Raw genomic sequence first — 72,089 nt, 5'->3', positions numbered from 1 at the left:
GAAAAGTAAATAGGAAACTACGTTCAAGAATGAATAAATGTTTAAAAGGGGGGAAATTAAAATTAACTTTTAGTTAAGCATTTTCTTATTCCCTCAACATTCGTGTAATCTATTTAATTATTTATCGGCCCACAATATTAATTAATTATGCATTTGTTTATGCTGGAATTTCTGAATTTTTAATTTTGTTATTATTTGCGTATTTATTTATTTAATGTTTTATTTATGCATGGGAATTATGGATTTATTTACTCATTTATTTATTTATTTGCGTATTTATTTATTATTTTTTCATGTTTTTTGTGTGTGTGTGTGTGTGTGTGTATATGTGTATATATATATATATATATATATATATATATATATATATATATATATATATATATATATATATATATATATATATACAATATATATATATATATATATATATATATATATATATATATATATATATATATATATATATATATATATATATATACCAAAAACCAAAACAAGCAATCAAACAATAAAAAAAATTCAGGTTAAATAAATCAATGAATACATTTCTGAAATATTGTAATGAAAAGAAAGTCCATAATATGTTTGTTATTTTTCTCGATGTACATTTCCTCTATTTACTATTCTATTTATTATGTATTTATCTTAAGTTTATGTTGTCTTAATAAACTCTGTGTGTTTGTTTTATTATTGTATTTATTATTATTTTATTTTGTTTTTTGTTTTGTTTTGTGCTTAAACTCGAAATGAATAAGACTTGATTATTTACATGCAATTCAATTCACGCCACGAAGTGCTTATAATGACCACTAGATGACGCCATTTCACAAATATTAAATATTGCCATTATTGCGCTTCTCTGATCTTCGACTGAAACTTATGTGTGACATTTGATTGAATGTCTTTTTACTATTAAGTAGCCTGAACTTATGTTAAAACAGCTGTTAAATGCAACTGAAGAATCGTTCTGCCAGAACAAATAAGTAAAAAAATTATTGCAAGCTGCCACACAGGGAATTGACGTTGTTCTTAGTGTTTAATTTTTATCTCACACAAATCAGGTCAAATGAACTGACTATTTACTCACGTCCATAACCATACTTGCCTATTGCCTATAGTCAACAACAACAAAAAGATGTTGCTGCTTGTTCAACCTACTTATTTTAAATAAACTGAAGAAAAAAAACACAATTCTTGAGATGTTTGGATGGAAAACTTAATTGTTTTATGTTCAGTTCACTTACATTTGTTAGGTTAACTTAATCGATTTGGCTTGGGAAAACATGAATACATTGTGTGAAACCATGTAAAACCATTTTTACAGTGTATAATTCACCCGTTTGTGTTTATTATTTAAGTCACGTTTTTAAAAAAAAATAATCCACTTTTCTTTATGTGAAAAGTCAATTGCATTATTGAATGTAGATTTAAAATAGTCGAATAAAAATAGTCCGATCAGGCATTATATACTCAATGCATGCTGTCTGTCACATAAACCTGAAAAAAAAATGTGCTCAATAGCCTAACATCACTAATGTAATATTGACATTTAAGGTACTGTGTATGAAATTAAATCCAGGCCAGTAGGCCTATATTTTTCTTTTGTTTTGTTCCCAGATGAAATACCGCAGATGTTTTCTAGAAATGTTGGATACAAGAGTAACGTCTGAAAGTATGGTATAAAGTAATATCCTATATGGGATTATGTGGTGTAACTACCTTTTAGCACAATTACGTCTGTCTCAAATCTGGGGTGAAAATGAGATCTTTACATGCATTCTTACATAGACACGTGAGTCCACTGTTTTATTTTCCAAGTCACTTATAAACTTTATTCGACTCGTGAGCAAATTAAACCCAAAAAGACAGGTTTAAATTACCATAAAAATGAATGCCATACAAATATATCACACTAGAGCTGTCATCTGAGGTAAAGATCCATCCAAAATTTTTGTCATGGATATCGGAAATGTGCATATACACGTTTGCGCGTTTGGAGAGCTCAGTGTGCACATTTACGCAGGAGCACAAAAAGAGTTGAAGTGGTGTGATTCAAAGTTCAGAACGCAAAGTTTGATCGTTTAAGTGGCTTTTTTGGATTTCGATGCCACAAGATACCTGCATATATCAAAATCGATTAAAAACTAAGTTTACATTTTAAACATTCCCAAAGTGCCCGAAAGATTTGCGCACAGATGCGTCCTTTGTTACCTCATTTTTGAAGCATTTCCTCATTTAATTTACTTATTTCGTTTAAATAAACGAGCAAAAACAACTTAAAGTCCTTTAAGGTGATAAATACATATACTATTCGTCTCTTCATCCCGTTGGCAAGGTGACGATGGCGTTCAAAGCGGTCGTCGGGTTTATATGCGGAGCGTCCAGTCCTGCAGATATTACTATGCTGTAAGGGGTGGTTAATATGTAATTTGTACCATATGGCATTTTAAAATCCAACCTTATTTCCACAATCTTCGATCTGTGTGGATTTACCTAATGATGCCCAATTAGTCATTGAGCAGGACCAGGATGAGGCTTGTGTGGATACTCTCTCGCTAATATTTGCTCTCCAAATATTTCCTTTGAAACGTTTACAACACATTTTATCTGCTGGCCAGACAAGGGACATCTGGGAGGGTTTTCTGCTCGCTATTTTTTTATAAATAAAACCACAATTGGTTCACATTTGCCCCTCGGACTCTATTTGTTCATGCTTGAAAGAAAATGTAATAAAAGGGGCACCATGATGGATTTATGATTTATCAAAAGCACTTTACCATATGGCAGTCGTCTTTGGAGCAGGTTTTCAAATGTTTGCTTTAAAAGAACTAAATCTGATTAACATGTAGCGAGGAAGGATGAAAGATGCGCCAGTCACGTGACCGCCGGACAGCCTCAGCCTCCAATCTCCAGTTCTCCAGAATCACGGTGCTCGTGGCCTCATAAACGAGTTTAATGTTTTCAACTGTTTCTTTGGAAGCTGACTGATTTCATATGTGAGCCTGAATCCCGCTCATTTACAACCTTTAAGGACCTGTTCAGAGCTCTGTGGTGCTGAAATGAAGCTCAAACTTGCTGCACTATTCGTTTTGGAAAGTGTGATCGTTCAAAACTCATTTATTAGGCACGGTTTGTTAATTGAACTCAAATTCTCTACAGCTTAAATTTAAAAATCTCCATCACCGTCACAGAATGTTATCTCCATGTGCCCAGTGAGCCTATTGAAACCGTTTATATTATCCTCGCAGTGTGCACATAGTGTGCGAATTAATCAGGAAAATTGTAGTCCGACTTTCAAAGTTAATTGATCTTTTATGAAGGACTAAATAAGATGCACAATTTTTGAATGCAAAGGCATTTGTAAGAATTATCTATCTACGTTTTTTAGAGCCACTGCCACGGTGCGTCAATCCAAAAGTTATTTTCAAATAAATAACTATTATTAGGGAGTGGAAAGCGCACAGACATCATTCAGCAGAGCATCGCATATAGTAATGATGGTAAGTCTATATTTACATCTTTACCTATGTGGACAATCGCTTCTACGTCATCTTGATAAGGACTCTGGCTTATATATAAGAAGTGCGCGTGAGTGACTGTGCATGCGGGCGACGCGCAGCGACGCATCTCCTTCAAGAATCTCCGACGTAAGATAATGACCTCACTCTCACTTATTCGTTTTGGTTTTTATTTTTTGTCTTTAAATACAAGAGTTTATATTTAAATAAAATGTTTGCTAAACTATCATTCTGATGATTTTTTCAAGGCTACCTGGTGCCCTTTAAGATGTGCGGAGCAAACTCTGATCAGGGAAATGAAGGTAGACATTTGTTAGTTTCATTTTAGTTCCTAATTACTGTAAACTTATAGACAAAGTTCACAATAAAACGAAATTTTAATCACTATTTACTGTCTATCGTGTGGACCCAATCATGTTTGAGCTTATTTGTATGTTTACCACAAAAGAAGATCGTTAGAAGAATGTTGGGATGTTGACATCCTTTAGGTAAAAAAGAAATATTGCAGAAGTCAATTGCTACTGGTTTCCAACCTTCTTCAAAATTCCTTACTCTATAATCAACAGAAGAAAAACTTGTGGATGGTATGATGAAAGGATTTTCAATTTTGATCATTTTAATTAGCCTAAATCAAAGAAGTGCAACATATGCAATTTGTTATTTATTTCACCTTACTTATTACTTCTCTGAATTACAGGTTTTTTTAATTGGAACTTTTTAAATTCATAAAATCAAGTTAAATGAAAGTGATGCTAGTCATAAACTTGTTTATTTTACAGTACCTACCACTTTAACTTGTACCTACAGTATGAAGACATTGAGTTGAAACTCTTTTTAAAATAATGAATAAAATCAAAGTTATGCCAAATATATAACCTGTTGTTTAGTTCACCTTATCTTAAAAAAGGTTCTTTACTGGTGTAAGTGGGTTCATAGCATCAATTGAACCTTTCCATTTGACAAAAAGTTCCTTAAACGTAATGCCTTAATGAAAAATACTCTTTAGATAATTAAAATGTTCCTCATAATTACAAATAAATGGTTATTTAATTACATTTAATGAAAGGTTCCTCGGGGAAACAAAAAAGAGCTTCTTCTGTGGCATTTTTTTTAACGTTTTTTATTATTAAGAATGTACCCCTTTTACTATAATATTTTATTAAACTGTAAAAGAGATTGAGTAGAATCTTAAATAATTTATATAAAAATGTATTAAATAAATAATAAATACAAAAATGTAACTAAATCATAACATCGATTATTTTTAAAATGTTCAGCCAATTCTGGATGCAATAAATGTGCAAACCTCCCAGTATTGAGGTTTCTGTATGTATATTTATCAGGAGAAGGGAGTGTAAATCAGCTGGGTGGTTCGTTTCTGAATGGTCGTCCTCTGCCCATCCACAAGCGCAGACTGATGATTGAGCTGGCGACTGAGGGCATGAGACCATGTGAGATCTCCAGAATACTGAAGGTAAACTTCTCACCTTTACCCAGTGTTTCTGGGAAAATCTATCCTCGAGTAACCATGTGCTCTGACAGGTCTCCAATGGTTGCGTCAGTAAGATCCTGGGCAGATTTCAGCGCACAGGAGCCATTGGTCCTAAAGCAGTAGGAGGAAGCAGACCCAGACTCCTGACCCCTGAAGTCATCTCCATCATAGTTCAGCACAAGAGACAAAACCCTACACTCTTCGCCTGGGAGATCCGGCAAAAGCTGGCAACAGAGAGAGTCTGCAGAGGAGATAAAGTGCCAAGTGTAGGCTTCAAATCCTGTTATTTGTGTATAGACACATTTAAAATTCATGGATGGTCAGTGATGGAGAGAGTACTGAAAAATCACACTTAGGTAAAAGTACTATTAATTGCCCAAAAATGTAGTGCAAGTAAAGTCTCTGGGTCAATGTGTGTAAAGATTTTGGCCATCTATTAATGCTTCCAAACAGTTTGCTGCAATTATAAATCGCTGATGTCTTGATGTAGTTCATTACGTGTGATTTGATTGGACAGGACTCACAGAACTGAAGAAAAAATAAAGTAGTGACAGCAGGTTGAAGGAAAAAAGTGGAGTAAAAGTATCAATACTGCACTAACAAATGTACTCAAGGGGATAGTAAGAGGAAATTAGAAAATTACAATTATTTTCTGAGAAAAACTACTCAATTTAACTAGTTTGAATATTTGTAATTTGTTACTTTACACCACTGGGGATGATTTAATCCTGAAAACATACCTGTTATCATCATTTTCCCACTATTTATGCTTGTATGATTTCTTTCTTCTGTGGAAAGGACATTTCTCAGTATAGACATTAAAAGTCAATGATAAACAAAGTTAAAAAATATAAATGATTTTCAATGGTAAATAAAAAACTTTCATTCTTACTTGAAAATATATCTTTACTGTAGTTTTTAGCAAAATATTAAAGTGAATACTGCCTGTTCCTACCCTTAATTGCTTTGGAACATTTTATAAATGACTTTTTAATCAGCAGGTGTCGTCCATAAACCGGATACTCAAGAAGATCCATCAAGATGTGGACAATGCATATCCAAATGAAAAACACTATTACACAGGTAATCTCTCTTTTTCAAAATTCTAATGCTTTATACAGGCCCCTAGCCAGCCTGGTGAAAGTGGTGGTTCTTTTTTTTTCTCAAAAAGTGGACCTTTTTGCAGTTATACACCTTATTTCCTATTTATTTATGGGATTTAATACTGCATTTTATTGACATTTTAAGCACTATTTTTAGCTGAATTACATGTAGCTTGTCGGATGGTCATCATAGCCACACTTTTTGATAAACCAAAAATATTTTCTAAAGATTTAGATTTAAAAATGTGGAAAAAAATACTTATTTTTAAAATACAAATTTATTACATCATATATCATTAGAAAAAAATAGGAATCTGTTAAAGTTTTAAATTAAAAACTGTGGCCTATTGTCGTTTTTTAGGCAAATAACAAATTAGCCAGCACATTTAACTTTCCTCAGTCAGAACTTGGCCATTTAATAAAAAATAATTAAAACATAATAATAATAATAATAATAATAACAGTTATTATTATTATTATTATTATTATTATTATTATTATTATTATTATTATTATTATTATTATTATTATTATTATTAGCTTCACAATTTTCTAGCCTCTCTTGTAAAAAAAATAATAAATAAATAAATAAATAAGTACATTTAAAAATTCAATATAATGCATAGCAGCAGATAACAGCAGTAGCCAAAATAGTATTTAAATTTTAATATGGTCCGCTTTTGGAATATGATCCGCTTTTGGTGCTTCACACCTTTTGTAATAAGGTCCAAGATTTAGAAAAAAACGTACTTGTGAAATTACAACTTACGTCACTTATGTCAAATTGTACGTTTTCTTGCACAGCTGGATGTTTGATTAATGAAAAATATTAGTTAGCATTGGCCAAAACTGATTAGCTGATTAACTGATTAGCGACAACCAACAGATGATTCTGCTTGGTCTTAAAGTCTTTTTGATGGGGTACTTTTACTATATATGATGGCATAGCAGTCAAAATAGGACAAATGAGCTCATGTATGGGACAAATTCTGGACCTTTGTCATCAGTGAGGGGTGGGTCTTCCGAACCACCCGAACGCCCCCGGCTACGGGCCTGTTTATATGGTAACTACTGGAGAGGTGGTTTGTGTTCTGATCATTTGCTATGGGTGTTATTTTAAAATGTTATCTGATAGTATTTACAGGTTAAATTGATTGATAAACATAGATAATAATTCTTACATTGTTATCTGGAATATTTGATTTTGATTGGTCAGTCATGACATTCCAAGGTGTGCTATTTCCAGATAACAACCACTGAAAGTAATGCTGTCTCCACACATACACAGGTAATTTTAGAAACTGAGTTTTCCCCACTTTCATTTTTTTTTAAATCTGTGGACGGTGATTTTAAGGGCACACTGAACCAACAGGTGGAGATAATCATAAATATAAACACTAGATATTTCATGCGGACCATGAGAATGCGTAAATAGCACCGCCACATTTGTACAGTGCTCCCAGGACAAATGTCATTCAATAGCACTTGTCAAGACTAATGCCAATGTGAAGATGCTGGACTTTTGCTTTGTGTACAAGTGTAGTGACAAGCAAACAATGAAAACAAAGCATGAAGGCAGAACATTTCATAGGTAAGATTTAGTTTTTTAACTTTTGTGCTAAACTAATAACGTTATTTATGATAATACAGTCACATACTGCACTGCCCATGAGGCAAAGTAGCAGCAAATTGTACTAAATTTTAGGCTTATGCTAGTTTGTTGAATAAAATCAGCAAACAATGTAAATGAAATATGACAACAAGATGATTCGGTGCCAGATGATTCGGTGCCAGAATATTGTATTATTGTTGGCTAAGTGAAGTAACGGCTAGTTTTTGAAGTAACTTATAAGGGCGCCTGATAACACAACAGTGCCTGCGCACCAATGTGCAAACTGTCCACCCTAAATTATTGAATATTACAAATGTTATATATCATTTAGATCAGACGCAGGAATATCGATGGTTCACACGAGTTGTTCATAACGGTGATTCATTCACAAACAAATCGCTCCCTCTGTTAAAATGAGAAGTGAAAGAATGAGAGGGAGTGTGTTTCAGGACATTGATTAGATCAAATTTAACAGGGAGGGTGGATAATATATTTCCATGCACACAAACACACGTACATTGTCTGCAATGCCCGTGCGGTCTCTTATCCATCAATGTTGAAAATTGATGTAAAAAGCTCCAGATTGCAGAGATATGTATAAATGTTTGCCTATCTACGGCTCTGGATGGTCAGTCCTCCACTGCACCGTGGTCCCACATTCATTTCAAAGGAGAGCTACCTTGTACTAAAATGGCGGCTCTATTGACGCATTCCCAGGGTAGGCGACATCTAATGTAAATATCTATGGCAGATAATGACACTTTTATTTTCACATCAAGCAAAGAATTAAGTATTTTGCATGAGCAAATTGCATACAAGTCAATGCAAACGTGAGAACAGAAGTGGATTACCGTCCCACAGCTGAGCGATGCAAAAAGTATGCGATATGTTTGTCGCGAACATACGGATTTGTCTCATTCGCGTCTTTCAGAAAGTTTACAGTCACCTGATACTGCTTTTTTATGTGGACAAACAGCGAAATCGCATAGTGTAAAGTCCAGTTTTGAAAATACCCATGTTCGTGTGGACAGGACCTAATAAATAAAGACATCTGGTACTTCAAATCGTCTTGATTGTCAGTAAATACGTTCACATCTATATTTATATATTTGACTGTTTGCTGCCATCTTGTGATGGAATAATATGTTGGTTAGTGTATGCTCCATTCTGCCATTTCATTTCTGTCAGCTTTGCATTTAAGATTTAATAAACTATTATGGATCAGGACAATGTTTTGTGTCAGATATTTATGTTTTGTGACAAGTAGCCGTGTGATAAGTAGGATAAAGTACATTCAGGCGGTTGATAACATTTCTCAGTCTTGTACTTACCTCTCTTCTCTTCCTGGCTCTCAAGAACGACTGGATGTGCAGAGCAGTTTTCAGCAACAAGTGAACACAAAATTGCAGAGAACCGCTCATCGAAGCAGAACCGCATTCACAGCAGATCAGAGCGAGAGGTTAGAGAAAGGTGATTCAGCCACTTCAGTCTCTCATAGTCACTTCTGTGTTGACAAAAAGACATTATAACATCTCTTCTGATTTCTGATCAATCAGAGTTTACCTGTGGGCTTTATCCAGATCAGCTTACCAGAGAAAAGCTTGCAGAGGAGACAAACCTTTCACAGGACACTATCAAGGCAATTCAGATTTAAGTTTGTATGATTGAACATTAGTCAACTAAAAACAAATAAATATTTGACTTGATTTTGATGTTTCATCTGAAGGTTTGGTTCTCTAATCGCAGAGCGAGGATGAGGAGGGAGCGAAAGTTTGAATACCATGACTGTGGTAAGTGCTAATCTCTTGTTTTCATCACGGAATCACATTGTCGTTATTATTAATGATGCATTTCTTTTTAGGTGTGACTAGGCCAGGGTTTCTGGGAAACTGTAGGAACGCTTTGATTTCTCTGTCATCGACCGCTGGCTGCTCATTGGATGATTACAGAGCTCATCACGCACCATCCACTTTTCCATTGGCCACTCAAAGAGACAGAAACACTTTTCCATTGGCTCATTTGAACTCAAATGCTGTGTCGTCATGTTCATTAGATCAAACAGAGAGTTTTATGCCAACATGTCACCATGGCAATGAGGAATTGGCTTACCGATTGGTTCCACCAAATGGTGGCACACAGTGGATGAATCATAAAACCTTGACTGGACAAAATATTCCAATGTTTTGAATTCCAATGCAGAACATTGATGTTATGGACAGTAGAGGGCGGCAAAGGAAAGAAATTGCAGCACTTGCTGTGGAAGGTGATTTACTTTTAGACAATATTATCTCTGTGTTGCTTCATGAACAATGCTAATAAACATATGTATGCTTCATATTTTGATTGTATGTTTATGTGAATTTTTTATTTTTTATTTATTTAAATAGACTAGAAACGTAAAAGCTGTCTGGCTTATACATCTAGATCAGGGGTGCCCATACTCGGTCCTGGAGGGCCGGTGTCCTGCAAAGTTTAGTTCCAACTATAATCAGACACAGCTGAACCAGCTAATTAAGCTCTAACTAGACTTTCTAGAAACATCCATGCAGGTGTGTTGAAGCAAGTTAAAGCTAAAATCTGCAGGACACCGGCCCTCCAGGACCGAATTTGGGCACCCCTGATCTAGATGAAAATGATTTGACAAATCAGTGGGAATGTATAGAAAATAAGAGATAGGAAACATGAAAGAAACCTAAGCTGCAAGCAATCAATCAATCAATCAATCAATCAATCAATCAATCAATCAATCAATCAATCAATCAATCAATCAATCAATCAATCAATCAATCCTTAAATCCTTAAATCAATCAATCAAATCAATCTGTTGTTCATTTTGTCAAATAAAGTGAAATATTAATCAATGATAAAATTTTATTAATTAAATAATAATTAATTTTAAATAATTAAAAATGAGAATGTGCACAAAATATATCAACACAACTTTTTAATATAAGATTGGATTAGTTAACTGTATTGTGTAACAGACTAAATGTAAAATGCTTCTAGAACATTTATTAATTTTAGTATTGTTATAATACAGATAATATTTATTATTTAAAGGCCTACATTTAAACAACTCACAATAAAGTTGTATGTTTTATTAAATAATTCAAAGATAATTACATAACGCATAATAAGTTAATGTCAGTGAATGCCTTAATTTAAAAACAATGAATTAAAATATAAAATAAACCTTGTTAGGTGTTTCCATCTATCATGTTTTGTTTATTTAGTCTCAGAAAACAAATGCATACACATTTTCATTAAGAACACATAAGGCTCATTAAAAAAGAAGCTGCAATGGAGCAACGAAAGTTATTGATTAAACAAATCAACACACTGACCTTATTCTTTTACGTCGGAGCTAGTGTAGATATTGGAACTGATTTACTGATTCGAGACTTCCGCTCTCATTCACTTCCATTGTGTTTTGACCATTAAAAGCAGTTCATTATTCTGCTTGATGTGGAAATTTGGTAAACTGCTTCTTATTATGTTGTTTTAATTTTTGCGTATAGTCATATACAGAAGTTAGTAGCAAGTAGTTTGATTATTTCTTGCTGTTTGTTACGCCAATGTAGTAATTTACTCCATATAAAAATCGGAAGTCCTAAAACAATTGCAAAAAGAACTTACTTTTACATTACAGAATAAGCTCAGAAAAATACATAACAAAAATGAAAACCTTAGTGGTTAGCTGGCAATGCATAATCCAAGTGCTATTCAGCTATTCAGGTTTTTCTTTGAGGGTCTGGTATAAGTCGCATGAACCAGTCCTGATTTAGTCCTAACACTGAATTACACTATTGGCCACTTTATTATTTCATTTACATTGACAGACATGGCCAATAAGATTTTCTGTAGAATATGAATAGAGGGGGAAGGGGGGGAAATGCCATTTAAGTGACTATATGGACATGCCATGGCTCATAGGCTGGTGGTACAGAGAATAGTATGAAAAAAAGAAAATAAGAAAGTTGGTAGCACAGACAGAGGTCATCACCAAAGTCAACAGAGAGAAAGACAAACTCCAAAAACTACTTATTACAACTGCGGTCTGCAGAATAGTACATCAAACCTTGAAACAGATGAGCTACAGCAGCAGCAGAAGAAAACACCAGTGATGCTTCTGTCAACTGAAAATACTGTAGCAAACTAAAGAAATAGCAGACAATAGTAGATTGGAAAAGGTTTCCTGTTTTGATGTGAGTCTTGATTTCTGTTGCAACATTTCAGGTGGAGGGTTAGGATATGAACATAAAAACCTGGATCTTAATTAGTTCTTCTTGCAAGTTACTAGCACAGCGTATCTAGTAAAGTGGCTGGTGAGTGTAATGTCTAACATATTAAATACAGCACTATAATATACTGCTCTCTCTCTCTCTCTCTCTCTCTCTCTCTCTCTCTCTCAGACCACCTCTGTCAGCTCAGGTTGTTCTGGTAAGAAATCTCTCCTGTGAGCTTTGGCTTGGACTCACATACTTCTACACGGTAAGTGAACAAGATCAACACTTGGACACAAACCAGAATGCTTCAAGCACTAGCAGGGAGTCTGGACAACACTGACAAACATGCAGAGGTCAAACTAACTGGCTTATTTCTAATATAAATGCAATTAATCTAAAGATCTTACTGTTTATTTCCAACTTTATAGATATACTTGGAATTTTAACCCGATGTAATAATGTACGCATGCAATTTGACTTAAGTATAATTATATAATTTTTACACTGTTGAATTCACAGCCTCTCATCGTGTACTCTGTTTGATAGCTTGCTCGAAAGATTGACGTTTTTGAAGTGCGTACAGCAGTTATGAGTGATAAAAAGTCTTTGAATTTATTCGAACAAAATTTGTGGTAATCATTTAATCATTAAACGCTCGTCAACGCTGATGTGTATTGTTTTTAACGTCTTTAGTAGTTTGTTGTTTGTGTTTCTTTCCAATGGTAAAACAACAGCCTTGTTCAATGTTGCCACCTTCTGGAAATAGTATTTGTACTGTACATACGAGTTGTTTATAGAAATTCATTCATTCATTCATTTTCCTTCGGCTTAGTCCCTTTTTTATCAAGGGCTGCCACAGCGGAATGAACCGCCAATAATTCCAGCATATGTTTTACATAGCGGATGCCCGTTCATTTGCAACCCAGTACTTGGAAAGTTCATAGAAATTATTAGTTTAAAAAAAATCACATGTACAGTATAAACATTGTAGTTTATTGGCAAAATTATGCACACTGTATGTGGGCCCTTATATGTATAAAATAGATATATGATAAAAAGATATGTATATGTAAAAAAGATAAAATGCGAGGCACGCAGGGCACAGAAGCAGCTCACAAAATGCTTGCACCCGTTAGTAAACCATTCAAAAAAAAGCACCTCTCAATGCAAAAAGCACGTTCGGTGTGATCGGCCCCTAGGGCTGCATGTGAAATTGCATACTTCCGTACTATATAGTAAGTTAAAATAGTATGAGCTCAGTAGTATGTCCGATTTCAGAGTATTCGAAAAACAGTATGCGAGATGGCCTACTATTACCGGCGAGATTCTGAGGTGGGCAAAATCTAGATAGGAGACAGCTGCAGATACGCACATCCATATAGCATCATTTTTGCAACACTGTATAACAATAATCAATATTTATACAGTACTGTGATGGTTGGGGTGGGGGTTGGCGTTAAAAAATACAATTTATTAAATAACATTAATAATACTCGGTACAACTACTGTTTTTACATTACTGTGACAGTTGGGTTTAGGGTTGAGGTAGGGGTAGACGTCAATAAAATACAATAAATGGCAAATTTAATGAATAATATATATAATTCTTGTTAACTTCTGGCCGCAACCGTCTCTGATCTAGCAACAACCTCTGAAGTGCGCATCCAATGGATGCCACGCGAGAGAATTCATGAATGGGAGTGAAGAGACATAACTGACGCTGGTAAGTCACGTGATAACAACAAATGCAGCACATCAGAGTTCCATTCATACTACTTTTCTAACAGTTGTGTAGTAAATTCAAATGTAGAACATACTCGATTAGTAGGCGATTTCGGACGCAGCCTAACTTCTCATTTCATTAAACAAATGCCTCAGTGTGGTCCCCTTGTGGACAAATTAATTTGGGAAAATATTCAAAGCACATGTGGGCACACATAAAAACCAAAGCATACTTAGGGGTTATGAAGATCAAGCACATCTATAAAGAAAATATGTAACACTAAAAAGCACAAAAATAAATAAAAGATTTAAACCAGCCATTACACAAGTAGTTAACAAATCACTCAAGCAGAAAAATGACTGAATGATTTGTGTCCTGTGGAAATGTGGTTTTACTGTACATTGGAGTCTTCCAGAAGAGCAGACATTTGGTGTCTGTTCCAGTGGTTTTCAACTCTTGTCCTCTGGGACTCCATGACCGCGTAATTTGTTCCAGCTTGTACTAACACATCTGATTCAACAATAATCAGCCGCCGCTGGATTAATTGAATCAGGTGTATTAGTTTAACCTCACATGGTGGTGAAAATCCATCACGGAGCTGAAACTCAAACTCGCGTATTCATGAGAGAATCTCAGCCATGATTGCTTCAACATATACTGTCCGTCTGCTCCCGTTTGACTGAAGTTACTGCTTTGTAAACTCAGTTCACTTTTCAACAGTTTGATCTCTGACTTTTGACCCTTGCTGATTTAAGGGCCCTGAAGGAAACAGGAAACTATTGGTTTGGGTCTGTGTGACCTTTTCTTTTTCTCACACGTTCTTTTCTATCGCCCGTAAGAGGGGTTTGTAATCATCAGCTATGGGTCGTTTGAACACAACCTGCTGAAAGCAAACTGACACGCATTCAGTGGATTGAAACATCAGAACAGAGCAAATGGAAACCATCAGGCTGTGGGTCACAGTGTCGCAGAGAAAGTCAAAATGCTAATATTAAAGATTAGCCACTTCTATTCAGCTCGTTTTGATTACAGTTCTGTTTAGTGTAAATAGTTAATAGTTATAATAGTTAATTTAGCTGCAACATTTCAAATTATTTAGCAAATGTTTTAAACATTTGTGTTTTATTTAAGTTTGAACCAATACTATGTACTCATTTTAAGGATCTAGGCACAAAGTCTAAAGCGCATGGGCGCAAAAGCATTAAGGGTATGTCTGAATTCACTTTTGGAGTGCCGTGGCGCATGGTCTAACAGGGTTGTGCTTTTTTCCCTAATGAGTTATGGGTGTGTTTTGAGCATAACTCAGCATTAAACCAATCAGAGTCTCATCTCCCAATCCCTTTAAGAGTCAGTTGTGTCGCGCCATGGTGCATTGGCTATTTACATGGCGGACGTTGTAAGTGGAAAGACTGAATGCTTCACTAGCAAGAAAACAGTTAAGCCATCTGAAGTGCGAGGATAAATAATGAGCCTCCTCTTTTTGGCCTCTTTACTTTCTCTTTAGTTTGCATTTAGTCTTTACTCCTGTACTTTTGTAGAGTAAGGAAACTGAAGACACTGAAGACATCCATTAGCCTACATATTTAATTTTGTTTGTTAAGCGCAAAAATTTGTTTCAAAACTATTTCAGTTCTAATTTCCAGCAAACAAATAAATAAACAATAGTTATATCCAAACACGTCCTATTCTTATGCCCCATATGGTGATGCATATGTCTCCAAAACCCGACAGGTGGACAAATCTAAACTTGTTTTTATTAAATCAAATATAAATAGGCATCATATGTCTCTAAAACCCGACAGGTGGACAAATCTAAACTTGTTTTTATTAAATCAAATATAAATAGGCATCTAATAAATAATCAACATATTATTCAAATGCAAATTGTCATGAAAAAACTGAAGTGGCACAAATTAGTATTAAAACAACGTCGTGCAAAACATGAAAATTAGAGTTGCCCTGGTCTGAAAACAGCAACAAATCGTGTCAAACACATCTTGCGCCTTATTGCACCAGGTGTATGATACGGCCCTATGTCCTAAAAACACATGACACAACAAGATTCCAGCAACAAGAAATTTAGCTGACCGCACCGGACATGACATTTAAATCCAAAACAAAATCTAAATACCAGAACCATTCAGAAGCACAGGATAATGAATTAGTACGATTTATAATCTAATTAATACATATTAAAAGGCACCTATTGTGCAATAATCATTTTTATAAGGTGTTTAAACACAGTTGTGTGGCAACAGTCTGTGAATATAACCAGTTTCTAATAGTAAAAATTTCTTAAATGTCTGTAAAAACACTTTGATTGACATTCTCCCCTTGTATGTGTCATTAGAGAAGGAAAGCCCCGCCCATTAGTGACAATCTCTCTATTAGCATAGGACGAAAGTCTTGTTTTTAAGTCTGCCACTACGCTTACACATTAGCATTACACATAGTAGCTCCGCCCTCCTTTGAAAACACCACAATCTCATTTGAATTTAACGCACAATTCCACATTTTGGATAAACCTAAAGGGAGCAGTTTCAAAGAATTGTAAAACATTATTTGTGTGGTATTTTGAGCTGAAACTTCACATACACACTCTAGGGACATTAAAGACTCATTTTACATCTTCTAAAAAGAGGTTCCCTTTAAACATCCTCAACAATTTTGAGCTGAGTGACTGATATTTGTTGGTTTGGCTATTTTATTTTTAAGATCTGAGGTGAACTATTTGCTGCCACTTTCAGTATGGTAATAAACATCATGTAAAATGGTATTCAAATTAACATTCATAGCATTTAACACTGAATAAAGTACATAATCAGCACCTGAGGTAATCATTGTCATAGTAGTTTATGCTGTTGTTCAGCCATGACATTACAGAAATAGAAAATAGAACGTTTTGTTTTTAAAATAGAACGTATCGCTGTAACGAATAGTTACATTATATATAAATATAAATATATTATATAAATATATACATTTTATCACAAGTCAGAGTGTCAGGTGTATTAAGAACATGATATAAACGAACACAATTCTGACATTTGTTAGTTTTTTGTTAGCATTAATAAACAAAGTTACAAATTCATTTTCAAAAGTGTCTTGTTTCTCAACCACGTTCCTGGAGGATCACCAGCTCTGCACATTTTTCCATGTCTCCTCAACCAAACACACCTGATTCAGATCATCAGCTCATTAGCAGAAAGACCTGTAATGGGTGTGACAGACAAAAGGAGACATCCAAAACATGCAGTGCTGGTGGTCCTCCAGGAACGTGGTTGAGAAACACTGGTTTAAGAGGAACTGCAATACTACAAACGGCCAAAAATGTATTTTTTAACGATTTAATTCTTTACAAATAAATCAACAAAATGTCACAGGTATATTTACGTACATTTCGAAAAGTTGAAAATACAAAACAGTCCTAAAAATAATGATAACAGCAGCCTAGATATTCAATAAAACGACCAATGAGGGCAGCAGCGCAAAGAGGAATTACATTAACTGCGAAAATGTATAAAACACCACAAAAACAGGCACTTTTCCATATACACATATAGCGAACACAACATTTACAATCAAATACATTCTTGTACTTGTAAAAACCTTGTAAAAACCTTTATACCCTGCCTGTGCGTTACTCTATTTAGTACTGCAGTTTGATGAAGTATCTTTGCACTCATGGCCAAACTTGTTCTTAAAAGACCCTCCACATGTGTGGCTAACAAACCTTCAGGGAGTCGTCTTTGAGTCGAAGCGCTCTGTTATGACCCAATATTTTCCTTTAAAGACATATCATCCGTTTTGTTTTGTTTACAAATGTTATGATTCAAATCTGCACGCCAGATTAAACACAATAAACACTACTGGAGGATGAAATGCCACGGCTCGGGTCCATCTAAAAAAGGTATAAATAAATACTGCGTATAAAATTTCGACAGATATATATATATAAATTACACCATGTGAAAGGAAAGACCTTCAGATGTTTGTAATTTCAGATCTATAAGACCTACAGAGTGACATTTTAGCACACTCTTTAGAGTGCAGTACATAAAAAAAAAGAAAACAGCCCCAAAGGAGCCACAAAAACTCTCCAAACTGGAGTAAGGCAAGGTGCGAAACATTAGACAATCACTGAAACCTTCTGGAAGTGTCTGATAATGCACCAGACAGGTGTTTATATACTAACCGCAGCGCATATTGCGGTTTCCTATCTGATTTCTAAAGTAACCGATGTTAAAAAAGGTGTTTTGGAAACAGTGATACTGAATCTCGTCCTCAAAAGCACTGTAAAATTCAGCGAGCTGCAAAAAACAAAAGCCAAAAATGTCGTCTTCAAGTAATTCCAGGGAATGACATTAAGAACAACATCTGCTCTCACATGGATGAACGCCACAGTTCGTTCATCATCTGTCCTTGATTTCTCACCAGCCACAACAATCTCCTAAAAAGAGTTCAGATGTTGTCATTTCCTCCATTTGTTCACAAAAACATTGAATATTCTTGTCTTGCACCTTTTCCGTACCAGTGGATGTAATGCAACATCTAAACACCAAAGCAAACTTTAGCCTCCAAGTTGTTTGAATGCTAATCTTCCTTCATGATGTAGATGCTATATTATTTAGTCCTATTTACCATATACGAAGATCTAGTAACTTATTTCGATGTCTGAATAGTACTTGAAGACCTTGCGGATCCATTCAGAGTAGAAGGCCACGTTGACGAAGACGGCAGGACGTCTGGCTACGGCACAACCGCGGCCGTTGATGCTGACGCCAACTATCACTTTGCTCTCTCGTTCCTGGCACACCAATGGGCCACCGTAGTCTTTCTGCGAGAGGTAAAACAATAAAATAAAAATAAAAAATCAGGTGATAAAAATTGCTATGCAATCATTTACTCAAAAAAGGCTGAAAATATACTTGAGTAATAGTAAAAAACTACAGCTTAAATAATTCAGAATTAAAAATAAGATTTTTGTTTGATCATAATGAATTATACTCTAACACAATGTTTATTTGTCAAAGAAATTTGCAGATATTATAATATTTTATTGCCAAATATTAATTGTTATCTGTAAATTATTTCATTACTGGATTTTATTTGCGCTCAAACATTCTGCCAATATACTAAACATAGATATTATAAACAGAAATTGGACATACGACTATGGAAAACATTAACAGACCACTTGAAAATAGTCTGTTTCTCTAAATTTACTAGATATTTTTAGCTATGGGTTTACGTAAAATGTTAATACTTGTTTTATTTTATTTTGGTTTTATAATACCCCCCCCCCCACCCCCAAATTCCAAGTAAAAATATTGTCACTGAGTTTTTCTTCCCACAGAAATTGTCAGTTGGTCCTAATAGCACTTGAATGAAGATCAAGGTTATTCCACCAAATACTGATATCTGAGCTATTCTGAATAGAGAAATGAAGATAAACATGGCAGCTTTTTGTTATTTTTTGCAAAATAAAGTTCTAAGAAATGCCAAAAGTAGTTTGTAGTGTAAAAAACATGACTATAAATGGTAAATCCAGAGAAACAGATATTGTTTTAATAAATAATAAAGTAGTCTCTTGGTGTAAAAATGACACATGATTGGTACTTGCATGTTAAGCACACAAATCTGATTGTGCATTTACCATATTTAATGGAAGGAAATAAATGTAAAATTGTATCTGGTACTATTTTAAGTAGTAAAAAAACAGTTTATTCTTCAAAAATATACTATAATTGTATATTATATATATATTATACTGTAATTGTATATTAAATACACTTATAATTATGTATATACAGTACTACAATTATCAATTTGAACTATAATTGTTATGAAGTACAGTTCCACAAAACGAATACTTAAAAAGTAGTAAACTTTACTCATCATTTATTCTTCCTAAAATGAATCCAAACATTTATGCGTTTCTTTAATTTTGTAAAAACACAAAAGCAGATATTTTAAAGAACTCTGGAAACCTGGTAGCCATTGACTTTCATAATTGGAAAACAAACACTATGGAAGTTAATAAATACAGGCTTATTTTTAAAAATATCTTCCTTTGTGTTGAACAGAAGAAACTCAACCAAGTTCAAACAAATAGAGATTGAGCAAATGACGACATAATTTTTTTTTCTTAGGTGAATTAACTCTAAATTCAGAAATCAAGTAACCCAAAATACTCGAGTATTTTACACCCTTGATAAAACCCACAATCACAGAACTAAACTGAAACTCCTGAGAGACATGGATGTGTCTCGTACCTCACAAACGCCCTGATCTCTCTTCCCTCCAGCACAGATTTTGGTCTCGGTGATGGGCAGGATGCCATTGTGGCTTTGGGAACACCTCTTGTTGCTGACAATTGGAAGTCCCACCATCTTCAAACTGCCCTCATGGCCTGTACCTAACAGAGAGGACAGAGAGTAAGCCTTAGCGGGAATGTAATGGTCTGGAAAACTCCAGTTCAGTTATCTTCATTTATTTGGTCTAAACAGGTTTGGAAAAATGGGTTAAATATGAGTTGAGTGTTTTGTTTGCACTAGTGTGTATTGTAATGATGTTGAGTTATAAATTTATTTGTGTTAATTTTGTTCCACAAGAAACTAAAATGATGCCATATGCCATTTTAATAATTGTCAAGATCATCTAAATGCTTTTTAGAGCTGTGTTTTGAGGCAAAAACCACATATAATAAAACATGGGTTATCAGATTACAATACGTTTTCCATCAACTTTATTTTCATTGATTTTCCAAAATAACAAACATTTTAGAGTAGTATTGTACATTTTTTTTACATAAATAAAAATGGATCCAAAATGACTGTATTGACCCCCAAAATAAAAAATAAAAAAATTATACAATTAAACTTGTGCCAAGCAGAACAATTGTTTAAACATAAAACTAAAAGTCTGGTCACATCAGCCATCATACAGTAGAGAAAATGTAAAATCAGATTACAGTACATTTAACACTATAATATTTGACGAATTTTCTAGATTTTATATAATTGTAAATAATGAATTAGATGAATTCATTTAAACAATTCTACTATACAAATACATTGATAAATATGTTCACTATGTATAATTTATGCCTTCACGTCCTGTGCCTAACAGAGAGAACAGTGAGTCGGCTTTTAAAGGAATGTAATGGTCTGGAAAACTCCAGTTCAGGTATCTTCATCATTGTGGTTTCAAGAGTTCCCACTTAGATATGCTTGGCGTTTAAAGCAGGTTTGGCATGCTGTCCCGGGAGAGAACCCTGAGCTCGGAGATATTTGAGCCCAGGGCTCCCGCCCGGTCGACAAGCATATCAGGAGATCCGAGATCAGGTAGGTCTCGAGAGCTCCCCCTTTAGAAAAGGGAGGAAAAGGAGGAGATGGGGTGGAAGGGGGGATTCTTCCAAACGAAGATAGAGCAGTAGGGAGAAAATGATCCATTTATAGTAAACTAGGAACACTCAGATTGGATTATTACTGATTACAGATGAGCGGCCAGACGTGCTCAATCATATCACGTGCTCCTCTCGAAATTAGTTTATGAAACTTCACTGAAACATGTTTGGAAAAGCGGGTTAAATATGAGTTAAGAGGGTTTTGTTTGTACTAGTGTGTATTTTAATGATGTTGAGTCACAGATTTGTGTATCTTTCATTTGTGTACCTTGTTCTTCTTCCACAATATATGAAATTTATATATTTTATATAATGAATTAGATCAGTGGTTCTCAAAGTGGGGGTCGGGACCCCCCGAGGGGTCGCGGGACAATGAAGGGGGGTCGCCTGGTGATTTCCAAAAATGTATTTATTTTTATTAAACCATAAGAATTACCATATTTATCCATAAACTACTGAAGAGAAAAAATAGTCATTTATAGTTACTATATACTACATGGTTACCATATAGTTACTATAGTAGGTTATAGTTGCTAGTTCTATTGGATTGCGACCCCTGGGGTAATTACATTATACTAAAGACACAGCAATAACAGCAGATTGATTTTATAACACCAGGTTAAACTTCCTGGCACATTTACAGCACTGACATACAAAAAAAAAAATCAATCGAAGAATAGACTTGGGTCTATTGGTGTGTGTGCGCCATTGCATTATAACCACTGTATTTATAACCACCTCAGAGGATGATGGGGGTCGCGAGTCACTGGCATTGTCATTTTGGGGGTCGCAGGCTGAAAAGTTTGGGAACCCCTGAATTAGATGAATTAATTTCTTTAAAAATTATACTATATAATTACACTGCTATGTGTGTTCACAATGAATAAAGGGTGTAGCTTTGCTCTTGACATTCGTGGGGACATACATCCCTATGGCACATGCATAGAACAGCACAGATTTTCTTTCATGCTTTTAAAAACATGACTAAAGGCTTTAAACACTTAATAATACAATTAATGAAACGCATCCCATGCTGCAAAAGTTAATTCACATGATTTTACTGCAATCTGGTTTTGAGGAGGTATGAATGTTGAGAAATTTAGAGATGCACGTGACGCAATTTAACTAATTTAATTTAGTTTTATCCTGATTATTATTTTTTATAATCATAAAAGCCAAAATCCAAACTGAATTTCAATTAATTGCACAGCCTTGGTTAATCTTATTATGGTGGACTCCAAGTGAACTTGACTTTAAAAACTTGACACTTTGAAAAGTTGCTACTTATGTCCAAGTCTTGTACAGTGAAGGAGGACTGGAAAAATTCCTTGCTTTGGCACTTCTCACATTCAAATGTAATTACAGCTGCATTAACAGCATAGGCCCAGCCAATCACAATGTCCTTATGTGTTCGGGAGGGAGGACCTAAAAAGAGAACGTGATTTAACCCTTTCTGCATGTCTAAATTACTAAGGGTTGATGGAGCATTATTTTGTTTTGAAGGTGATTCAATTATTGGTGAGGACATTTCAGTTGTTGGTCTGGATATTGGGGACGCATCCCCTCCATGTATGCCAAACCTTGCCCTGGCGATTTACAATTTATGGTTAAAAAAACTACATTTGGTATTATTGGAGAAAAAATACATCTAAAAAAGAAAACTACTTATTTGAATGCATACATTTATATGTAGCTAGTGCTGTCAGATTAGAATAATAGACACCTGTGAAAGCAGAATAAAAGGAACATTATAAAATGTTATAAATATACACAATTCACATTCAAATATCAATCATATGACTCCCCTTAAAATCACATTTTGGGACTGTTTTGAAGTGAGCATATAAAACTGAACATACCACAGTGCATATCAATTCCATTCAGCTCTACAGAATGTAATAAGTAAAGATTAATTCATAATGGACCACTTTATCTTGCATTTGAATTATTTCATAATGAATTATACTATACATAATGAATTATTTTTCTATATGTCAAATTAAATAACTCAACTTAACAATCTTAAATAACAACTTAGGCTCTTAATTTGCATAAAGTGCCTTAACATGTGTACGTTATTTATAATATATACAAATAAATCTAATATTATCAACTCATAACTACAAAATCAATTTTGTAGAATAGAATAGAACAGAATAGAATAGAATAGAATAGAATAGAATAGAATAGAATAGAATAGAATAGAATAGAATAGTACCTTTAGTGTCTCCCCATCCGTACATTAGACACAGGGTGCCTTCTGCAACGGCACAGCCAGCGACAGGAAGCTGGACAGTTCGCACATGCTCAGAGAGAGGGGCAGGCCTGGGCATAAGACTATGAGTTACCATCAATATGGCTGGCTGGATGAGAAGATGAATGGGCAGATGGATAAACATACTTACGTTGTGAGTTTGAGCAGGGCCAAGTTGGATCCCTCGGGCCCGCAGACCACATGTGCGATGCGGAGAGCCTGCGTGCCGGCGGATGCATTGAGATGAAGAAGCCCCACCTGCACGGTGTACTCGGAGAGGTCAGGAACGCTGAGGAACGCGCAAAAAAACACCATATATAAGCATAAATGTCAAACGCAGAAGTTCCACGACAACTAAAGTATGAAATTATCTGAACAGAATGGTGATAAGTCATTTGAGCTTTTCCGAAAATACAGTCAAGCCAAAAACTGCACAAAACTGTTCAGCATTTCTCACAGTATCACATTTTATGAACTATAGTTTAGAAATTGGTGATAAAATATTACAAAATTCATCTTGACAATGTCAGATAAACTTGATTGGAAATCAATGTATATGTATATGTGTGTGTGTGTGTGTGTGTGTGTGTGTGTGTGTGTGTGTGTGTGTGTGTGTGTGTGTGTGTGTGTGTGTGTGTGTGTGTATATATATATATATATATATATATATATATATATATATATATATATATATATATATATATATATATATATATATATATATATATATATATATATATATATATATATATATATATATATATATATATATATATATATATACACACACATATATATACATATATATATAAATAAATATAATGATATGAAACAATAAACTGTCAGTATTTTGTAGGTTCACCCTTAGCCTCAGAGTATGACAAAGCAAACCTGTCTTATGCCCTAGCGAAAACAAGGCTAAATTTGGTGAGTAAAAATCAAGACGTATATAAAAATAAAAATATAAATATATAAAAATATATAAAAAAATATATAAAAATGGACTAGTCATCAAATAAGCAGGAATGAATGAGGGTATATGGGAAGGTTGATGTAGACCATCTTCAAATTTTCTAGCAAAAATATTACCTTTCTGGAATGAGGCTTCGTTGAAAACGGAAAAGATTTTAGGATACCAAATACCATAAACTTAGAATGACTACACGTGTCTTATCTTAGCTGTTTACATGTGTTTGTTGCCTTGTAACAAACGTACACATGTTTTTGCCTCATTACAAACAAATGTGGCAGATTTCACAATATAACACGTTAAACTAACAAAAGATACATTTAAATAGTACTTATGCTTCTAATCTGTATATCCTGCATTTTGCATTCTGGCAAGCTGTAAACAGATGACTCTCCATGGTCATGTATGGCTGCCAAATTCACATAACTGCTTACTCTTCCTTAAAGCTAGTCCAATTCCAAAATAAGAGTCCCACATAAATAGTAAGTATAATACAAGCTTAGATAAACTTAGAATGACTACACATGTAAAGTCTGTCTTCTATTTAGCTGTTTTCATGTGTTTGTTACCTCATTACACACAAATGTGGCCGATTTCATAATATACACGTTAAACTAACAAAAGATACATTTAAACAGTACCTATGCCTCTAATCTGTATATCCTGCATTTTGGCAAGCCGTAAACAGATGACTCTCCATGGTCATGTATGGCTGCCAACTGCACACAACTGCTTACTCTTCCCTAAAGCTTGTCGCATTATCAAAATAAGAGTCACACATAACTAGTAAGTACATACGAAGTCTGTCTAATCTGTCTATTTGACATTTTTGGACAGTTGTTAGATGTCTTTTAGATTTTCTGTGAAAACCCAAATTTGAACTTGTTTTAGGCAAGACGTCTGTGTTTGGATGTCTATTAAATGTTTTTTAAACACTTAAAAAATGTATGCTCATCTGCTGCTGAACCAGATTCATGCAAACCTGAACTTCAATACTTTTTCATTCAGCAACTTTTTCATTTCCAGTTGTTTTTTAGTCTGCTGTTTCAAGAACCTTTATGTATAATATGTCAAGGTTTACTTTATTTTGCTATCCTCACTTGCATAAATAAACTGCGATGACCAACAACCACTCTTAAAAAATAGCAAAAATTGTGTCTGAATAATTTTTTGGTTCGACTGTATCTAATGTGGATCACAGGCGGAGCAGATAAACATGAGATATGTAAGTTGGCGAGTGTCCCTGTTAAAGTCATCTCCACTTCGGATCAAGGCAGAGAGGTCAGTTCTAGCATCCAGTCCAGTCTGTGTCTTCATGCAAAGCACAAGATAGCTGAACCCACCAGGGAGCGGATCTGGGGAATGTAGAGATGATCTAAAAGCCAGACCCGCTCTCTTTCGTTCTCCTCCTGTCCCCCTTTTCCCCCTCAAACTAAACAGAGCCAGCAGGTTTTCACTCAAGTGCCACTGAAGCAGATCCACAGGCGTATATCATGCAGCCGAACGCCGAGGCTAAACAGATGCACCACTGACAGAGCGGAGAGCCATCAGTCACAGTTTGAGCGGATCTGTCACTGCTCTCTCTTAAACCGGAAACTCGGGATCCGCACGTCTCGTAGAAAACATCAACTGACAGATGGGAACACAAGGCCGGGATGAGCCGGAATCAAGCACGCCCAAGAAAATGAGGGCAGCCCAAATGTGGTTTGCATTGACAAGAGAGCACGGCTTAACAATAAGGAATGGAAGATGGATTACCAGGTGGAGAAGCACTGCTGATCAGTGAGAACCCATTCTTCTCTGATGAGAGAGCCACCGCACCAGTGTCTGTTCCTGCAGGAGGAGAACGAATCAGAATGTGTTGTTAAGGCAATAGAAATTAGCATATTCCTAGGCGATCCATGTTATCCATTAAAGGGATGGTTCACCCAAAAACTTTTACTAATTTATTCTGCCTTCAATTGTTCCAAACCTGTTGGACTTTCTGTCTTCTGTTGAACACAAAAGGAAATATTCTGAGGAAAGCTGAAAACCTGTCCATTATTTTTGGTCTTCCTATAATGGATTTTAATGGTTTTCTGCTTCAAATTATTTTCTTTTAGTGAAAGAAACTCAGTAATGTTTCATTTTTGGGTGAACTATCTCTTAATATAGACCAAATATACTAGATCTATATATTAGTTAAACAAAAAAGGCAATAGTCAACAAATATAAACAATATTTCAGTGCTTTAAACAAGTTGTGAACGTTAAACCATCTTCTCCAAAACTTATAAAGTGTAATAAAAAGTCCAGCTAATAAGAGTTTGAGGAAACCTCATTCCGCTGTCCTAGCAACTGGCGCTAAAGCTAACATTCTTGGTAGTACCAGCCATGCTGGAGGAAGATTACAATGGTGCTGTGACCCAAATCGATGCGAAATTAAGTGTAACAAAGGCCAACTAGTAAGAGCTGTGTGGGTACAACTCACTTCCCTGGCCTCAGGAGATGTACTAATAATAATTAAAGTGGCTAGCATCTACTTCCTACATTAGAGACATGCATCCACTTTCCACACACAGGAGATGCTGAGTTAAATCCTGCTTCAAGAAGCACACTAGGACAGTTTTAAGTGTCCTTGTTAGCATGTCTACAGAGCAATCTACAGAAGTATAGGCTGTCGCCTCTAGCTTGCATGGTTTAGGATCGGTAGATGCATCGTTGGATTTGCTCTTCAGTGTTTGGACGCTCAGTAGTGATTTTTGAACCACACTGAACTGAACTAAACTGAACTGAACTTAAACACTACAAACTGAACTACACTGTTCCAATTTACCATGACCTTTTATGTGAAGCTGCTTTGACACAATCTACATTGTAAAAGCGCTATACAAATAAAGGTGAATTGAATTGAATTGAAATTGAATATTCAGCACTCTTGTTGGTGTACATATACCCTAATGTATGTCTGAAATTCTGGGTCAAATCTTACTCTGAGTAAAATGTACATGTAACATCAGCATGTAAAATCTAAATAAGTATATAAAAGAAAATATTGTGCCCTGTTAAAGTCCTGTTAAACCTGTGACTGTTACATAGCCATGTTTTACCTGATTTAACCCTCAAAGTCCGTGTGAACTGTTAGTTGCTAAGACCTTTATTTCAGCATGATGATTTACTTCCAAATTGAAACTGAATATTGAGTAGGGGGGCAGAGCTTTCTTTATGTGCAACATTTTCTGATTACAAACAACAGTAAGTAAGCTGAAGCTGCCAAATTGACTCTCTGAACAGCGAAGCATTCACACACTAAACACGAAAGCAAATGGTCAGATTTTGATTGAGGATTACCAAAACAAACCTTTATTTCTTAGTTGATTAACTTGCATGGATTATTGGTTCACCCAAAGAATAACAATGTGTGCCAGCGAAATAAGTATAGCAAATTTAGATTTCACAAAAAGTTTTAAAAAGTTTTGTTGGTATAAATATTTAGTTCCATAATGAAACTATAGATGTCTCTAGATAACTCTCTTAACCTCTCTTAAACGCAGCAATCACTTACTATATGGCACAAGCTGATTGGCCCCCACCAATTTTGCAGCCAATTTTTATTCCTTGCTCAAAATTAATAAGTTGATTTATTGTTTTCTGCAAATCTAAGATCTTGCAATTCACCATTTTTAACCCTCTACCTCCTCCAGCTCCACTTGTCTAGCTCTGACTGTTGTTATGATTGAAATGAACATACTTATGTATCTTATATGTATCTTGATATTTTTAAATTTTGGTGTTATCATTGTTTTCCGTATATATTGAATATGTATTTACCCTTTCTGAATGCTGACCACCCAACTTCCATCCTCTGCCCGCTGCACTCGCATTCCCCCAACAATCCGTGTAGTTTTATGTATAAAACAAGATGGTTTTGGTCCTCCACCTGTTAAGAGAATAAGGTAATAGCCAGAGAAGGCATTGAGAAGATTATTTGATACACAAATGGAAAACATCACAGCCACAGTGTCTTATTATAGAATTTTCACGGATCTACTAAGGAATTGAATATAAACTTACTCATTTGATGGTCATCCGATGTCATTGATTTACCTGAATTATAAAAAAAAGACACAAAATATTAGCTAACACACACACACACACACACACACACACACACACACACACACACACACACACACACACACACAAAATCACTCATTTAAAATGGTTCACCGGCAGGTTAATTTGATGAAACCTAAAAATAATGAAGTTTAATAGGGATAAAATTAAATACAATCATAAAACTATCCCCAGAATATGCTTCTTATTATGATGATGAATGACCAGCGTACACAAACAGCATCTCGTTCATCAGCAGACCATCACAGACGTGCCTGAATGCAGTTCAATTATACAAAATGAGCTGCAGTGCCCCAAGATGAAGAGGATTGCATCTGTCTAGCATTATATTGTGTCGCCTCATTCAAGGAGATGAAAGACACAGACACAAACACTTCACGTAACATCCAAAAGGCTTTGAAAGCTACAAATAATGACAAAACACCCCTGGTGTGTAGGTCAGAGACCCCGTCTGTCATCATAACCAGAGTTCTGAGCCGTTCAGAATTAAACTGAGAATGTGTTTGGCATTCCAGCTGAATTCCTGAATTTAAATTGAGGATGTAGAATGTACAACTTCAAGGGAGGAAACTAACAGGAGTATTCACTTACATGCATTTCAAATTAATTACAGACAGACAGATGGATGAAGGGATTTATCAACAGAGAGAGATACACAACTGGATGAAAGGATAGCCAGAAAGATGGATAGATGGATGGATGGAAGGAAGGATTGATGAATACATGGATGAACAGACAGACAGACAGACAGACAGACAGACAGACAGACAGACAGACAGACAGACAGATAGACAGATAGACAGATAGATAGATAGATAGATAGATAGATAGATAGATAGATAGATAGATAGATAGATAGATAGATAGATAGATAGATAGATAGATAGATAGGCTGAGACAAATAGATGGAGAGATAGACAGACAAATTTATGAATGTATGATGAATAGATAGATCTATAAATTGATAGACATACAGTGAGATGGATGATTAAATGGATAGAAAAACAGACAGACAGACTGACAAATAGACAAATGCATGGATTGATGAACTGATGGACTGATTGATGAAGAGAAGAATGGATAGATGAAAGGATGGATAGATTAACAGAGAGTGAGACAAATAGATGGAGGGATAGACAGATATAAGGATGGTTGGATGATAAATGAATGGGTAGATCAATAAATTGACAGACAGAGTAAGACAAATGGATGCAGGGATAGACAGACAGACAGAAGGATGGATGGATGGATGGAGGAACGGACAGATGGATGGAGTGGACAAATTGACAGATGGATGATTGGCAAAAACAGACAGACAGACAGATAGACAAATAGACAAATGCATGGATGCATGGACTGATGAACTGATAAATTGATTGACAGAGAAGAATGGATAAACGAAAGGATGGATAGATTCATAGATTGACAGGGAGTGAGAAAAATAGATGGAGGGATAGACAGACAGAATGATGGATGGATGGATGGATGGATGGATGGATTGATGGATGGATGAATGGATGGATGGATGGGCGGATGGATGAATGGGCAAACAGACAGACAAATGGACAAATGCATAGATGGATGGACTGATGAACTAAAGGACTGATTTATGGGGAACTGACTGACAAATGGATGGATTGACAGATGAATGGATGGATGGATGGATGGATGGGCAGACCGACAGATAGACAAATAGATACATAGATGGATGGACTGATGAACTAAAGGGCTGATTTATGAAGGGAAGAATTGACTGACACATGGATGGATTGACGGATGGATTGACAGATGAATGGATTGACGGATGGATGGATGGATGGATGGACGGACGGACGGACAGACAGATAGACAGACAAATAGATGCATAGATGGATGGACTGATGATCTGAAGGACTGATTTATGAAGGGAAGAATTGACTGACGCATGGATGGATTGACAGATGAATGGATTGAAGGATGGATGGATGGATGGATGGATGAATGGATGGATAGATGAATGGATGAACAGACATAGAGACAGACAGACTGACAGAAAGATAGAGAAAAAGAGAGAGAAAGACATATAAGTTGTGTATGCAAGACTAAACCAGAATAAACAGTCCTGGAGTAGCCTCAAAGTTAAAGCTGGCAACTCTAGTGTTTTCAGTATGGAAAACCGTAGAGAAACAGGAAGTAGGAAACTCACAGCGCTCCAGTCCGCAGTAGTCCCAGGGAATAGAGGAGTTGGACGTGTAGCACCATGGCCCGTGCTTATCTCGGTCTGGATTCCTGCACAAGTTCAACTCTAAACCCGCGCTGGCCTTCGCTGACCGCGTGTCTCTCCTACACACACATAAAAACAAAGAACAGGAAATCAGCCACTTAGTTCAGAGAAAGAGGAATGGAAACATTGACTCGCATGTCACAGTCTGACAAGATGTTCAAAGGAGGAATCATATTCGCATTACCCCTCCAGTGCCCATAAAAGTTTGATAGTATGAACTCAAAACAGTCACCGCGGGTCTGCATGTTCCACCACCTGTCCTGAGCCAGCACGCCAAGTGACTTCTCCAGAGTTGACTTACAAAGAAAATAAATCCTTCAGCGAGACAGACAGCCCCTCAGATCGTAGGGGCCGAAAAAACCCAGAATGAAAAATGTGTAGGAAGCAGAGAGTGATAGAGCGGAGAGGTAATTTCTCGTCCCCGATGAGCGCCCAACAAGCCAGCGTTGAGTTTTTTCTGAGTCAACCTTTCGACCCCGTGCGAGGCAGACTCGTTGGCTGGACGCCATTTAAAGAAGCTGATTGGCTTTGATCTGCCCGTGTTTTGAGAGTGGGGGGACAGCACTTCCTGGGGTCACAGGTCACTCCTGCAACATGTCCATCTGTCTGTGCCATTTTGGCTTTTAAAATTCCTGTAAATTAAGCGAAGTTAGCAGCTTAGCCGGGACTGCAGGACGCATTTGTCTCCAGCAGCTAGTGTGTGGTATTTTCTGTCCTCGGTGTATCAGTGATGAATATGAGCAGTCCGGCTCTCCCTCTTCTGTTTGTTATCACTGCCTCAGCCCTGTTTCAGTGTTGTAACACTGCCTGATAACCGGCTTTCAAAACAAACTCGGCATCAGTGCTAATATATGACTTCTGCATGGAAAACTCGTTCCAAGAGTCAGCAGGAACCCACGAGGGAGCAAAAGTGCAGCAAAACGTTAAGTATTTCAAAACTGAGTGTGCTGCCTTGCTGCCAGTGTTGGATGTATATACGTACAAATGTAACTAGTTACTGTAATTAAATGACTTTTCTGCTGAGATTACATTCAGATCCTTTAATTACAGTTACTTTTACTTGCCTTAAATACTGTACATTTTGTATAAATCAATTCAAAGTGGATTAATATACAGAACAAAAGAAGAATATTTATAATTTTTTTCAAGACAATCATGAATTGAGTTAGTTCATGACAGTGTAAGGTATACATTCATATAGTAGAATATTATTCAGATATATTATAAATCTACTTGAACATTTTTCAACTAAAGCAAGTTACATTTAACGTTAATATACACGAATAGAGATTGGTATGGTATGAAATATGGTGTCATTATATTCATATATTGTTTACATTTCAAGTGTTTTTTAATAAAATTAAACTGTCCTGGGGTGGCACGGTGGCTCAGTGATTAGCACTATCGCCTTACAGCAAGAAGGTTGCTGGTTCAAGTCCTAGTTGGCATTTCTGTGTGGAGTTTGCATGTCCTCCCCGTGTTCACGTGGTTTGGATGAACTAAATTGATCGTAGTGTATAAATGCGTGTGCCCACTAAACACAATTGTGTTCTAATGTAGTCTTTTAGACATTTCTTTTGGACAATTAGATGTTGAAATGACGTCCCCTAAGGGTGCATATTGAACATCCTTTTTGGACTTCATAGTTTTCATTCATTCATTTTCTTTTCGGCTTAGTCCCTTTATTAATCAGGGGTCGCCACAGCGGAATGAACCGCCAACTTATACAGCATATGTTTTACACAGCGGATGCCCTTCCAGCCACAAACCAATAAACTCATACACCCATAGACTCATACGGCCAATTTAGCTTATTCAATTCACCTGTAGCGCATGTGTTTGGACTGTGGGGGAAACCGGAGCACCCAAAGGAAACCCACGGGAACACATACAAACTCCACACAGAAATGCCAACTGACCAAGCCGGGGTTTTAACCAGCGACCTTCTTGCTATGAGGCAATCGTGCTACCCACTGCACCACCATGACACCCTTCATAGCTTTCAACTAAACATTAAATTTAGTTTCAAACATTTAGTTTTCAACTAAAACATGAAATCTCTCAAAATCTCAGCAGAGGATCAAGACACAACACAACAGCAGCTTCACGTTTTCCCAAGTCACCATTGCAGTGAACCATGGCTGCTTTACTTGGGGTCACTGATTTAAGGATGGCTAAATTATGTGACTGTTGCTATGGCAAGAAAACCTACAAACAGTTTGTTAATGCTGCTGGGTTATTTAAAAGTTTGATTTGCTGATCTCATTTAGTCAGTGACTGTTTTAATGAATAATAATGGCACTGTGGTGTTAATTACACTGACAACACATTTAGACCCAGCAGTGGATTGGTCAGGTTTTAAAAGCACAGTAAACATCTGAGACACTAAACATACACAGACATCAAGAATCAGCATATGCATCTCAATGATGGTCAAACATTTCCATACAGTCACAGACAAGTGTTGCATATTCTCCCAGCATGCACTTCAGCATGAAATGTGTCACCATAATTGAGAAGCATACGATGATTGTTGATGTCTCTTTTTTTGAGTTACTCAGATGTTTAAGATGTTTTTTTAACCGGACCAATGCACTGCTGGCTTTCAATATGCAGAACCACATGATTTCTACTAACAGCTCGGTGAAATCAACACCATGTTATCATCATTGTACAAATTTAAAATCACTGACAAACCAGTGAATCAGTACAATTACAATTACTTTTGTCATGCAGTATGTTTTGACATAACACATTGCTTTAACAAACAAAGAGAAGGTAACATGAAACACCCCAAGTAAAGCAACCACTCTTTACTGCCGCGGTGACTTATTTAAAAAAAAACATTTAAAATTTTTAAAAAGTTCTTACTAATTGGGATTGTTAACATGTGTAGACGTCTGACAGTTATAAAGTCAAACAGATGAATTATATGTGAAGCTGCTGATGCTATCTGTAGAGGTGTTTCATGATCTTCTGCTGAGATTTTGAAAGATTTAATGTTTTAGTTGATTTCATCTAAGTCCAATAAGGACGTCATAAAAACTTCCATTCTGCACCCTTAGGGGATGTCATTTCAACATCTAATTGTCAAAAAGAAATGTCTAAAAGATGTCATTTGAACACAATTTTGTTTTGGTCGTGTGAATGTGAGAGTGTATGGGTGTTTTTCAGTACTGGGTTGCTGCTGGAAAGGCATCCGCTGTGTAAAACATATGCCGGAATTGTTGGCAGTTCATTCCGCTGTGGTGACCCCTGATAAATAACTAAGCTGAAGGAAAATGAATGAATGAATGAATAAAAAGTCCTGTTTGACTCTAATTTAATTTCTATTGCCTATGAATTGAGATTTATGTGGATTTTAGTATTGAGTCAAGTATTTCAATTACTTACTGGTTTATTAATTAATTAAATACATCAAGTGATTATCAGTACACATCTGGAGATGAACTAGTCCTTTTGACAATTTATATATAGTCCTATTAATTTGCCAAATTCAATGATATTCTACATTAACTTGTGAAGTTTTATGTAAACATAACCTTTTTAGTTTTGATAGTTTTATTAAATTTAATTATCTTAAATTGGTTTTTAAATGTTTAAATAATCATGTTCCAATGCTGTTTTCTGATTTAATCAGTAGGCATCAAACCTCTTACAGAGTCACACGAGCAACTGCTAATGGTGACTGTCTAGTGCCAAAGTGTAAGACCTCTTTTGGCCAGTCTGTTTTCTCTGTAAAGGGAGCCAAACTGTGGAATGATTTACCTGTTAGCTTAAAATCAGAAAGTAATCTAAATATTTTTAGTAGTGTTCTTAAAAAGTGGTTAAAAGCAAAACAGCAGTGTTTGCACAAATAATCTACTGTTAGTCTGTTGGATCATGTCGCCTTTGCTTTTGCTCCAGTAATTTTATGTAAAGAAATATGATGCTGTGTATATGTTTTTATTATAGTTCCATTTTGTCAAGCCTCCTGTGGACAGGTGTTGAGAATTAGCAAGTGTGCTAAAACACTTAAACAAATGCATTTGGTTGTCCAGTGTAATTGTGATGTCCATGTCAAATAAATAAAATGTAAAAAAAATTATGCAGTGTGTTCTAGTTCTACGAGGGAATTCCACAATTTCATCTCCATTTCTTCACATTTTGGAACTCATCGGGATCTGGTTTGCCATATTCCATATTCTTCCAGTAGTCAGACGAACAGAGTTCCCAAACTTTACTCCTAAATTCACAACCACTGAAGCTTAACAATGTTAAAACATCTGAAAGCTAGTATTTTGTACATTTTTTATAGTTCCAAAGTAAAAAAAAGGACATACAGGACATATAGCAGTTTTCATGCAAATGTACCTGAATGTGTGGTCAGACCAGAGTCCGCAAGGAATACCAGATCGTGTTTTCGACAAATTGCCACGATAACTCTCCCCGTTGTCTTCATAACATTCTATAAAACACACATAAAGATAACATACACAACGTTAACATGCATAAACACATGAAGCGTCCATGTTTAGATTACTAATGGATTTGCTGATTGTCTCCATGCTGTCATGAATTAAGCATGTTTGAAACAGCATTTTATTAGTGGGCGAGGGCCAATTTCACGTCAGGGAGCACTTTACAATTGGTGGTTGGCAAACATGTAGGGGGGAAAAGCTTTAGTCTGTGCCAAGATCTGACTGAAGTTTGAGCGAATCCAGAGAAGCGTTGCCCTGTCTCTCTGACCTGAAACCTCAAAGCCACTTCTCTTCTGCTGAGAAAAGTCTCTTATGGAAAAGCTGGAACAAACATGAAAAAGTCCGTTTTGCACAGAGGAATCTATTTGTTTAAGAAGCGCTTGTGTGTGACACAGATGAGGGGGAATGTGAGGGTAACCCAGAACAAAACCACACTTGAGCTTAATGCCAAATCTTTACAGGCAGTCTCCAAACGTCCGTGATGGCGCCTCTGCGCAAAACATCTTTGTCTTTCATCATTAAAATTCTTGTAAATTATGATTAGCTAAGCGTTTTGGAACACTGTTCATTATGTGGGAAAATATTTTTGCAATGCTTAACCATGTGGTAGAACACGTGTGTAAGATTGTATGAAATGTGTGTGCATGTTTGCCTCACCTGTGCTGTCAGAGCTCTCCGATTCGCATCTGGGGATGTTGGTACAGAAAGCTTTGCGTACTTTTGGGTCTGTGGTGAAACACCAGGGAATTTCAGAACCATCGGGATTTCTGCAATAGTTCTCTCTCAGATCCCTAAGTTGGAGAGAAACTAGTTTGTAAAACAATGTTTTTCTGTTTCTTTTTTTCAGAATGTCAGGGCTGATCAAATGTGAACAAACACTTGGCATCATCTCATAAATAAGGCTGGTATGCTTATATTAATCTGTAAAAAAAATTGTTGATTAACAGTTGCACATGGCTTGTGATTTATGGGTGCTTTCTATTTATTTACGCTTTTCACTGCATCACTTTTGTGTCTACAGATTATCAAAGTGACGTATATACTTATAAACAACATACTGCAGTCATTATTAAATGCATAAAATCAAATCTACTGGCAACCATAAGCAACACATTAATCATTTTAAAACATGATTAGTTGTCAAATTAAGGTCCCATAATGCTATCTGGAAGCGTAAATAAACCAAAACACCCATGAACCCCAAAATTAACTGTTAACATATTTTCATCAGTGTAATTTTTAGCAACTAGTTTCATATTTCTTTTTTTTTTTTAATTCGGACTTATTTTTTGTGACTAGATGTTTGTATGTGTAACGCTCAGGAAACACGCTAGTCAGATGGATCCAATTGCATGTAAAATTTAATGAATGAATCAAGAATGCTCAGCGAGCAACCACACAAAAACATCCAGCCTCGGAAGAGGAAGTAGTCGAATCGGAGGTGACCGAGAGTCCAAGAGAGTAACAGATTGAGGTTCCTGACAAAACACAGAGAGACCATAAACAAGTGTAACGAACTGACAATGAAGCACGTAACAACGCTTATTAAATAGAAGAAGCTAATTGGCTACAGCTGGGCTGAAGCCAGATCAGCTGATCCTAGTGGTAGAGTCACGTGATCACAACACACAACAGAAATACAAAACAATCCCACGTGACATGACCATTATCAACCGTGACAGTATGGTGTTGCGAATTACAAACTCAATATTCTGAGAAAACTAAAACTCTAAACTATAAATTAATTAATATCTTCAAATCAGAAAATAGTGTGAATAAAATACATTTGATTTGTATTATTATTATTATTTTGAATCCTTGCATTATATCTTACAGTGACCATATTCTGAATTACCATCTGGCGTTAGTGTTTTTAATGTTAATCCAGTAAGATTGATCGAGAATCTCCTTGGAGATTGATATTTAACCCATAAAAATAACACAACTTATGGTGAGGACTAAGCAATGTTATTTTTTTCTGAAATCTACAAACCTGAAAATGCATTGTATATTATTTTTTCTCTTGGTTTTACTGTATGCGTTTGTGCTATGTCCTGTAATTTGTTTATTTGTTCTTGCATTTCAATTAGCTTCAATTTATTAAACTTTGTATATATAATTTGTGTCATAATAAGCTTAATTATTAAACGAAGTAAAAGAATAACATGGGTCAAAAAAACAAAACAAACTAAAACTACTTTCCAATTTTGGAAGATTTTGGAAGGTCAAGTAAAAATATTATTACTCAAACCACCAGCAACATCTTTCATGGTGGCAAATTTAGCATCATCAAACCGTAGCATAGCATGACTCACTTGCATTTATAGTTGTGTGGTGTGTATGAATGGATGTGAGGAGAGAGAGCGTCCCAGCGTTGACAGGTCACACCTGCAGGGGTCACGTTGACTGTACCCCTGTAGCCCTCTCCTTGACCCCGAAAACAAGAGCTGGTCACCTCCACTTCCACATCGCTATCTGAGTCTGAAACAGAGAAAAGGAAAGAGAATGTCAGGAATTCCAAGCATCAGCATTCGGAAAATGTTTCCATTGGAAAGATGCCATGAATGAAATACAGGAGTAACACTTAAACCATAAGATTTATGATGAGTCAGCGCACCTGTACACAATCCCTGGACTAAACTAAATATCACACACACGCAAGCATCTGTCCTAGGAGAGGGCTTTCATACGCACACACAGCTTTTTTTTTTATCAAAACTCTTCTCATAGAAAAACTATTCGACAATATAAATTTAATGTAAACTAATATGAAAGAAATAATCGATGGTGGGCCGTTGAATTATTTAAAAAACAATGCACAGCGAAGGGTATTACTATGGTCACAACTGTGTAAAGATTATACTACAATTAACACACCTAAAGACATTGTTCAGATGTGGTATTTGAGTGAGTGAGACCAGCAGGGGGCGCTCAACCTGTGGTCTATGTGGGTCCTAACGCCCCAGTATATTGATGTGGACTCTATATTGTCAGTCAGCACCGTTTTTCAGATGAGACGTTAATCTGAGGTCCTGACTCTCTGTGGTCATAAAAAAAAATCCCAGGATGTCCTTCGAAAAAGAGTAGGGGTTTAATCCCGGCATGCTGGCCAATTTTGCCCACTGGCTTCTGTCCATTATGGCCTCCTAACTATCCCCATATCATAAGTGGCTTCATAACTCTGTCTCCTCTCCACAGATCCGCTGGTGTGTGGTGTGCGGTCTGGCACAATATGGTTGCCGTCTTGTCATCCAAGTGGATGTTGCACACTGGTGGTGGACGAGGAGATTCTCCCCAATGTGTAAAGTGCTTTGAGTGTCCAGAAAAGCGCTATTTAAATGTAAGGAATTATTATTATTATTATTTATTATTATTTCAAAACATTTCTCAGGTTTTAGTCCTCAAAAAGTCTTGTTTTGTTTCTGGTTAGATTTTTGGTGGTGACATATTTCAAAATAGATGAAATCATTTGGCATAGGCTGTATTTGAAACTGCCTCCCTTACATAGTGTACTATTTGAGGTAGCAGCAATTTGTAGTGATGTCTAAAACCATTGTGGATGTTCTGAAGTGCATTTATTAATCCCACAATGCACTGCATTATTGATTGCGCAACCAATGTACACTCAACGACTAAAGAATAGCCAATAAAGAACTGTGAGAGTTTATTTGCGAATGAATCTTCATGTCTGACCACAAGATGGCATCCACATACGACTCCTATGGATGTAAATTTCAAAATAAATTATTTAATTGTTAAACTAACGATTGTATACATTACAGAACTCAAAATATATTGTTTCGTTACTAATAGATAGCTCGCTAAATGTTAAATAACTATTACATTTCAGATACAAGCCAAAGTGATATGAAACTGTAAAGTGATAAAGACTTGCCTGGAACTACTTCAGCTGTGCACTTATCTGAAAATAACTTTAAATAACCTCAATGTTCATCAGCCAATCAGAATCAATCATTTAACAGCCCCCGTAGTATGTTTATTATTTAGTCAGACATAAAATTGAGAGATAATTGGATCACAGCGTAACACAGCATCATTCAAAAGCATGCACATTTTATAGAAAGAAAGATATAAAAGTGAACAGACCACACACACTGATGTTACAGTACTCCCAAGGTATGTTTTTGTCCATCGTGTAACACCACGGACGCACGTCGTTATTGGGATTACGGCAGTAGTTGTCATCCAGACCTTTACCTACATGTCTGTACAACCAAATACAGAAGGGCATGGTGTAAATCATATATGTTTGTGTGTGTATGTATGTATGTATGAATGTGTACCTGTGAGGCTGGTAGGTGTGTTTATGAGGTTTCTGTGAGTCCCATCTCTGGCACTCTTTCCCACTCTCTGTGTGATCCATGGGCCCTCTGTAGGTTTCCCCATTACACTTCATACACTCCACTATGAACACACACATAAACAGGTTATGTGTTTATTTGGAATCAAACACACCGAATGTCCAGATACCACGCAGCAGTACAGATACTACGCAGACAGTACAGCAATATACTGGCTTACTTTAGTTTTATATCACCAATACCAGATATGCATTGACAAAAAATAATAAAGTCATGATGAGGTGATGTCTTACCATCTGAACACTGAGGAAGCCCACAATCCTGGTGCCGGGTCTCAGTGAGTTCAGTGAAGCACCAGGGCCCACTTGGATCATTGTCTGGATTTCGACAAAAGTTCTGACGTAGGTCAGACTTTTTGTGTCTGGCAGGCTTAAAACTGATAAATAAATATACATACAAAAGGAGAGGGAAAACATAGTTTAACAAATGGAATCTACCAGCTATTATCCATTGTCTTAACCTGCTCCCAGAAGACCACTGTCCTGAAGAGTTTTTACCTAATTGTACACAACTGTATAACCCTAATTATACACTATATTATACAACTAAATCAACTCATTTTAATCAACTAAAAAGTTACAAGTAGAAGTGTTGGTGCAGGTTCAAAGAAAATGTGTTCCACAATGTTGGTCCTCCAGGACTGGGATTGGATCTACCAGAGGGGTGCTCAGTCTTGCTCCTAGGGGGTCATATTAGTTTATTAGGGGTCAACATAGAGTTTAGCTCACACCTTAAATAAATACTCTAGAACTAGTTGTTCAAGGTTTATAACAGGGGTCACCAACCCTGTTCCTGAAGACAGCTACCCTACAGAAGAATTCAGCTCCAACACCTTATCAAACACACCTGAACCAATTAATTTGGACCTTAAGCAGCACTTGATTCTTGCAGACAGGTAAATTTGGTTAGGGTTGCAACTGAAATTTGCAGGAAGGAAGCTCTCCAGGAACAGGGTTGGTGACCCCTGGTCTATAAGATTCTCACTGTAATCCAGGGATGCCCAAACTCAGTCCTGGAGGACCATTGTCCTGCAAAGTTTACTTCCAACTTGCATCAACACACCAGCCAGGAAGTTTCTAATATGTTAGTTAGAGCTTGATTACGTGGTTCAGGTGTGTCTAATTGGAGTTGGAACTAGCACTCCAGGACCGAGCTTGGGCACCCATGTCTCAATCTATTCAGAAGGCCTCATCCATATACCCTAGTCCCTTCAAAGGGTTTACAAGTTCAAAAGGAATGGGGCTGAAACTTCCAAATGGAGTGTGTCGTTCAACACCCAACAACTTCACTGTGCAAAAGATTATGGGGGCCTGAAATATCAATCAGTTGTACGCTTCAAAATCCTTTACTTCTTAGGGTCAGATTTGTGCGCTTCGGTTTGGAAGACTTCAGTATGGGAGCCATGATTGTTTTCACCATGATTCCTTATCCTATTTGGAGCACAATTTCTGAGAGGGTATACTGGAGAAGGAGTTAACCTCTGGAGTCTAGTTAGATATCCCTTAATCTACTAGGTACTACAACCATATGTTGCAGTGTTTTTTCAACTACAATTCAGGGGAGGTACCTGCCAGAATGTTTTAGATGTCTTACTGTTTAAAAACATGATTCAACTCATCAGCTCCTTAGTGTGCTGGATACGGAGACATCTAAATCATTCTAGGATGTGGATCTTAAGGACTGGAGATAAGCAGTACGAAAGATGTATGGATGGTCTTCAACAGGTTTCTTCAAAGTGTCCTGTTAGCGCAAACTCTGATCAACCGTACCTGCCTGTACCAACCATCTAATGACTCTGATATGACTTGCTTGCTCAGCTGTTTTAGTTTACATTAGGAGCAAAATATTGCAAAGTACGACCAGACATTTTTTTTCCTTTATGACCCAATTTGAGAAACCCTGATTTGAATTAATTACCTAAACCAGTCTGGACAAGCTAATGACTAAAAATGACCAGATTCAACCAGCTAGAACAAGCTCTTCTAAAATGTCAAATTAAGCTAAAATGGCACCAAACGAAAAGACAGAAGATTAAACAAAGATTAAACAAAAGGCATTCAGAGATCATACATCAGGCATACAGGCAGAGTAGAAAAATTGCTTAAACAACTTGGTTACGACAGGCGTGTGGTGCTGGAATAGGCTGTATTCCTGCATCTGGATCTTGTGGCGGGTTCCACATGAGGCCTGAGATCTCTACAGCTAATGATGTTGTGCTAACAGATGTTAGCCAGCTATTCCTGTATGCCTGCCAACAGACGCTCTTGCACTCTGAATGCAATTTGAACAGAAATGTTAAACTTTCTTTAATCCCACTTACAACATCAGGAGGTCATTTGGGTCGGAAATGGGGGATTTATTGAAGACGATCCATTTGTGTTTGTACAAAAGGTTCAAGTTCTTTCAAAGTGTCATTTCATGGCAAGGTTGGCATTGACTACAAAATCAGCACCAGTACCTCGTTGATACAAAAGGGACTTGCATGTTTTGTCTTCCCTTAGAAGATTTACTTGGTGGTCATTACATTCTGATCACTTTCTGCTGTTTCCCCATTTGTCTTGGCCGAATAGATGAGGCAGGTGGACACATTGTGCTGGTGGATAGATTGAGAGATTTGAATTTGAGAGGAAAAAGATCTTATCACATGGAAAAAAGGGTTTGAAGGGAATCAAGTTGGAAAGTACTGCTATCCATAGGGAGGAGAGGGACTGGATTAGCATCTGTGCGCTAGTCTCGAATGCTGCTCGTATTTTAATGTGTCTGCGGCTTTGTGAGCTCAGCTGGAGGGCAGACAGAACATGACTTCAGTCCATAAATCCTCCTTCTCTGGTTCTTTCTCTATCTTTCTTTCATTCTCTCACCTCTAAAATCTTTATACAGCTTGTAAGCAGTGTAGCTCGCTAATAACATCTTGGCTAACAAGGACCTGGCAACAACTGACCACATTAACCAGACTGGCTCGTGTTCAGTCAGTCAAGACATCACTCCATAAAGTTCCACGTAACTTCTGTTGTGCAAAAGCTGACTCTCAAACAAAACAACCTCATCTGCAGGCTAGACTAATCAGCAATTGTTGGCAGACAGCACTTGGCAGCAATTAATGGCTAGTGTCTAAATGAACGAAAAATGGCTAACTGTCAAAGACCATATGAAAGCTGCAAATAAGAAGCTTACTGAGTTACAGAGTGAGCGGTTTTAAAGACAGAGGTGGGAATTCACCATGGTTAGCGTTGTTTATTACTTGTAGCTATTTACATTTGTTCCCAACCCTACCCGAACACCTTGTGTCCGAGCCTGACCCGGTCCAACACATTAGCTGTAATTATAAGCCAGATTTAAACCTGATTATTTTTTAATATGTGCCGCAGGACGTCATAACAGACGTTCTCAACCACAATTTGTATATCTTAATGAATAATGTAACAAGGACGAAGCATAAAACTGCATTGTTTTGTTATTAAGAATGGATCGGAACAAAAGAGGACACTGAACGCGGACTATCATCCACTCCTGTTCATCGTGGAAGTCCCCATTCTTTTATCATCACTTATTTAACCAGCGTGTCAGTGCCGAGTGTGAGCATAGCTAAAGCAGTTGTGCTGCATTGACAGTGCATTGATAATTACCAAAAACACATTGAATAACAATAAAAAGTAGCACTTTTACCCATTAAATCAGGGGTGCCCAAACTCGGTCCTGGAGGGCCGGTGTCCTGCAGATTTTAGCTCCAACTTTCTTCAACACACTTGCACGGTCGTTACTTGAAAGCTTAGTAAAAGCTTGATTAGCTAGCCCAGGTGTGTCTGATTGGGGTTGGAACTAAACTTTGCAGGACACCGGCCCTCCAGGACCGAGTTTGGGTACCCCTGAAATAATTGCATTGATAATCCACTTTTTATACACTGTTTCTGCTCTGTATATGCGCATGCTCTGCTTCACCTCTGCTTGCATGTGCGGTGTGAATGTGTGCCAGTAGAGGAGATAGTGTTACAGGAGCTAGAGCTTTGCTATGCATGACACACGACGCCTTCCAAATTGCGCAATTTTGTAGACCTGTTGTTGACCACGTGTTGCTTAGGCGGACTTTGCAAACATTTTTGTATAATATTTCTAATTATGGCATAACTTTCCACCCAATTAGGTTTATTAGGTTTAAGTAATGACTAAAAAAAACATACAAATGCTTGATCATGACGCAGCCCAGCCCAAAGATAGTGGCAGGAAATTTCGGCCCGATCCGCGGGCAAGTCTGGGCTTGGGCAGAGAATCTAAACTCTAATTTACGTACAGTGTAAAAGAAAACAGATACTATTTACATGAAGTGAAACAGAAATAAATGATATTTACACTGAGTGTAAATAAGGCTGGATAATATTTGCACACAGTGCAAATCACAATTAGTATATTGTTTACAAATGTGAATAGTGATAGATGCTATGCACACAAATCTAAGTGATGTACTGCTTATACTAAGGAAAATTGTATTCACTGTATTTGAATGCACCGGCTGTATTGTAGTTCCTAATTTACTAATGAACCAGAGGTGTAATATCATTGTAATATCACAACATGTCAAGCAAGACGTTGTTCAAGCCCATACTATTTTAAATGACTGAGATTATATTTATTGTCTGACAATGAAAAGAATACGCACCTAGTTTATTTACTTAAAAAAAAATTATTTTGTTTTCAAATTTCAAATAAATTAATTATAATTTTTTTGTTGACAGTCTGTGTGAAATCAAAATTTAGTTGACATTCTAAGTCTTTGTGTGAACAATTAATCCATGCAAGTAAAAAAAAAAAAGCTTGTTTTGGTAATCTTCAATCAAAGTCTGACCATTTTATTCCACATTTGGAGTGGCGGTCCTTTTTGGATGTAACTTTGATAGCTTCACCCACAATAAAGGTCAAAATAAATGTCTCAGCGACTTCATGTGATCTTTAAATAAAAAAAATTATAATTAAATGGACAAAATAAAATAACCAATTACTGGATGATGACAATGCATTGTAAATTGCGCCTATAATTAGACTCAAATGCATTTAAATGAGCTTTTACTTACGCACAAATCAGTGATTACTGCAGGGGTCTCAAACTCAAATTGGCAGAGGGGCATTTCAGTGACTGACAATCCATAGGAGGGTCATTATTACATTCAAGCACAAGAAAAAAGTAAAAACCTGGCTTAATTGATGCATCTTAGGACAACAGACATGACGTGTATATTTTAAGCATTACCTGTCACCAGTGTTAGTGCAAATTAGCAGTTCGGTGACTTTACTGGCAAATGTTCTTCTCAATATCTTTCTGTTGTTTTTTTTTTGTAAAACTACAACAAATAGGGGAAAATTATGTACATATTCACATTTACTTAACAAGTTTAATATAACTAGCAGTACAATTTTACTAATGTTCATAGTTTTTATGCAAATCTTAATAAGCATATGAGGAAAATCAATTAAATGAGACCTTTTGAATCAAATATTAGCAAAATGATCATATTTGTTACACCATCAGCATAACTTGTAAGCCATGAAGATATGAAGAAAATACAGGTGGTATAAAACTGATAAAAATCAAACAACCCTTGAATATTTACAATAATAGAGTTTTAGTAAAAAATAGAGCACTTACGGACATATATTTCAATGTTTAAAGAGCCACAGAATAAAATGCATGTGTATTACTTTCAACCGTACACTGAGAGAAAATGAAAGTAACACTAATCTGAATGCAGTACTTTAAATGTCGACAAGGTGGCAGGTCAAAACCACAAGTGGCTGGATGTGACCGCACAACAATGATAAGTGGTTCAAAAATATATGTTGTGGCAGGCTGAATCTCATTATATTTTTGACGTCAGTTGCGGGCCGGAGGGAGAAGGAGGCAGTTTGAGACGCATGGATAACAGCTTAATTCACCAATAGACCTTACAGTTGCTTTAGCAGCTTACTAAATACCTCTCAGAGAGAAAAAAAAAGGCAAAAAAGAGTGACTTTTTACTTGTGCTCATGTGGGATGGACATATTCCAGGATTGGCACGTAATTCCAGTCTTTGTGAACGACCTTCTCCCCTTGTAGTTGACACCTGACCCAATGATGCACTCCCTCACATAGTCTGTGGAGAACATACAGCACACAAATACTCATATAATCTGTAACGATGAATTTTGTTTAGAGATTACACATTTCGCTGACATCCTGAGGTGATTTAAGCCTCCAAACAAGAGTGTTACTGATTATTACGGCATAAATCTACATTTCAGCTCTGACTCTTACTGGAAACATAAACATACGCCATCTTGTTAGCGTCAACACTTATCGCTCATGGTTTCTCATGCTCTGTCTGCTGCCAAATGACTTCAGCATGTGTTGTTTACGATGACGAAGATGACTTTATACGATTTTACACATAAAGCCAGTGATCTAAACAAACACAACTGGACACATTTGCACAGTTGTACAGCAATTTCCAGGAAGCTAAAAAATCAAGTGTGAGCGAACTTCTTCGAAAGGGAACAAAAAATATTTACCTTTCTTCTCGTAAAGGTCACAACTGGGTTTTCGCTCTCTCTTCGCGCCTTCGGAGAAACGGTCAAAAGGAAGAAAGTGACATTTCCTGTTTATGTGGTCAAAGTAGAATGCCCTGTAAGGAAGCAAAGAGAGAAAACCAAGAAAACGAAAGACAATCGTTGAGTCAGACATCCAGGAGGTTTAGATGAAGCTTGTTAAATCAATAGTTCATCCAAAAATGTCAGTTATATTCACATTTAGTCACTTTAATCTTCAACCATCCAAAACAACACTGGTCCACAATGATTTTAATAGTACAGTCAAAACTTCTGTCACTTAAAATGTGGATGTTTGTGTAATCACGTGTGTGTCACCTGCAGGACTTCTTGCTCTTGCTACATTTGCGTGCACATTCCTCCAGCGACAGGTTCCTAATTCGAGGGGATTCTGGACAGTCTGTACAAAGCAGTCGGCTGTTTTCACTTTTCTGATACCTCTGCAATGTCTGTTTCCTGCACTCTGCACAAAAGAGACGAGGAGATTAAACAAACACATATGCAGATACTTAAACACCAACATGTACACTCATAATCTTGTTCATGCGAGAGATGTCAGAAGGGTCCTTTTCAGGAAATGCTGGCATTTGTGCACAATTTAATGTTGATATTATTTGGCGGATTTTACACTCTATTACACTGTAAAACATAATATCTCAGCACAATTTGGGGTCAAATATGGACAAGCCAAACTGTCGAGAATCATTTTTCAATTCATTTTATTGTTAATGGCTTGTTTTGTCAATATTTGACCCCAAAATTGAATTTTATACCAATGTATTAAACGAAATCAGGCAGAGTAAGAAACTGATCAGCATTTACATCCTTTCACATTAGTAAAATCAGATTAGGATTTGTTATCTTATGACTGTCTCTTCTGCTGAAATGAATGAGAGGCCGGCGAGAGGGGCTCAGACTCCCACTTCCACACATGTGTGTGTGTGTGTCATGATTCACTGCACTCTGGTGGTCCAAGGACGTTCCTTAAGTCAACTTGTGCAAAGCTCACATGGTAGCTCTTATTAAAATATATCCAGATCAAAGGGTTTTCCAGACCAACATTTCCTTAAACCTTTTTTGCAACTATAGCATTCTTAAATGTTGACCGTACATAAATACTACTGCACTGTACTGCATTTGTAGGTTTTATAAGGGAGGTCACAAGGATCCCCTCAAAAATGTTAACTCAAACACAAAATGTTAGGACTTACGGCGGCATCTGGGACAGGGTCAAACTTTTTTTAACTTCTTTGGTTCACAAATTGGAGTGAACGATTTGTTTTAAGAGTCATTGTTCAAGAACCGTTGAATCTCTAATGTTACTAGTTTAAAAAACCCTTAAAACTGTCTGTTGCTCACAAAAACTTCCATAATTAAGACAAATGGACTAACTTTGAGTTTATTTTGGGATTCATTTTACATTTGTGCAACACTTTTATCTAAAGCTACAAGAATTCATTGGAGACACATATATAACTGGGTCTTGACTCCCCTGGGATTCAAACGCACAACTTTGGCATTACTAGCACTAAAATTTGAGCTACAGGAAGGCACCTTTGGGATGAATTATAATACTTAAAGGCTCATGAGGGAACTTTATGTATGTCTCTCATTGGCTGTGTATTATCTCACTCCAAATGAGATCCGAACCGGCTTTTCTTTAGCATTTTAGAGGCTTGCAAGAAAAAAGAATGCTAAAGACCACATCCCTCTGAAGTCTGCAGCTAGTGTGCCTCTTGGGACCAGGAAAGTAGTTTACTCACCCAGTTCCTACTAGACTAGTCAGCCCTCAATTACACTTACCACCTAATTCCTCAGTTTTATCAAGGTCACAGCATCAACATAACCACTCAAGTGCTCCAAGTGGGACTTGAAGTAGCTTTTCCAACATGGAACATCATTGAGTGTGCCTCAAGGGTAGCAGAATGAGGTTTACTCACATAAGTCCAACTAACTGGCCTTTATTATATTTAACCCCCGAAAGAGGAGAGGTCACCAATGTATTGCAGAGTTTAGCTCCAAATTGCCTCAACACACCTGCCTGAATGTTTAAATTATACCCAGTAAGACATAAGCTGTTTCTCACTTACAAGAATGCAGAGAACAGACTCGCGTTCTCATGGAGAACCATCTTCCAAGTTACCTTGGAAGAATGAACAAACTTGACCAAGAGAACACAGAACATGTCCTCTACAAAATGAGATGCTGCATTCTTCCTGATGGTCACTTAACCTTCATGCGTTTTCACAGAAAATTATTTAAACATTGCAGCATTCATATAGCAATTTGTTGATTTGTTTTTTTCCTTTTCAATATATATGCACAGAGGTCCTACAAAGACACTTTGCCCAATACAATTAAAACAGATTTTAAAACGAATTTCAGCAAATAAACACTCTTAAAGTGTTTAGGCCTTTATTAGGATTTTACCATCTCATTTAGGGGAAACTCCCGAGATAAATAAGTTATATCTCTGAACTTTAATAATAAATAGGTATCTAAAATTCCTTTTAGACGCAATGACTTCTGGGACTTCTAGAGCAAGTAATGCACTTAAATCTGCATCCTCATGATCAAGAACACATACAGGGTTCTTTCATGCATCCCCCATTCTTACGTCCTTGACCTTTGGAACTGAACTTTGGCAGTTGATAATGACCTTCCACCAGAACACAAGGACGCAAGATCCATAAAGAACGCATATTGAGATCAGCCCTTTATCATCTTGTTCAGTTGTGTTTGATTGGGGTTGTAGTTAAAATTTGCAGCACACCGCCCCGGATGGAGCACCTCTTGAGGTCTATAGTGTACATGTATCGCCTACAGTGCTGCGACAGGATTTGAGATGTACATTTCAAAAAGGACACGCTCAAGGCCACAAGTCCCAAGTGCACCGGTCAAGACCAGGCCAATGTTTACTCACACAGCTCCTAGCCTCCTTCTAACTTGTCTCCATTACACTCTGCCCCTTAAACTTCACTCCTATACAAGACACAGCATCAAATGTAACCCTGCAGTTTGACCTTACTTTGCTCTGACCAGGATTTAAACCAACTAACAACAACACTGAAGATCATGCCCTGTACTTTGAGTTGCTAATGCACCTCTTGAGGCCAGGCAAGTAAGGTTTAGTCACCCAGTTCCTACTAGTCAGTCTCCATTATGCTCATTGTCCTAAACCACATATCTAATACATGGGAGCAATTAAATCATTCTAGAGCTCAAGTGAAATTTAAACCAACATTTAGGCACTGAATGAAGCTGGATGCTCAAACAAGAAGACTAAAGGCTACAGCTAACTGGGCTAATACTAACTGGGCTCCACCACAGTGAACCCGCTAAACCTCACCTCTATCCAGGTCACAGCATCAACCCAGGGCTCACAAAATCTGGTAGCCCGAAATCCTGGGGCTATTGTTTTTCGGTCTGGCTGACAAAATCAAACTACATCTTACCCGATGGGTGGGCAGCGTGGTTGTACAGTTGGGTAGCACTGTTGCCTCACAGCAAGAAGGTCGCTGGTTTGAGCCTCGGCTGGGTCAGTTGCCATTTCTATGTGGGTAACTGCCATTTCCAGTTATGGGTTGCAGCTGAAAGGGCATCTGCTGTGTAAATCATATGCTGGATAAGTTGGCGGCTAATTCCGCTGTGGCTACCCCAGATTAAAATGAATGAATTAATGAATAGATCTTGCCCAACAGGCTATCTAGATGGCCCGCCGTGCATGGTGTAGATAGATTTTGGTAGCTCGACTGAAAAAACAGAAGCCATGGGACTTCGGGCTACCAGATTTTGTGAGCCCTCTGATTCTATTCACCCCACTCTGTTAAGGAGCCCTAACATTTTGCTAACGCTACTTTTGAAGCAAGGGGATTGGGTTTACATGCATAGTGCTTACTTGCAGGCCTCTGGTAGAGTCACCTCCCCAAACCTCACTCCTATCTGGGTCATGGCACCAAAGTAACCCCTCTGGTTCTACTTGCACTTATTCAAATAGGATTTGATCTGGTGTCTCCACCACAGCTTCTACTCATTTCCTCCATTACATGGCATAAACATGGACCTGTTCTGCTCAGTAGCCCTGATTGGCAAGTGATTTGATAAACTGTTAAAAATCAGCAGCATGAGGTATCACTCCTCAGTCTGATTCAGACACGCGCAGTCCTGCCTGTGGCTGAAGTGGTTTTGGTGAGAACACATTATTAATGTTTGCGCTGCATCTGAACACATCTGGATTTGATCGAGCTGCTCTTCAAACATTGATCTTTTCCTTCAGCGCCCCAATTAGACTCCTTTAAATTCCTCTTTCTGGCCTGTCGGGGGCATCTTTATCTCTAAGCCTGCTTATTAGATTTGGCTAAATCTCTTCCTTAAATAACAACAGGACGATGTTTATGGTAGCAATGAGGACGGGCATCAGTGAAACATCAGCATTAATGGTTTCAGTCTGACTCACTAATGTCCTTTCCTTTCCTAGAGCGTCAGTGAAAGTTTGAAGAGCTTCTCATTCAGTGTTTACGCTGGACATCTGGTCCAACGAATATTTGCAATAGTGAAATATGGGAGAAATGGCTCTGTCCAGATGTTGCACAGCACGTTGATAACGGCCGCTTTAGAGAGTCCATTCACCCCACATGTGCTTTTGCCCATCGCTGGAAATGTGCACTCTGGGAGGGGTCTGTTACTTTGCTGCAGTGCATGTAATGATGCATGTCACTGTTACTCAGCATCAGTTTCTTCACGGAAACAAGACTACAGTAGCATAAATATTAGCACTTTTATGAACTTTTTACAATTTTTTGGGCCCCCTAAAGATGATAATGCATTAAAGTGTTTTGATAAAACACACAATGGTGATATTTTACTGTTCAAAACGTGGGGTTTAAACCCTACAATCTATCAGCCTGTATTTTTGACCACTGGGCCATATGCTCTGCACTACGTGATGCATGTAACATCTCCAGGCTTTAGTTTATGAGACTGAAATATGAGAAAGGGTCAATGGATTTGTGTAAAATCCAAACAAAATATACATTTGTGTAAACTGAAACACTTTAAAAATGCTGGCCCCCTCAATATATATTAAAACCGCCCACTGATTGTTAACTCCTCTTTAATTGCATTTTTTTTATCTTACTTTTAATCCCTTAGTTTATTTATCCTCACAAAAGCTGAGTGGATGTATTTTATTAAACTAAATTACATTTTTTTTTAATTAAACTCAAATGAATGTGGAGAAAATTATGAAAACTAAACCAAACACTGTAAAATTACCCTCTTCATAATAATATCTCAAACTTCTATTCGACTGCATTAGTTCATCATCACTTAAGCAATCCAATGTGGCAGAAAAGGCGCAGCGAATTTACAGCTGCAGGTTGTAACTTTGGCACCTCTTTGCAGCAATTAAACTTCATTCAAAGGTAATAAAGTTTAATTAAACCCATTTAAGAGCACCGAAAGTGAGACTTTGCGGTGTGTTTGGTCATCAGATCATTTGTTGTAGTTTGCTTTGTAAAGCGCATTCTAAATGCATAAACATGAATGCGATTTGTAACTTATATGAATAACAACAGCAGTTAAAATGCCATTTGCTCAAAAACAAAACATTACACCCACAATTACTTTAATTAATGTTCCCAAAAGCATTATAAAGCTAACATTTTCAGCACGATTCAAATTAAACACGTTTAGACAATCAATAACGCATTATGACTTTAAGTATGCTGGTCACTTACCCACATTCACGGTCAGTACGACAAAGAGAAGAGCTTGATAAATCCACATTATGTCCGATCTCAAGTTTCTCGGTTTGGTATTCCAGACTGTGGGATGGAGAGTTTATAAAGTCCGAGTTGATGCTGCTGCTGCTGGTGTGAGTGATGAACAGGATCAGACCGCAGCGACTGCTCTCTCACTCCCTCTCTCTCAAACACACACAACCACACGCGCGCGCGGAACATTAGCGTTTATTGGGGGGTTCAATCTAGAATTTGGGAGTGGATGTGTGAGTTTTCAGAACACAGACGGAGGAACGCGTCATTTCCTACAGAGTTTATTTAAAACCACATCAGAGGCGTGCAGATCAAAAAGTGAAGGCTGACTTATAATGATTTCACTTTGAAAGTGTAATTGATTGCGTGTCATCCTCACGTGGACCATATAGGCTAATTAGAAAAAAAAATAATAATTTATTCTGATGTATGTATGATGTAGCCTACAACATGGTGCCTAATGCACATTACCTGTTGGTATGGCTATGATTAGACATTGTAATCAAAAACTAAATAAAATTATTTTAATAACATTCGTTGTGTATCAAAAGGAAGTTCTAAAAAATCCCAGCAGGCACAGGATGTCAACATGACGTTAGATTAGCGTTGTACCTCAAGGCACTGGGGGCGCCATTTTGTTAAAAAATGACGATCGGGTAGATTTTAGAACCCAACTTCAGGCCGACATCAATGTCCAACCTAAACTCAACCAAAAATCAACGTCTAATGGTGTTAAAGCTTGACTGTGTGTGGACGTTATCACTATGACGTCTATCAGATGTTGGATTTTGGTCACTTTCCAACACAACCTTAAATCAACCACATGTCATTTGACGTCGTTATTGGACATCAAAATAACACTGTCCTTAGACGCTGGCTAGACATTGAATTTTGGTCATCTGACGTCATGACCTAACTCTAACCTAATATTAACATCTTATGAGGTTGTGTGCCCGCTGGGAATGTCCTGGTCAGTCTTTTCCATGCTATTATTAATGAAATGAATTGGCTTTAGAGCAATTTCAAGGACACAAAAACCAATAAATAGCCTTAGTAAAAATGGTCTGTATATCTAACACATCATAGGAATTATATCTAAAACCATTTATGTCTCTTCTGGCTTAAATTTATACATACAATTTGACCAACAAAATATAATTCTCAGCTGATTTAATCATAGCAAAACAATTATACAGTATAAAAATGTGTAAACATCAAGATAATCAGTGGTCCAAACCATTCAATGTGAAATTCATTCATTCGTTCATTTTCCCTTGGCTTAGTCTCTTTATTCATATGGGGTCACCACAGCGCAATGAACTGCCAACTTATCCACCATATGTTTTACACAGTGGGTGCCCATCCAGCTGCAACCCAGTACTGGGAAACACCCATGCACATTCATTCACACACATACATTACGATCAATTTAGTTCACTCAATTCACCTATAGCGCATGTCCATTTTAAAAGTGGGGAGGACAGCTGTATGAGATCATACATTCATATAAGTATTAATCACCTGTTTCTAAATGGTCTGTCTCTAAAAGTGAAGGGGACGTATCCCCCCCGGTTGCTACGCCCCTGCGCATGTCTTTGGACTGTGGGGAAAACCGGAGCACCCAGAGGAAACCCACGCCAATATGGGGAGAACGTGCAAACTCTACACAGAAAATGCCAACTGATCCAGCCGGGACTTGAACCAGCAACCTTCTTGCCATACAGGGGTCAGAGCTAACCACCGACCCACCGTGTCATCGTCAATGTCATTCAGTAAACCAAAAATTCTATACAGCCTTATCGAAACTATATAGAGCATAAAATGATAGCTCTGAGATTAACATACTGAAATCTGAATATCTGTAACCTATCAGGAAGTCGTTAATAAGCAACTGACCTTTCTAAAATATGCAATTTCACATAATTTATGGAAAGTTCAAGTCAGTCAGGGAATATTTACTTGTAATTATTGCAGCTTTAAACCTCTAGCACTCCAATATTGCAACACTTTTAAGTGAGAAAAATAATGCATTGTCAATATCAACGACAGGACCAATGGTTAAATAAAACAGTCTCTGAAAAGGGCATCTCAGAGGACCACCCTTTGGCTTTTAGCATTAGTCGTCTTTCACTATGCTTATCCAAAGAGAAAACCAATCCAAAGAAAACCACAAAGTGGACTTCTGAGGAGTTACAGCACATGAAAACTAAGTTATCCGAGACATTAAAGCAGTCATCTGCCAGGCCACCTCCAGACACAGAGTAGTTTGATTGCAATCTGAAAGAGAAATCATGGAGGTGATGGGGGGTAAGCGAATGGCTGACCACTTCGCATCCGCCCAGTTAGTCCAATATATGCAATATACGCCACGGCATCAATAAAGACTTCTGATGGATGTCTCCTGCTCTGTATGCTGGCTGTAGTGGCACAGCTGGAAGCAATCCCATTCCGATTGCCGAACGCGGGGCTTCATGTTTAACTAAGTGTTCCTGAGTATTTAGACACGAACCATGTGGAGGGCACAATCGTTATTTCACAGGAAATCCACACTTTGGCCGTTAATGGGCAGTTCTAAATGCCCTCTAGAGAGCGAGAGAGAGACATAGAAAGAGAGGTGAAACACAGACCTCGGATTCCTTCTCATTAAGTCGCGTGGAGCTTTTAAAGTCAGGCTAACTGTTGAAATGTTTGCATTGCGGTATGTGTGGCGAGCAGGTGGGACCAAGCGGCGTGCAGGCCATGCAGGCAGCAGCGGTGGAGCCCAGGTGTCAGCGTGTCAGTCGGAGGGAGAGAGCTGTGCCTGGAGAGAATGTGGCCAGATTAAATGCCTGGACTTAAATACATCAGGCTGGGCTTTGACCACCACCCAATCCCCATGGGCAGATTGGCCTGGTGAAGCCCATTACAAAGCTGCACAAACGCACAGTCCGAAAGAATTCCTCCCTGTTTCATTGCAGGTTTTACTGCGAAAAGAACTAGTTTTACAATGAGATAAAAGAGTCTTTATTAAGCAATTGTCAATGATACAGGCCCACTTGTCGGAACATCTGTGCATGTCATGTATCACACTCCTGAGTGACAGCTGAGTCTGTGAGGATAAGAATTTCTTATTGACAGTTAGTGTTAAAGTTGGATCAAAAGTGGTCAATGCTAAATACTAAATATTACAGAGCTTGTTGAATAAGGCCCAGTGTAAAAAGCAGAAGTGGGTACTTCAGATTTAAGTCACAAATTTTGTGAATTTATTTAAATTTAAATTTATTTAAAACTGACTTTCAGTTGCTGTGAGGAAAATGGGACACAAAAATATGTATGACTTGACAGTGACTTGCTTGACCCAAGGACCCCCCCGACCCAGACCCTGGTTTTTGCAGTCCGTAGTGTTTGTTTTTTTTTTTTTTTGCAAAAATAAAGCTGTGATGATTGCATCATTGCTCTCTATTAGTTATTGGTTTAATGCTCATCACAGCTGAAGTCACATTTCAGGGAATAGTCTAAAATCAGAACTTCATTGGAAGGAAAACAATGTAAAGACCACAGATTTTTGCAAGATTTCAACAATATCTAGGATTTTCCAAATTTGTCTCAGATAAGCAAATCATGGCTGAAATTGCTTAGTGGCTCAGCAGAAGTCTTTTAAAATGACTTTATTCAATTTTACACCAAAAGCCAGCTTTCTAGAAACACCCTTGCAGGTCTTTTGAGGCAAGTTGGAGCTAAAATCTGCGGGACACCGGCCCTCCAGGACCGAGTTTGGACACATCTGGTTTAAAGAATATGACTTTTGATCCAATGGTTGCAGGTTCAAGTCCTGGCAACAGTAGGGATTCTAGGTGAGTGTAGTGAATGACCAGTACTTACCCCGGCTTAGGTGAGAACCTTGAGCAAGGCACCAATTCCCCAACTGCTCCCCACACAGTCCACTGCTCTGGGTGTTTGTTCACGGTGTGTTTGAGTCACTTTAAATAAAAGCAATGTACTAAATGTGCTATTGACTGACGCTAGAGCCTTTGGTCTGTATTGTCCATTGATTTTCCATGCCGGTTCAAATCCTGCTTGGAGAGTAGAGAGTGAAACCAGAAGGGTTTATTTTGGTGCCGTGACTCGGATTGAGATAGGGTACATGTATATGCGTGAATGTAACAATGGCCAACAAGATGTGGAGGAAGCTTTGCTTTTTTTTTTTTTTTGATCTTGCTTTCCCCATCTCCCACGCTAGAATGAAATGGTTTCAATCATCATTTGCTCACGTTTTACTTGTTCCAAACCTGTTTGAAATTCTTTCTTTTGTTGAAGTATTTTGAAGGAAAGATAATTGTATAACAACAGGTTAGCTATCTATATATACCATCCAACCTATACACATCACTCTAACTCGTTTTGTAAAAGCTGATTTGGAATGATGATTACAGTGAAATATATAGCTATAAACTTGTGGTTGAAGTTGGAAACCTGTAACCATTGTTTTTCCTACCACTGACGTTGTACCTCAATGTCATGAGGACGTTGCATTTTATTTGGAAATGAAACAGCAGACGTCAGAACGCAATGTCAGAACGTCAGAACCCAACCTCAGGCCGACATCAATGTTCAAACTAAAATCAACCAAATATCAACGTCTAACGAGGTTACAGCTCGGCGATGTGTGGACATTACCACTATGACATCTATCAGATGTTGGATTTTGTTTACTTTCCAACACAACCCAAAACCAACCACAGCTTTCTTCAAAATATATTAAATGTTCAACAGAATAAAGAAAACTTTACTCTACTTTAAATGAAGAGATGGCTCCTAGCAAAACCCTGGACAGGCACAAGTTTTTTCCCAGAAAATGTACCATTCTCAAGCTCGGTTCTCTCCTCAGCTTCCTTTATCTCACTGATCCTGACATCCTGGCTTGGTACCAGCCCAACCAGAGTCAATGAGTTTAATCGTGTGATCCTCCTCCAAAAAAAGGCTTGTTCCTTTTAAAGAACACTTCATTAAAATACCATCAGAACTCCCGTCTAAACCTCAGCCACTCCTCCAATCTCTGTCTCATTCATTAATTGCCATTCTTATTCTTTCTGATTGTATCTGTTTGTCACACTCCCAAACAGTCTCTATCTCCATCACTGCCTTTACTCAAACTCTCCTCATCAGCGTAAGCGCTGTCGCCTCAGAGGAGAACGTATGCTTCAGTTTCAGGCGTTATATTGCAGCTGGACAGAGAAAAGGCTCAAATATCAAGGGAGGAAAAGCAAACCGTGAGCACAGAGGTCTCAGAGTCACATTAGGACAGCACAGGCCTCTTAAAACACAGGAAAGAGATTAGGACAAGACTGGATATGGATTAGAGCTTTGTGTCTGGTACCTGTACCATGGGGTCAAGGTTGTCTGACTAGAATGGTTCAGATTCCCCTAATGGCAAAAATTATTTTTTATTTATTTTTTCATTTACAGCCATAAAAAGGTAGCCATGTGTTCTGATGGAATCCATTTTTTTGCAAGCAACATATAAATCTCAAGTTTTCATTGAGCTACAGTACATGTTTTGTTGGCGTTTTATGTGACACTGTGCTACCATTATTATAATTGTAAAACAGTTGTTAAGACCATTTATATTTCAATAGCCCTATTTTTTCCATCAGTGTCCTTTAAATGTATTATCTTTCCTTCAATCTTTGGAAAGTGTCCCATACAGAGGGAATGTTTTTAAAATAGGGAAATAAACTAACGAATATTTGTAGTGTTCCTAAATATAAAAAAAATAAAATAAACCTGCAGATGAAATTGATAACATAAAGGACAGATCAAGTCAATATTTTAAAGACAATAAATGCTTATTAAAATTAATGTGTGAGTACATCCGTAGTATACTACAACTACAATTCAAAGAGAATAACTAAAATAACGACGCGTATCACAAGCTCTGTGATTGATTGGCTTGGTAGTGGTGATGAATGTGAGCGGCGCTGAGACCTAGCTGCGCCCGATGGAATAATTGTCTAGTCACATGAAGGAGCTCCAGATGGAGACTTTTGTTTTGTGTTTACCTTATGATTAAAGTTGTTGGACGTCCGCCGGTTCCTGCCTCTGAATGAGTTTGAGCTACTTGTAGCATTTAGAAAAAAACAAAACACCCGCGAAGAAACTCGACAAAGGAACATAAAAACCTACTGCCAGCTAGCGTTTCGGTTTTATTGCAGCACAACACAAACAGCAAGCAGAGGTACAAATGCACGGCTACGTGCAAGGTAGGCGCCGTGGGTCACACCGATCACTCAGAAGTAAATCAGTCTTAAGCCAGCTAAAATGCTTCTGGTGAACTGTCATGCCATTATGAAACAGCGCCGTTTAAGATCTGGTTTCTTTCAAATCAGTGATCTTTACTGCCTGATTGTATTATGATATTAAGTAGGTATCACACCGCACAAAAAGCACTGCATTAAATTTCATTGTTCCATGCTATGTCTTTAAAATATGAAAATTTATTTTACCACAGTATTTTTTAATGAAGTTTCAGTGCTCACCAGCATACTGTATGTTTTACACTTGAACAACTAAATGAATGCTTAAGTCTAACAGATTATATTTGAAGTAATTTAAATTATCGATTATGTTAAGGAACCTTATGAAATTAAAAATTGTTAAATTAATCTCTCATTGGGACTGAAAAACACACGCCGTGCATATAGTCCATTGCATTAAATATGAATTTGAACAAATTGTCCAATTAATATCTTAAACATTACGGAACCTTTCTGTGTTTCACAAGCAAATTTTATGGACTTTGTATCTTATCGTAATTTACCAACGCACAAACACATTATGATAAATGTTTTGCAATGTAGAGTCTTTCTGAAACTAGTAAGATGGAAGGGTGGGTCCTTACACTGGAGGCTTGAGGGGAACACGTTCTCCAAAACTGGGGTCTGTCATCCTGTTAAATGCACTATCGTACATACAAACACATATGCGCAAGTACTAATCCCTAGTGGGAATAAAGTTTTAACTCTCACCAAGGGGCATATCGCTAGTATGATCTCTTTTCTGTAACCTTTAACCCAAACTTGTCAAAGTAATGGCCTCCATGCCCCTGCTCTCACTTACACAGAAATGACTAATGTGGAGGTCAGAATTGAGAAGAGTTAGACTTTAAGACAAACTTTTCTACAAACATTGTTTTATTCCCATTTATAATCCAGTACTGTGATCTGGGGTATTGTGCTGAGGTACTTGGGTTGCTTTGTTGTTAACAGCATGTTAGCATAGTTAGCATTATTGTAATGTGGTTGCTAATATGTTCTTGTTTGTGGTTAGCATGTTACAGTTTGGTCACTAAAAACTTATGGAGTTGTTATTAGGTGGTTTGTAATGGCCCAAGTAAAAATAATCCATTCAAAATAATCTTGTCCTTTGAAATTTGACTTGGTGATTGCTAAAGTGTTCGACGGTGTGTCTAGGTTGTTGTTTAATGGCCATCCTCAAATCTCTTGAAAATCTTTTACAAAATGTCCTGTTTGCCTTATTCACTCAATGTTTTCCCATCCAACGTTACTGTGTAGTTATCAGTAACTATACAGTTATGAAGTGTGACAGAAATCAGCTTTGGATGAGGGTTGACAATGTAAGGTTCTTACTAAAAATGGCCAAATTAGACAACCTAGCAGAGAAAAACGCAGCGATGAAACAGCAAACCATGACATCCGAGTGCTGGAACCACAGTTCTCCCTTGTGTGGTAATAATGTGGCCCTCCAGCACTATGAATCTGAACATCTGGGGCTTTCCTTGCTTGTTGTGTAGAGATCGTTGGTCCTGTGCTCTAATAGGGAGCAGATGGCAGGCTATTTCACAAGTCGCGCCTTGGAAAAACATTCCTGCACATAAATCCAATTACAAATGAGCAGGTTTCTTAACCCTAGTGCGCGTGCGACCGGCCACAGATCAGACCTGTATGGCTCAAGCTTTGCCCAGATAACAATGTTACGGACGAAAACAAAGCAAAGTGGACTGACCACACTTTTGTAACTTGACGTCAGCGAGCGCACGAATGAAGGAGATTTACTGAAGCAAAAATAAACTATTACGCTGGACTAAACAATGTTAAGAGGACAATGTGCTCTGTGGTTATGTCTCAATCAAGAATTCCCACGGTAAATTTTTGAGACATTGCCACTTTCTTATTTAAGTTTGTCTCTTGCTCTCGAATCACTGTCATTGCTCACATCATATTAAAGATATATTATAGAACTGTTGTTTTTCCTTTTTTAACAGCTGGAACAGAATATCTGAAGTGGCAACTAAAATAACAATTTGAGACAATTCTACATGTATTGTTGGATTGAAGTTTGGTGTGAACAGCTTCACAAAACTAAAACGAGTTTTATAGACTCTTTGCTGATACTTTTTCCTTAGGAGTTGTCTTCCAGGTTTATGGTTTTTAAGTTATCCAAAGAAAGACCCTGCCCTGGCCTGGACTGGGAAGGGCGGAGGGCTGCAGTCCTGGTGCTGTGGCAGCTGTGAGGTTGTCTGGCACCTCATTGCTTACTAAATGGCTCCACGTGTGAGGGAACAAGCCCAAATAAATTGCTTTACCCTTCCAGACACTCTGCCACACGGCCACCCCCAGCACCCTGCTGAGACCACTCGAGACCGGACTCGGAGTAGCTGTGGTGCCTTAAGTGGAGTTATTAGTGAGGAAGAGAGAACTCAGAGGGAGAGGGTAAGCGACAGAAGAAAGCAGGAGACAGGTGTTAATAGATGACCTGCAGCTTTCAAAAGCCCCTCACTCAGGTCTGGGTGCAGGACTTTGGTTTCACAGGCAGCAAATTACCTGGGACCGCAGTTTGACCCCTTGCCTCTCAAATACACACCGCTGCCATAAAAAAAGGTGTGTGGCATGTGTGCTCAGACACTTAGGGTGTAAAGCTAGTGACCTGCAAATAAAAGAAATAACATGTTGATGTGAAGAATATTACAATTAAATTTGTTTCCAATTTTAATTCAAATTTATATTTGATTTCTCAGTGAATCCTTTGGTTTGTCATTTAATGCTAAGGTGTTTGTTAATCGCTCAGCAATGTATCTTGCTTATATTGTTGATAAAAAGAGATCAAGGTAAATGTAAATCTCCAGCAAGTGAAATCTGAGCACCAAAGATTCTCTATTTCTACCTACCTTTTACTGCATACTTGGACATTAGCTGGGATGGGAATTTGGGTGGATGATGAAGACCAACAGATGCTCCTCTCCCTTAATGTTTTATGAAGTGAACTCTGACGAATGGAAAACAATCTTTTAAGGTCTAGAGGACAAGTCTTGATGGACTAGGAGTGTGTTGAATACTGCTCCTGGAGGGCCAAAGTCTTCCAGAGTTGTGCTCGACCAGTTTCACAATTACCTTGAAGTTATTACCAGTTACCTTCAGGTATGTCTAATAAGGGTTGGGAATTAACTCTGCAGGATAGTGACCAGGTTTTGGATACTCCTGTTCAACAGTGACAGACCATGGCCATGCCCCGTATAGCCTTAAATAGTGCACTATTTGAGCTAGAATGCTAGAATCCTTCAAGCGGACTATATTAGTGGCCTAATGTAGGGAATAGTAGGGTGATTTTGGATACAAACTACTTCAGACTAAAACAATTAGTCATGAAGCATCGTTACACGCATCCCAAATGAGGAAAATGATTCCAGACAGCTTCATCCTACTCTACTTACAACTTTATCCGTTCATGTCTCTCTGGAATCTTTAGCACACCTCCGAAAACATCCAAATGACCTTTCTGGGAAACCACTGAGTTGATTCAGGTGAGGGCAAAGACCAGAACACAGAATGCAGACATGCACCAGTATTCAATCTGCCGAACAAACTGAATCCAGTTGCTGGAACACCAAGAGAAGATGCCACTGAGATGCAGAACTTGAAAGAGGATAAAAGAGCGTCTGTGTACATAAATAAGCCAGGCCCGGGGCAGAGTGACTCCACAGCTGAAACATAAAGCACAGGCAGATTAAACACTCAAGCAGCTGCCTGGCATCTCACATCATGCAGACACTTTTAATAACCCTATCATGTCACAAGATCATTATCACAATCACTGCTTCCTGCTACAAAACACATTGTGTTTTTGTGAGTCAAGAGCTTGTTTGAAAATGCTGATTCTGCACAGACTCCATCCCACACCTGCAGATTCCAAGTGAAGAGATGCACACACAAACACAAGAGATACCCCATTTGGGTTGAAGTTTTAGAACAGAGCAACAGCGAAGAAGCAGCATCACAATTACAATTTAAAAAGTGGTTCAGCAGCTCGTCTCTCGTGCAGTAACTTAAAGGGACAACATCCTACCATGTCTACTCCTAAAAGGTTCATATTAGTCACTAATGGTAGTAATATGTATCCTTAAGTTACTACTGTAAGCAATTTTAGGTGTAAACAAGGCACAGGGATGTTCTTTTAAGGGGAATTGCCTAAGGCCCTGTCCACACGAGCATGGGTGTTTTCAAAACCATCGTTTTTTTTCTATACGGTTTGACCATCCACACAAAAACAAAGTATCAGGTGACTGAAACTGAAATTTTCTAAAAACTCCGGCCAGGATTAATATTTTCAGAAACTCTGGTTAAATTGTGGTCGTGTGTGCACTTAACCAGAGTTTTTGCCTCATGATGTCAGCATGTGTACTGTCTTCTCCATTTTGACTGGCCAACATGGCTGGGCAACATGAATATTTTATTATGTGTTTAGTGTAAACTCAGCATAAATAGCCCTTATGGGCCGGTGCACACCAAGCCAATGCCAAACAACCAGCATCAACAAAACTCAATTGTTTTGTCGCCTCACATCAGCTCACGTCTGGTTATGCCTAGACAAAAAAGCGACATTACAGCTCTCTTGACTTGAATAGTTTACTTGCTACATCACCTCATGACACATGCGTTCTGAATAGTTGCTGAATAACCAGTAAGATCGCTGTCTTCAGCCGATGTCCAACTCTGATTCTAAAAGCTGATTTCGGCCAACGAGCTTCGACGTTAACCAAATGAGAGGTGATGTGTGGAACACACCAAACCAACTAGCCAGACTAAAGCTGACTGATGAGCTGACGTAGGCCAACAGCTGACCATCAGCTTGGTGTGTCCAAAACCTAGCATTTTTTCATTTGGACAAGGACTTTTTTAAAATACAGGCTGGAAAGCTCAAAATACCTGTGTATGTGTGGACATCCATCATGTGGGTGGTATACGAAGGTGCAAAAGCTAAAAGGCAAGGTTTAGGTATTAAAATGTACCTTTGAGTTTATAATTTGAACCAGGGGGGTAAATAAGGTACAAAGACATATTTTTTTCTGAACACCTTACACTCCTAAAGGTGTTGGATCAGTTGATCAGCAAACAGGAATTCACTTGTTTGACAAAAGGAAATATAACATTTTAACTGGAAAATTTCACAGACATAGCATTACTGTGACTGTGCCTTATAAAATGTAAATGTTTTGACCAATACCTTAAGTATACAGTACACTGTAAAAAAAAAAAAAAAAAAATTTTGTTATTTTATTATGTTATTTTAAATAACAGCTGTTAAATTACAGAAATTTACTGTATAATAACGGACATTAAATGACATTAATTTCCATAAATTTAAATTCCTGTTAAATTTCTGTAATTTAACGGCCGTTAATTTTGCGATTCCTGAAAAAAAAAACAACGTAAAAAAACAGATTTGTTTTACAGTAGCTATGTCTCATTTCAGAGGTTGCATCCTCCGAAGGATGCAGACTTCAAAAGTGAGTCCTTCGAAGTGTTTTGAAATGAGATGATCTAAACTACAGAGGACAGATCTCATCACCTAGCAACCATAACAGCTGCCGTTAATAAGCAGTAATAAAATTTGTAATGTTTTTTTTTTCAAAGTGATTTTAAAACTTATTTTAAGCAATCTGAAAGCAAAGCAAAGTTTACAAAGGCTAGAAATATATTTCCTTTGATCCATACATCTACACATAAAAATGTAAACTGTCTATAAAATCGCTTTAGTAAGACATGTCATACTCTTTTTGTTTTTTTTTAACATGTTTAGATATCCAAGTAAAATAAACCTAATACAAACATTTAATGCAGAGTTTTATTTTAAAAACTTCTTGCCGCGCAATGGGATCTTGGGAGGATTGAGGCTGCAAAGGATCCACCGGTAGAATCCTTCATTACCTGGGAAATGAAGGTTGCATTTTGAGGCTGCATTAGTAGGAGTCTTCAAATTTTTTTTGAAATGAGACAGCCTTCATCAGGGCCACGATGATGCAGCACCTTTCAAATGCATCCTTCAGAGGATACAGCCTCTGAAATGAGACACAGCTAGTGTATATATAGTTTGTAATAGCATACTTTGTAAGATGGTGGACAAAACTCAAAGAAAATATTATGCTAAATAAAATAAATGATTTTGAAATACTGCATCCTGATAGGCTAAATCAAAGCCTATTGAAGGCAAGCCCAAAATGATCAGCCTAAAAGCAGAATGGCTAACGCTAACGCAGCATGCAGGATAGGGCACCAAAAGCCACTATAATTAACTAAGTTGTGCTTCACATGATCAAGTTAGCGTTACGGGTTTTCCAATGGTAAGTAATACAGATCTCCCCATAGTAGGGTAATCTCAAAAAAAAAATGTTAGCCTACATGCTAATATCACTATCAGTGAGAATCTCACAGCGATCTCACAGCGATTATAAGCGTTTTGCTACACAGGTGGCCAATCCAATTGATTTTGTACATTTTACTTGTAACATGTCTGATTTTAATGGAAACTTTCTGAGACCCAGACAATTTTACTGATGGTTGAAGACTTTCTTTCCTTTCTTTCCCTGCCGTTTGGCTCTGTGGTGGGGTTCAGCTGGACATGACACACATCTGTGAGAAGTTATTGTGTTTGGCTGTGCTGCGTGCGGCGGCCAAATCACTTTCACAACAGACAGCTGGACATGAAAGGACATGAAAAGCAAGAGCGCTACCAGACTCCCGCTTTCAGAGCGCGTGTCTCAAATGAGACGCAGGTGAGTCACAGTCACTCAGTTCAGGGGGTCTGAGGAGTTTACAGCGCCTGCTAGAGACTGTGTGCGTGTGTTGAGGGTAGTTTGATGGGTGGGAGGCATGAATAAGAAGAGTATCTAAGCAGTTCTTTTATTTCTAATGACCCACACCTAGAAGAAAGACTTGGCATCCAAACATTCTTGATTGTAGTGGTTTTTCTCTAGAAATTACAACTGTTTACAGCACCTGGATTTGCTAGACTCTGTGGAGCATCTGTATTCTGACAGCTCAATGGTGATTCTCACGAAATCTTTTCAAACAAGACAATTAACAACAAGTCCAGTATTTGGGAGAGTTAAATTAAAAATCTGACAAATTAGTTACCTAATCATCTTATTAACAGTCTTGAATAAATAGGAAGCAATTAGCAAGTTCCTATTTTTAAAACCCAGTTACCAACAAAAAAAACCATCAAATTAGTAGTAACATGTTGACTGATTTCTCTAATTACCACAATATGTTCTTTTGGGCATATTAAAATAAATAAATAAATAAATAAATTAGAAAAAATTGCATGTACAAAGTATGAATGTGTATTTAAAAGCAAACTGTAACACTTAATTTACTAAAAAAAATTTACTTGTCATAATGCATTCAATATATACACTCGCTGGCCATTTTATTATGTACACTTGTCCAACTGCTCATTAACACAAATTTCTAACCAGCCAATCACATGGCAGCAACTCAATGCATGTAGATATGGCCAAGACGATCTGCTGCGTTTCAAACCGAGCATAAGAATGGGGAAAAAAGGTGATTTAAGTGACTTTGAACATGGCATGGTTGTTGGTACCAGACGGGCTGGTCTGAGTATTTCAGAAACTGTTCATCTACTGTTATTTTCATGCACAACCATCTCAGAGTATGGACCAATAAAGAAAAAAATATCCAGTGAGCGGCAGTTCTGTGGGCACAATTGCCTTGTAGATGCCAGAGATCAGAGGAGAATGTCCAGACTGGTTCTAGCTGATAGAAAGGCAACAGTAACTCAAATAACCACTTGTTACAACTGAGGTGTGCAGAAGAGCATCTCTGAATATTCAAAACGTCCAACCTTGAGGCGGATGAGCTACAGCAGCAGAAGACCACACCGGGGGTCGCTCCTGTCAGCTAAGAACAGGAAACTGAGGCTATAATTCACACGCAACTGCGTGATGCTATCATGTAAATTTGGACCAAAATCTCAGAGGAATATTTCCGGTATCTTGTTGAATCTATGCCACGAAGGATTAAGGCAGTTCTGAAGGGAAAAGGGGGTCCAACTCGGTACTGGTAAGGTGTACCTAATAAAGGGGCCGGTGAGTGTTTGTATATATATATATATATATATATATATATATATATATATATATGCTAAAACTATAGTGTCTGATTAGCAACCTATTTTTAAGGAGTTTTAAAAATTGTTTCATTTGCATTACAGCATTTACCACATTTTTATTCATAACTATTTATAGATTCTTTGTAATTTCAAATTACACAACATTTAAGTTCAATTAGTTTTATTTGGCCAACTAAAAATCTAAGTTAAAGGGATAATTCACATAAAAAATGGCTGTTGATTTACTCACCCTCTGAAAACTCAAGATGCAGATGACTTGTTTTCTTCAGTAGAACATAAAAAACCATTTTTAGCTTTAACTGCGGTAATTGGTGATTCACAACAAGACAATGGGTCTGCATCTGAAATCTGGAAAATGGTAAAATGGCTTCTCTTTCTATCTGCTTAGATGCCTCCATCTGCTAGATTTTTGAAGGCAGCATTTTTTTGAAGCCATTCCTAAAACAAAACACTTGGTGGTTATTTTGTGGGTATATTTTCAAGGTGCAGTATGTAGGGTTGACACCTACTGATTGAACTAGGTATTGCAGTCCATGTTCAAAATATTGGAGAGGGTTTTTTTTTTTAACTGCAAAATTCTGTTGTATGGCGCTGAAAATAGGGGCAGGATTAAACAAAATGATTAGACATAAAAAAAGCAGGCAATTGATCCATGTTTTAAATTCCTGTCAAGAAAGGTCATATTTTGATCTTCAATTGGTCTCACGCAATCATGTGATGTGATTTCACAGGTCAGAGTTCACCAAGTTTGAACTTTCCAACGCAGCGAACATCGAAACTTGTCACACCAGCTTGCATTTCCGGTCTGACGTATGAATGGAAGTCTATGGGGAGAAAAGTGCAGTGTGACCGCAAATATAAATTGCAATATTTATATTATTATTAAAAAACACCTTAAGTGGATTTTTGTAACTCTGAATCTGAGCCTCATTTCGGAGGTTGTTACTGTCCTCTGGAGGTCCTATTTTTTAGCCACACTGAAATAAAATACAGTTCGTATTCAACTAAATTACAACTGGGTAAACTGGCAGTGAGAGGAGTTGCAGAGACCAAAAAACAAAGACAGACATTCCAACACAGAGTGCACATTTTCGAAGGAGAATAACTAACTTAAGCATTTGTTTTCAGACAAACAAAATGTTCACTTAGCAAGTTTTAAATGTATTATGCTATTTTCATGCTTTAGAAGAGTCGAAAAGAGCCACAACATATGGTTTTGGACACAGTTTTTCTACTTTTGATGTAATTTATATCAAGAATTTAGCATTTAGTGATTGGAAATTCTCTTAGTTATCACAAAAGCTTTCTTTATGTTGTTGCACATGATTAAATTGTTATGCAACCTCAAAAGTCTGTCTTAAGTTAGTTATTTGAGGTATTTTGAGCAAACATTCCCTCCAAAATCACTGTCTGACAAGGCATGATGACAAAAAAATGCAGCCAATGGATACCAGCACATTGAGAGTCCAAAATACAAATAGATATACAGTATATACAGAGAAAATACCAGTGTTTCTTCATGATACAGCGAGGTTTAATGAAATGGAAATTATTTACAATATTATTAAATTTAACCCACAGTCTCAGCAAACATTTTTTTCTTTTATTATTTTTTATATTTTATTATATTTAATTTTTTTGTTTTATTGTATTTTATTTTTAATATTTTATTTTATTATTATTATTATTTATTGTATTATTTATTTATTTATTTTTATTTTATTAACCAAAACCCCTAACTCATGTGATAAGCAGACCTGAATTAAAAGCTACACAATTTAACATACTTGTGAAACCGACAGCTCTTTTCCTGGCTCTCCTCAATCTGTCTGGAATTGTGCTGGAAGAATCCCAACCACTGTCATTCAATAAGCACCAGTGAGCCTTTATAATGGAAATCAAGTGGCCTCTCATCTAATAACCAGAAGAGATCAACATATAAACACTGGAGATTATTCACAAATAATTATTCAGCGATTGAGATTCAACCTCACCGAAATCCAACCGCAAAGCAAGAAACGACCTCATCTGACTGTTGAGGTTTGGTCTTTCGCTACTTCTTTATGCTGTAAGTCGAAAAACAAAAATACCAACAGACCAAAATCAACCTTTAGAATAGATATTTGAAGCTAATATCAGAGCTGTTTTTGCATATGCTAGTTTGTCTCCATTTTGGCTTCGACCACGAAGATGTTTTGGACTCTGTAATGCAGTCTTACTTCAAAATGTGCAACAGAGTGGTAAAAAAGCACACAGTTTTAATACAAATAGCTGCAGTTTGTTGTTGTCAGAGGCTGTGGAAAGAGATCGAGGAGGGTTTTAGATGAAATATGTCCGGTTGAAATATGTGCAGAGCGAGCATGTTTAGTTTTATTGTGCAGTGTCCACTTTTTGTTTATGAGTTCAGGGTCGCTGCAGTGATTAGGGAGGAAAAACTTAAGGACACGTTCTGTTGGAAAGACAACACGTCTGCGGAGCGTTGTGAAATGAGGCCTGGTTGAGAGGATACAAGAAATTCCAGAAATTTGTTGAAAAATAAATAAAAAGACTAACTAGCAACATTTATCAAGAGATCCAAATAGGAACTGTTGTGAATAAAAAAAATTAAAATAAAATAAAATAAAATAAATTAAAATTAAACAAAATTAAATTAAATCAAATAAAACAGAATTAAATTAAACAAAGTTAAATTAAACAAAGTTAAATTAAACAAAATGAAATGAAATGAAATTAAATTAAATTAAGGCATCACGGTGGCGCAGTGGGTAGCACGATCGCCTCACAGCAAGAAGATTCGAGCCTCGGCTGGGTCAGTTGGCATTTTTGTGTGGAGTTTGCATGTTCTCCCCGTGTTCACATGGGTTTTCTTCAGGTGCTCCGGTTTCCTCTACAAGTCTAAAGACATGCACCAATGTTGAATTGGATAGGCTAAAGTGTATGTGTGTGAATGAAAGGGTATGGGTGTTTCCCAGTGATGGGTTGCAGCTGGAAGGGCATCCTAGCGTAAAACATATGCTTGATAAGTTGGCGGTTTATTCCGCTGTGGCGACCCCAGAGTAATAAGGGACTAAGCTGAAAAGACAATGAATAAATAAATTAAATTGAATTAAACAAAATTAAATTAAATTAAACAAAATTGAAGTAAATTAAACAAAGTTAAAATAGATTAAATTAAACAAAATTAAATTAAACAAAATTAAATTAAACATAATTACATGAAACTAAAATAAATAAAACAAAATCAAATTAAATCAAATCAAACAAAATTAAATTAAATTAAACAAAATTTAATTAAAATAAACAAGATTAAATTAAATTAAAAATAAAATGTGACAGAAAATAACCCTTAAATTCATTCTATTATAGTGATATTCATTTCTATATATTTTATATACTGGCTGATAATTAATATGAATTATACATAAATATGAAGTTTTTAATTTAAATAAATGAGTTCAATTTTGAATGCAATTAAAGTTGTTACTCAATTAAGTTAATATACACTTAATTTATAATTACATATTTAAATATTAAATATAATATTAAATGGATAACAGAAGTACACTTTGATTTTAATGAAATACTATATTCAATGTAATATAAAATTGTAATTGAATTAAAAATTGAATTTACCATTCAATTAAATACATTTTCAGTTAAATATATACAATAAAATATTTTTTTCTTGTGGATTTTAATTTACAAAATTAATTAATAGTCATATTAGAATATAAACAGTAAAAATTCATTTTAGTTTGACTTCAAATTTTAAAATTGCAATTTATTTCTAATATTAAAAAAATCATTAAACAATAGCAGAGAGCAATATTAAGGTATCTCAACAGAAATGTTTTTGCTATTATGCAAACTTTTAGAAAATCAAAATAATTCATGTATCATGCAAGTATAAATATGGTCAGTGCTGCTTTTAATGCAGACTTTGAAGTCATTCTCCACATCTGGCACCTCTTTCTGCTGTATTTACTCATTCTTGCGAGACAAGAGTAAGCAAAGCTGTTTGTGCTGAGATAAAACACAAAATGTCAAAGCAAAAAGAACCAGATCAGTGGTGGATTTGCTATCCTCTCGGTCTCACACCTGCACTTTTCACACCAAATCAAAGATTTACGGTACTGCTTTATACTCCACAGAATATTTTACATTTCGTTGTTAAAGCAGGCAGAATCAGAAGACTGACAGCTTTAATAATGCCTCAGCCATTATTATTACAGCTTATTTCCTCCCTCCAGTCAGTAACATATGTAATGTTATATGTAAGAAAAACACTGTGAGGACTGTAATTGAACTTTAACAGCCACACAGCGCAGAATGGGACATTTGATATTGATAATAAATGCAGGAATGACCCTGTATTTAAAAAAAGTGTTTTTATTCTGCTTGGTTTAGTTCTTTCAATGCTAAATAAAAACCTTCAGTAGGTGGCAGCAAGTCTTTGTCTTAACAAGTGATTCGCTTGATTGTTCATTCAAATGATTCATTCAAAAAAGCTGATTGATCTAAAAATGAAGCCAGTGATTAATGTTGGCAATTTTTCCTTGCATTTCTAACAATTCTGACTTTATAGTGTGTGTTTGTAGGACACAATTGTAAAAAAATAAGTAAATTTTTTACCTTTTTGTAGTTGTTGTTGTTGATGCAACTTCAATTTTTCTCCCTCAAAATTGTGTGGTAAAATTGAAAGTTTATCTAACAACTCTGAATGTATAGCTTAAACATAACTTTTTGGGTTCATGTTATTTTAATACAATAAAATGTTTAGATTGAATAAATTAGGACAATACAGGAAAAATAAGGCACAGTAAAATGTACTTTACTGTAATATCATTTGACTAGTCAATAAGACCAACATTTAAAATCATAATTCAATTTTTTTAGCATTTAATATCTCACCATGTGAATTAAAATAGAATTTTAAAAAGCCAAAATCATGTATGACAATTTTTCTTCTTTTTTTTTTACTTTTTTTTCACAGAATTATGTGATAAACTCAAACTTTTTAAGTTTACATTTCACAATTTTGAGATGTAAACTCAGATTTATGACTTCCACCTCATAATACGCTCAGCCTAACAAATAAGATGTACAGTGACAGCTGTCATCCAATCACACAATCGCTCATACCATAATAAGGAAAAAATCTAAATGACGGTCGTCGATCCCAGTTGTAAAAGCAACAAATAATAATTTGACTTCTAGTTGATCATTTGGAAAAGTGGCAGAAGGTGGATTTTTCTGATGAATCATCTGTTGAACTGCATCTCAATCATCACAAATACTGCAGAAGACCTATTGGAACCTGCATGGACCCAAGATTCACACAGAAATCAGTCAAGTTTGGTAAGGGAAAAATCATGATTTGGGGTTACATTCAGTATGGGGGCGTATGAGAAATCTGCAAAGTGGATGGCAACATCAACAGCCTGACGTATCAAGACATATGTGCTGCCAATTACATTACAAACCACAGGAGAGGGCAAATTCTTCAGCAGGATAGCGCTCCTTCTCATACTTCAGCCTCCATGTCAAAATTCCTGAAAGCAAAGAAGGTCAAGGTGCGCCAGGATTGGCCAGCCCAGTCACCAGATTTGAACATTATTGAGCATGTCTGGAGTAAGATGAAGGAGGAGGCATTGAATCCAACGAATCTTGATGAACTCTGGGAGTCCTGCAAGAACTCTTTCTTTGCCATTCCAGATGACTTTATTAATAAGTTATTTGAGTCATTACAGCGACGTATGATTCAGGCCTCCAAGCTCACGGGAGTC

General features: G+C 36.9%; 2 protein-coding genes across 2 annotated transcripts; one reads left to right on the top strand and one right to left on the bottom strand.

The window, feature by feature from the left end:
• The first annotated feature begins 4,817 nt into the window (after positions 1-4,817).
• pax4 (paired box 4) lies at positions 4,818-10,012 on the top strand. The gene is given in 8 exon segments (XM_056455050.1): positions 4,818-4,850; positions 4,852-4,995; positions 5,064-5,279; positions 6,015-6,096; positions 9,085-9,198; positions 9,285-9,367; positions 9,455-9,518; positions 9,590-10,012. Coding segments are annotated over 8 exon segments (1,062 nt in total). The 3' UTR covers positions 9,916-10,012.
• Positions 10,013-17,059: 7,047 nt separating this feature from the next.
• Positions 17,060-52,023, bottom strand: hgfa (hepatocyte growth factor a). Its single transcript, XM_056455626.1, has 18 exons — positions 51,841-52,023; positions 46,421-46,565; positions 46,067-46,179; positions 45,537-45,651; positions 39,763-39,905; positions 39,452-39,572; positions 39,255-39,373; positions 37,463-37,628; positions 35,805-35,938; positions 35,041-35,134; positions 30,610-30,746; positions 28,362-28,394; positions 28,119-28,227; positions 26,068-26,142; positions 23,491-23,628; positions 23,304-23,410; positions 19,953-20,095; positions 17,060-18,514 (listed from the first exon to the last, which is right to left on the bottom strand). The coding sequence occupies exons 1-18, from the start codon at positions 51,887-51,889 to the stop codon at positions 18,332-18,334; spliced, it is 2,124 nt and encodes a 707-aa protein (XP_056311601.1). The 5' UTR covers positions 51,890-52,023; the 3' UTR covers positions 17,060-18,331.
• Positions 52,024-72,089: the final 20,066 nt, after the last annotated feature.

Source organism: Danio aesculapii, chromosome 4 (assembly GCF_903798145.1).
Source record: "Danio aesculapii chromosome 4, fDanAes4.1, whole genome shotgun sequence".
Classification (NCBI taxonomy): domain Eukaryota; kingdom Metazoa; phylum Chordata; class Actinopteri; order Cypriniformes; family Danionidae; genus Danio; species Danio aesculapii.
This window is presented reverse-complemented; position numbering and strand designations above follow the sequence as displayed.

Excerpts from the sequence above, each read along its gene's own strand:
- hgfa (XM_056455626.1), bottom strand. The coding sequence starts at position 51,889 with ATGTGGATTTATCAAGCTCTTCTCTTTGTCGTACTGACCGTGAATGTG. Across the intron at positions 46,180-46,420 it reads AAGAGCAAGAAGTCCTGCAG|GGCATTCTACTTTGACCACA; the intron begins GTGACACACACG and ends GCTTCCTTACAG. Across the intron at positions 39,573-39,762 it reads GCTTCCTCAGTGTTCAGATG|TGGAGTGTATGAAGTGTAAT; the intron begins GTAAGACATCAC and ends GTGTGTTCATAG.